The sequence below is a fragment of the Echiichthys vipera genome, assembly GCF_963691815.1.
Source record: "Echiichthys vipera genome assembly, chromosome: 1".
In the NCBI taxonomy this organism is placed as follows: domain Eukaryota; kingdom Metazoa; phylum Chordata; class Actinopteri; order Perciformes; family Trachinidae; genus Echiichthys; species Echiichthys vipera.
Window position 1 is genome coordinate 9,119,142 of NC_139826.1, and position 60,948 is coordinate 9,180,089.

The 60,948-nt window shown below is 40.9% G+C and overlaps 5 protein-coding genes across 8 annotated transcripts in view; 2 read left to right on the top strand and 3 right to left on the bottom strand.

Moving 5' to 3' along the window:
• The window catches only part of adgrg3 (adhesion G protein-coupled receptor G3), a 16,482-nt gene extending 9,969 nt beyond the window's left edge, over window positions 1–6,513 (top strand). The window contains exons 10-13 of the mRNA XM_083921481.1: window positions 1,799–2,079; window positions 5,489–5,591; window positions 5,722–6,047; window positions 6,138–6,513. Coding sequence (XP_083777607.1) covers window positions 1,799–2,079; window positions 5,489–5,591; window positions 5,722–6,047; window positions 6,138–6,253 — 826 coding nt within the window. The 3' untranslated portion in view covers window positions 6,254–6,513. The remainder of the gene's footprint in view (window positions 1–1,798; window positions 2,080–5,488; window positions 5,592–5,721; window positions 6,048–6,137) is intronic.
• A 4,289-nt stretch (window positions 6,514–10,802) lies between these two features.
• Window positions 10,803–12,428, bottom strand: LOC310948221 (nuclear factor 7, ovary-like; the record flags this gene model as incomplete). Its single annotated transcript, XM_083915267.1, has 1 exon — window positions 10,803–12,428. The coding sequence occupies one exon, from the start codon at window positions 12,426–12,428 to the stop codon at window positions 10,803–10,805; it is 1,626 nt and encodes a 541-aa protein (XP_083771393.1).
• Window positions 12,429–15,257: 2,829 nt separating this feature from the next.
• Window positions 15,258–24,091, top strand: slc7a6os (solute carrier family 7 member 6 opposite strand). The gene is made up of 5 exons (XM_083913831.1): window positions 15,258–15,459; window positions 16,735–17,064; window positions 17,908–18,114; window positions 19,014–19,143; window positions 23,168–24,091. The coding sequence occupies exons 1-5, from the start codon at window positions 15,271–15,273 to the stop codon at window positions 23,305–23,307; spliced, it is 996 nt and encodes a 331-aa protein (XP_083769957.1). The 5' UTR covers window positions 15,258–15,270; the 3' UTR covers window positions 23,308–24,091.
• Window positions 24,092–26,440: 2,349 nt separating this feature from the next.
• slc7a6 (solute carrier family 7 member 6) lies at window positions 26,441–31,892 on the bottom strand (the record flags this gene model as incomplete). The annotated part of the gene is made up of 9 exons (XM_083915459.1): window positions 26,441–26,508; window positions 26,610–26,793; window positions 27,480–27,629; window positions 27,942–28,038; window positions 28,163–28,266; window positions 28,340–28,463; window positions 29,905–30,049; window positions 31,168–31,293; window positions 31,403–31,892. The coding sequence occupies 9 exons, from the start codon at window positions 31,890–31,892 to the stop codon at window positions 26,441–26,443; spliced, it is 1,488 nt and encodes a 495-aa protein (XP_083771585.1).
• A 7,795-nt stretch (window positions 31,893–39,687) lies between these two features.
• Window positions 39,688–60,279, bottom strand: LOC310966785 (adhesion G-protein coupled receptor G5-like). 4 transcript variants are annotated; one of them, XM_083940684.1, is made up of 15 exons: window positions 60,040–60,279; window positions 49,879–49,951; window positions 48,599–48,864; window positions 48,237–48,423; window positions 47,970–48,015; window positions 47,603–47,681; window positions 46,212–46,334; window positions 45,711–45,827; window positions 44,635–44,677; window positions 44,421–44,527; window positions 44,110–44,225; window positions 43,752–44,014; window positions 43,567–43,666; window positions 43,053–43,327; window positions 39,688–41,330 (listed from the first exon to the last, which is right to left on the bottom strand). In XM_083940684.1, the coding sequence occupies exons 2-15, from the start codon at window positions 49,940–49,942 to the stop codon at window positions 41,203–41,205; spliced, it is 1,914 nt and encodes a 637-aa protein (XP_083796810.1). In that variant the 5' UTR covers window positions 49,943–49,951; window positions 60,040–60,279; the 3' UTR covers window positions 39,688–41,202. The 4 variants fall into 4 exon arrangements, with proteins under 4 accessions (XP_083796810.1, XP_083796812.1, XP_083796809.1 ...); XM_083940686.1 differs by having other exon boundaries at window positions 43,752–44,011; window positions 49,879–49,954; XM_083940683.1 differs by having other exon boundaries at window positions 49,879–49,954.
• Window positions 60,280–60,948: the final 669 nt, after the last annotated feature.

A 60,948-nucleotide genomic window follows, 5' to 3' on the forward strand; every position in this document is an offset into this window, starting at 1 on the left:
TTGTTCCACAGGAGAGGAGCTTGGTAGCTGAAGGCTCTGCCTCCACTTCTACTTTTGGAGACTCTAGGAACGACGAGTAGCCCTGCATTCTCAGAGCGCAGAGATATAATTGGGTGATGCGGTACTATGAGCTCTTTAAGATACGACGGAGCCTGACCAATAAGAGCTTTGTACGTAAGGAAAGGATTTTAAATTCTATTCTAGATTTTACAGGTAGCCAGTGCAGAGAAGCTAATACAGGAGAAATATGTTTTCTTCTATTTGTTTTAGTTAGTACACAGGCTGCAGCATTTTGGACCAACTGGAGACTCTTAACAGACTTATTGGAGCAGCCTGATAATAAGGAGTTGCAGTAGTCCAGCCTAGAAGTAACAAATGCATGGACTAGTTTTTCTGCATCTTTCTGAGACACAATGTTCCTAATTTTTGCAATATTACGCAGGTGAAAATATGCAGTCCTTGTTGTTAGTTTTATGTGAGAATCGAAGGACATATCCTGATCAAAAATAACACCCAGATTCCTTACTGTGGTGCTGGAGGACAACACAACATCATCCAGAGTAACAATGTCTTTAGCTATTGAGTTTCGGAGGCCTTCGGGGCCAAGTACAATAACTTCAGTTTTGTCTGAGTTTAACATCAGAAAATTGCAGGTCATCCAGCTTTTTATTTCCTTAACGCACATTTGAAGTTTATCTAACTGATGGGTTTCTTCTGGTTTGATCGACAAATATAATTGTGTATCATCAGCATAACAATGAAAATTTATGGAGTGCTTCCTTATAATATTTCCTAAGGGGAGCATATATAAGGTGAAAAGAATCGGTCCAAGGACAGAGCCCTGTGGGACTCCGTGACTAACTTAAGTGTGTATGGAGGATTTGTCATTAACATGTACAAACTGAGATCTATCTGAAAAATATGACTTAAACCAGCTCAGTGCGGTTCCTTTAATGCCGATCAGATGCTCTAGTCTCTGTAGCAGGATGTGATGGTCAATAGTGTCAGGCAGCACTAAGATCTAGTAAAACAAGTACAGAGACGAGTCCTTTGTCTAAAGCTATTAGAAGGTTGTTAGTAATTTTCACCAGTGCTGTCTCAGTGCTATGATTTGCTCTAAATCCTGCCTTGAAATCCTCAAATATCTCATTATTATGTAAAAAGTCACACAACTGATTGGCAACTAATTTCTCAAGGATCTTAGAGAGAAAAGGAAGGTTAGATATAGGTCTATAGTTGGCTAGTACCTCAGGATCAAGACTGGGCTTTTTAAGAAGAGGTTTAATTACAGCTACTTTAAAAGACTGTGGTACATGACCTGCTGATAAAGACATGTTAATCATATCTAATACAGGAGTGCTAATTAAAGGTAACACTTCTTTAAGTAACCTAGTTGGAATAGAGTCTAGGAGACAAGTAGAAGGTTTTGATGCTGAAATAGTAGCGGTTAATTTGTTAAGGTCGACTGTAGAAAAGCAGTCCAAGAATATATCAGGTTGTACAGGTTGTACTTGTTGTCACATTCACCCATTCACACAGACATTCACACTGTTTGCAGTTGACATCTACATACCATCTAATCTTACCATTCACACCACACTTAAACACCCATGCGCAGCACGGGGAGCAATTCGGGGTTCAGTGTCTTGCCCAAGGACACTTCGACATGTGGACCGGGGGAGGTGGGGATCAAACCACCGATCTCTCGAGTGGAGGTCGATCCACTCTCCCACTGAGCAACAGTGGCAGAGTGGATAGGCAATACAAAAATGATGATAATATACTGTTTTCCTTTCAGACGGCGGCGTCCAGAGAAGGCTGTTGGTGTGCATTTGCAGCTAACAGGAGCGCTGCTCTGCCTCCACCTCAGCTTCCTGCTGTGCAGCTTCTGGGTGTGGCAGCTGAATGAGACGGAGGAGGGCTGGGTTTGCCGGGGCCTGGGTCTCTTTTTACACTGGTCTCTGCTTGCCACCTTCACCTGGACAGCTCTGGAAGGATTCCATCTCTATCTTCTCCTAGTCCGAGTCTTTAACATCTATATCAGGAGATACCTGCTCAAACTCAGCCTGGTGGGATGGGGTGAGTGAAGTTTGGTGAGACAGTGTTTCTGTCAAATGCTAAAGGTGTATGAATCAGCTCTCTCTCAGCTCAAATAGAATTGAACTATTTATGATGAAAAAAAACTTAAATTATTATAGTTTTAAATGTGAGAATATTAGTGTAAATGCTTATGATAAACTGTGTGGTTAGTGTACATAGTTCCATGTTCATGTTTTCTCATTGTAATATGCACATTTTTATTATTGTTTTAATGTTCCAAGGCTTAGCCCAAGATGATTATGATTGGGTTAAAGAAATACAAACAAGTCTGAATGTTTTTTCTCCTATACTAGAATGTTAACGTGTACAGAGAGGCTTTTCTCCAGCACCGACACAGTGTTGTGGAGAGGTCCGACAGTGACAACTAGGCCTACTTATGTTGTACCATGCAATGTCATGAGGTCAGGATTACTATCTGGTCAAAACCGGCACCAGGGCCCCAGACCCCAAAGGCCTTTCAGTACATCCTTTTTGTGCCAGTTGGTTCGTGGTAATTTAATTTACTGAAACCTGTGCAGTGCCTGTTTGGAACGGGCCAACTAGTTGACTCCTGGGACTGGTGCTTGCAACATTGTCCAGAAGCACGCCCATTTTGGAGTGTGTGACCGTGCGGGAAAGGCAGATTGCTTGGCCCCCGAAAGCGTTGCTTGAACCCCTCATCCGATCACCTTCACACTTGACACTGCGCTCCCTCGGGTCCTTGGCTATACACCCACCAAGTGTGAAGTTGAGGGGATGAACAGTTCTTGAGGCATGTGAAGGACAGTAATACATGCACACATACAGATAGAGATTCCTTCCTTTAGGGTTAGGTGATGCTACGGTCAAAGTAACAGTTTCTGTCCTGGTCCAGAGATGTTCTCTATCCACTTTGGTGAAGATCAGTGTCTGAGACTTATGGTACAAAAGTTGCAAGCCAAAAGTGTGTAGCTATAGCACCATGCAATAGCTCTTTTGGCTACTTGAGAAGCAGGTACAAGCTGTAAACTGACATAATATTTTTACCTTATGTTGATATTGCAAAACCTTTTAGCAAACCGTTGCTTCTTTACACATCCAACAGATTCAGAAGAATTCTAACATAACCGTGTCACCAGTTGGACAGTTTCTGGCTAAATTCTATCAAACTTTCTGTCTAACCTGCAAATACAAATAATGGTGTAATGTTTTGAGTTAATTTATTGGTGTTGGACTAAAGTCTAACTTCTTATCTTTGTAACCAAATATCGTTTTAACGGCCTAATTTATCTTTTGTTTTCACAAGAGTGGTCAAAAGAACGCTATCACCGGTGAATTAAGCGTTTGTCCTCTCGGCCCTAGTCGGACACCCTGATCTCCTCGCCGTAAACACGTGGAGCTGCTGGTCGTCCACATTAACATCAATGTTGTTAAAACATCCGGGACCACACTTCAGTCCTTCACAATAAAATGACATGCTCTAACAGCTCCAAAACATAACGTAAAGTCTTCCTAATTTCCATTTTTAATATAAACCATTACCTGAGCGTCTTCCAAACGTTCTGACTGCTTTCTCTCTTGGTGAGGTCATATATCATAATAATATACTAATTTGACTGTGGCTTAGTGTGAGAGTGGGTCGGCCTCCATTCGAGAGATCAGCGGTTTGATCCCCACCTCCCCCGGTCCACATGTCAAAGTGTCCTTGGGTAAGATACTGAAACCCAAATGCTCCTCTTGCTGTGCATGGGTGTGTAACTGTGATGTGAATGATTAGATTAGATGGAATGTAGCTGTCCACTGCCATCTGTGTGAATGGATGAATGTGACAAGTCAGAAAACTAGCAAGGCGTTATATAAGTACAAGTCTATCTACCATGTATAAATATGAAACTTCACTTGTAGATTCTTAGCAGTGTGTTAATGAATTCTACTTGCACTTTCACCCAGTAAAAGCAACACGAAAGGTGTACAGACAAACAGTGTCCGACTTGTGATACAGTTTTGTTAGAATTAGTGGCATACAGTCACATTTCTGTCAACCTGAAAGAAATGATAATATTAATTTCTACTATTCTGCTAGTGTCTTTCCTTTTGCCCGCCTAGCATTTGGTGCTTGGCAAGTAGAGTATAGTCATTGAAACAGCTGCCTTGATGATGGAGGTGGTGAGAACTGAAACAGCAGTGGTGGGCTGTAAAACCACAACAATGAACTGAGAGACCCTAAAAAAACTCTATAGAGCCGAGAGGAAATGCTGCATTAAGAATCATCTCAGTGGGTTTGTCACTATGAGCGGCAACTTCTACATAAAATAGTCACAATTGTTAAAGTAAATGATACTGATCTGCTTAACTGCTTTAAGGCACATCCCAGTTAAATGTGTTTAAAGGACAAGGCTGCGCATATTCCACCTACAGCCCTCTTATGTGTTTCTTTTTGTCAACCCATCCCAAATGATCAAAACTGTCGCAATACTTTCAATAGCTCTCAACCCCACCCAACTACTTCCTAATGAAGACATAATAATTTCCTAAAACAGCTGGACACTGTTGTTTTTAGCAAACATTACCCAAACAGGACAAAGTGTAGCACACACGAAAAAGTAGCAATGCAATAAGAGGAAAAGAAGAAGTCCTCAGCAGATGTAAATAACAGAGGTTTCAAAACATTTAAAAACTGTATTGTGAATGTTTGGGTTTAGATCTGAAACTTAAAGGTTGAATATGTAGAACCTTTATTAAAAGCTATAATTTTTTTTAAATAATTCACTCACGGGGCCTTTTGAGGGGTACAGAATTAAAGTATTGATTTTTCAAAAAAATCATCTGAATTAATATTTTAAAAATGTTTTGACAGGTTTGACAATGACTTTCTGTCACGTTTGTTTACATTGTACCAGCCAATAGCGGCCGGCATTGCTGGTTGCCAGGGTTGTCTGTTGTTGGGTGCAGCTACTGTAGGCTGGCACTGGGTGAAATGGAGTTTGCCAGTCCTGCAGCTGCTTATTTGTCCCAGCAGCTGAGTGAGCGGAGACAGGCAAAAACCAGAGTCAATACAGGCCAAGCATTCACCCCATATACTGAGAGAAAGGAGTTCAACGGCATTAAAACGCACGCCCAAATGGCAACGTTGATACCTTGATCGGTATACTAACTTTCATAACGGTTGCTGTCAGTCAAACTCCTCTGCAATACTTGTTTTTCTGGTGCGACTTGCCGGAGGGGATGGTTTGACAAACTCTGCAACAAACCTGGCAACCCGACTGCTGGAATTAATTTTAGTCTATGATCTTGAGACACTAGATGGAGGTGTTCTGCTCATTCTCCAAATTCAACCTTTAATCTTTGAATCTGCTAAAACAATAATTTAGAAATGAGAAGAGATATGTCCTGTTGAAGTAACTTCTGCATCTGTCTTGTCTTTATGCAGGTGTTCCAACACTGATCGCAGTGGTTTGTGGGATTTCAGGTGTTTACGGCAAATACAGTCCGGAAGTGCGAGACGCCATCATGCACAATTCGACTGCGCAGATGTAAGACACCAAGTTTGGTTGTTATGATTGTAAATCATTCAACCACAGAGGAGGTTTGAATTCTTAGCAGATACAAACTGTGATTGTAATTGTGCGTGTTAATGATTATGATTTTTGTAATAACCTGCAGATGCTGGATAAGCAGCCGCTTCTCACACAGGCTTTTATTCAGCTACGTCACTACCGTGGCCTTCCCGTGCCTGGTGATACTGTGTAATTCCTGCATGCTGGGGCTGGTGGTGTTTAAGCTCTGGGGCCTGAGGGCGGGTGGTGGAGGTATTGGAAACAGCAGCGGCTGGAAGAAGATGAACAGAGAGAAAGGGATCAACATGTGGAAGGACTCTGCCACGGTACTGGGCCTCAGCTGTGTGCTGGGCTTACCTTGGGGGTTAGCGAGCACCACCTACATCTCCCTCCCTGGGATCTACATATTCACTATACTAAACTCCCTGCAGGGTCAGTTTGTGCATAATCCTCAGATAAAGTATCGACTTTGCTTTTATGATCTGCTGTAACAAATCACAGCCTTTCTTTTTCTTTTTTCAGGTGTATTCATGTTCCTGTGGTCCGTGGCTTTGACCTGCAAGTCTCGAGCTGACAATGACTCATCCGTCAGAGACCCTTCTTCTCAGAAAGTGATGACTACCAGTTTCAATAACTAATATTCACAACCACAACACAGGTTTATCCATTGCCTATATTAGGTGTTTACTGGCCTTTGGACTCCAGTCGTGTGCAGTTAAATGATAACTAACTGTGACTTAATCAGCTAATGTCTTGCAACTTCTTGAAATTAAAGTGTAATTATGGTGTAAAATCCTCCCATGTTCTTTTTTTGGCAATTACATACATTAAATAAGCCATCAAGACAGTGTTTTTCATGTATAAACTATTAAAAGAGAAATCCCGGACACTGATTAGCTTGGGGCATTACGGTGAAGGCCTTTTTTTTCAACCAATAATACTGCTGAAAATAACACCAAACCTCTGCAGAAGCATGAGAAGGGTCCTTACACATATAACTAAGCACCAACGGCTAGTTAGTGAACAGAGTTTATTAAAAGAGTGTTTAGAAAGACTTACTGACTGGTCGTCGTACCAGCTCCTCTCATACTAAAGTCCATTCAAGTGGATTAGCAAACGCAATCCAAGCGACTGTCCCCGATTTCTCCGTTAATAGTTGTTACATGAAAAAAACTGTCTCCATGGCTTATTTGATGTATGAAATTGCCAGAAAAGACCATGATATGATTTTACGCCAGAATTGCAACGACAAACGCACAAATGCACTGTAACCCTTTCTAATTATTTATCGTTGCTACACTTGTGATTTTTAGGTTTACAGTAATATTAGATATGGGCAGGCAAAGATTATGATAGTTATTGTCGCATAGATAAATATAAGTTTAAGGCTTAACGTTTGAGAAATACCTTACAGAAATCGTGCTGTGGCCCTGATGTCCAACACAGGCTCACAAAACAGTCTGACAAAAAGGACACAGTATGGACGAAAACAAGCCCGTTGACCATGACATCGTATTGTGTGGATTCTTTATAATACTAGACTATAAAAAATACTAGACTAGACCATAAAAACCTCCTGCTCCCATTCAAAGCACTCTGCAACCTAGCCCCTACCTATCTGTCTGATCTCCTCCAGGAGTACACCCCCTATGCTCATCCTCAGCTGCCCTTCTGACTAGTGGCTTGCACAGAAGGGCAGGGGCAAAAAGGGAAAAAAGGGCACACATAGTACTTCCAGGCCACAAGAGGGCACTTTAGCACGTTTTTTGACGCCCAAGAGGGCAATTAATTAGCCTTTTGGCTCCTAGAGGGCACTTTAGCATGCACATTTGACTCCTAGAGGGCACTTTAGCAAGTGTTTTGCCTCCCAAGAGGGCACTTAATTAGCGTTTTGGCTCCCAGAGGGCACTTAAAGCACGCATTTTGACCCGGAGGAGAGCATGTTTTTGCCACTGCTTCTGACCATCCCCACCTCAAAGCTCAGCACCATGGGTGCCAGGAATTCCCTGCCCCCACACGATCAACAATCCGACACCATCGCTGCCTTCAAAACCGACCTCAAAACTCACCTGTTCAAACTGGCCTACTCAATGCAATTACACTGGTCCTGTGCACTTTCCTTTTATCCTGTCCTTCTAATGTCTATTGTTTGCCTGTCTTTATTGATTGAAAGGTGCCCTCAAATAAAATGTATTATTATTATTATTAGTAGTAGTAGTAGTAGTATTCTGTATTAGGCCAGACAGTGTTATTTTCATAATAAACAGCCATAATGGTTTTCTGAGCTTTTCCATGGTATCTATAACTTGCTGTGTACTCTCCTTGGCATTTTTTACAGCATTCCCATGGAGATTTGTGTTCCCCATTCACGCCAGCTAGTTGCACTATTTTTCAAGCCACTTGATAATAGCATGCTATAAAATCTGGACATCATTTGGAGAAAACATGGCAGATGCCAAGGAAAAAAATATCTTCTCACTTCTGCCACCTAAAAAGAGACTGATTATTATTATGATTATTTTTAAATTACATGGGTAGGAATCTAGTGCAAACAGCATCACTAATCTTGAAAGCAATTTTTGTTATTCTTTGCTGGAGAAGAGTTCCCAGAATGAATGACTAGCTGATCTGAAATGAAATCTGCTTCATTTGAATCCACCCCATAATAATCTGGGCTATTAATCAAAGATGCCCAGCAATGCGGAGCAAATGTGGTATTCAACAATATTAGGCCAACGGAAGAACAATTCAATTCAGTTATATTAAACTTCTTTAGGGGATAGCATCACAGAACAACACCCCTGACAATGAAAGGGCAGACCAAACGATGGCGATATTTCCCCAGTAATAGAACTTTTGCTCCATGCGCTGGTCCAGGGGAGGGGAAATGACACAAAAGTGATGTTATTGTTGAAACCTAAACAATTTAAGGCTTTTGAGAAAACATTCTCAAACCCCCTCTGACCTCGTTGTAATTTCAAAAGTCACACCACGGTGGCCTGTGCCCACTAATCCATCCATGTTTACAGGTTTGCATGTGAAAGTGACAGCATGGTTCCTTAAGTCAGTTTCAACTGTTGTCTATTTGAATAGTGCTTTGTTCATTAGCATTCCTCCTTTGTTTCGTTTGCTTGGTGAAAACCCATTGTGTTCTCTGTTTTGTGAAATGTCAGTGTTTGCCTGGGGTTTTTGCTTTTGCCTTGTTGTTAACTGATATGTGGAGATTTCTGCTTTGTTGTTAGTATTTTAAATGTTACTTTGCAACTTAAACCTGTTCAGCTTGCACAAAAAAAACATCAGATTTAAGAGAAACCTTAGAAAAACCCACAAAGACCCAGAGGTGTTTACAGCCTTCGAGGGGGTTTATGTACAATAAAACAGTATTAAAAAGAAATAAGACGCATGCTTAAAAAATAAATGAATCTGCGAAGACAAAGTGCTGCTGGTGCAGATGCAACAGAATGCGATGGCAGATGAACGCCATCTGTTGGCTATCCGAGGTTCAATGTATTCATCGATAAAAATCATCATTCTGCAGATACGGTATGCCCTGACATCCAGCATTCATATCGTCCAAGATCATGCGGCTGGTGGGCATAAACCTTTCACCTCCTCGAGGAAAACAATTCCTCTGTGGGGTTAAAAGAATGGAGAGTAATGTGGCAGTAAAAGTGACACCTTCCTGGGATGAGCTGTAAACCACTCTGTGACTGGAAGAGAACAGTACAACACAGGGTCCCTTATTATCTCAGTTTTCTTTTGAGATGCAGCGAGATGTAGCAAATTAAGGTAATTCAAAATCAGTAACTGTGCATCATTGGGTAAATTAAACAGATTTAACAATAGTATTTGCAGAATGGATTGTCAATACACGGAGTGGTGTTTTGTGGTGTTTGAGTTTGAGTGAGAAAACAGTTGATGCGTTAGTCTTACTTACACATTTATGATTGTATTGATGTGTCTCCCATGGAATAACATGCAGAAGATTTCATAAGTATATCTGTAAGTCACTATTTACAACAATTAATCCTAGCATAAACAGAAAAACACTGTACATAAACCAAAAAAAACAAACACATTAATGCACCCAGAGCTTGAGGAACACCACTTCATGGCAGGCACCTCTATTGTAGCCCCCCGAGACCATCCTGATCTTGTGAGCTGGCGGAGTCAGGTTACTTCTATTGTGTAAACTACTCAAAAACCTCCCTATAGCCATCCATCCTCTGCATGCCCTGGGTCTCTAGTGTGTGTGGGTGTAAAGTTCCATTAGGCTGTGATTATCCTAGAGGTCACAACAGCTCATTTCATACAATTCAATGAACCCAAGTTTGAAAAAACCTCCACCACAGTGGATTGGTTACTATGGGAACATCATCACACATGAATACAGTTGGGCTCATTGAATCCTTAAGAGTCTCAGCTTTACAGTCAGACCCAGTTTATGCAACTCAAGACTGTTTATGGACCACAGTATGCAAGAATATTCAAATACACCATTTTAGAATAGGCCAGAAAAACACATTTGTACAGTATTAGAAAAACTCCATGTTTTTGCCCCAGACAACGTTAGATCATTATGAAGTGGGAGTGCAAGTAAACATAGAACAACCCCTGAAATCTGAAGGTTACACAAAGATTCAAGTTAAAATTTACTTCTATTCAAATAACCTAAAAAAAAAAAACAATTAGGTTTTGAATTTTTAAATTTTAAAAATGTGGACATAATCTTGTTTTTCTGTTGTCTATTTATGTAATAATTGGATGAATGACCATAAATTAGATTAGAATAGATTAGATTAGAACAGATTGAATTAGAATAGATTACACTACATTACATTAGAATAAATTACATTACATTATATTAGAATAGATTAGATTAGAATGCATAGGGTTAGGGTCATGAATATGATAAACGGCTAACCGGATGGATAGATGGCTTCATACATTTGAATTTGAAAGGAAACTGTGAACCCTGCATTATCACTCAAAACTAGTCTACTTTTTGCCAAACGTAAACTTGACCGAACCGACCAAAACATGTATGAAAATTGTATGATTTCAACAATATCCCCATACATATATTCAATACTGCTAACCGCCAGTTTAAAATGACAGTAAATCAAATGAGCACAATTTGGAACCCGATGGGGGTGGTGATGAGGGGGTGGTGCATCTGATAGGACTTCAACCACCTTTATGAACATCAGAGATCCTGAGGGGGGCAGAGTTATCACCCCTATCATTAAAACAGGGACTGAAGAATGGGTAGATTCTGTCGGTGAAAGAGCAACCGATGAAGGAATAAATAACATCTGCGGCATCAACGTCATAAAAGGAGACCAGACCCTCATCATAATCCACAAACACTCCCACCTTCTGAGGCTGCGATTTCAGAGAGAGGAGGACATCGGGGTCGGCGAGAGCTACGTACTCAGTTCCCTTCCTCAGCTGCAGAGTCCAGTAACCAGCCTCCGGGTGTGATGTGATTTCCCCTTTCCTGCTGGCCGACACACTGACCACTCCTAAATCCCATTTAGTTTTGCCTTTAACCTCCACCTCATAGTAGAATCGACCAGAAGAGAAGCTCTGCTTTCCCAAGACAATGACACAATATGAAAATCTCTCTGGGTTGTCTGGGAGGTTCCTCTCCGTATCGCTGTGACTGACTTGTTTCCCATTATCAGAGAGGATGAGTTTAGGATGTGCCGTGTCAGGATCAAGAGCCACATCCACCGCGTAATGCTGCACCCTCTTTAGCTCCGCTTCACGCAGCTTCTCCATCCGGTTGCTGAGCGTCTCTGCAAGTCGGGCCACGGCTCTGGCCACAGCTCCCTGATACGATGGCTGATGAAGCCTAACGCTGGTCCAGTCCTTAGTGGGTAGAGAGGCATTCAGGGCTGAAAAGCTTTGGATGAGCTGAAGGTAATCGTCGATGCGTGAGAGCTGCTTCACCTCTGCGTTTCTCTCCATCAACTCGGAGATCTCCTGATCCAGCTCTTGGATGAAGTCCCCAGCTTGTTTCTCTGTGGTTGTCTGTCTCTTTTGGATCTGTTCAATGAGCTCAGTCAGGCCTGTCTCGACAAACTGTGTCAGAGTGGTGAAGACCTGTACACCATCTGCTGTCTCTTTGTCTGCAGCTTCCTTGCTGAGCTTTGCTGACTGTCTAAACTCTTGTATCTTCAGCTGCCTCTCCTGGATCATCTGCTGAAATTCTACCTCTGCCTTCCCCAGTTCAGCCCTCTTTCCTTCACATTCTTCCTTCAGAGGGACAATGTCATGTGACACATGGTTTGACTCACTACAAAACTGACAGACGCACACTTTGTCAGTCTTGCAGAACAGCTCCATGAGTTCATCATGTTTCGCACATACCCTGTCTTCTAGGTTGTCCAGGGGCTCGTTCAGCTTATGTCTTTTTAGGCCGGACGTGGTCTGATGTCGCTCCAGGTGAGTCTCACAGTACGAGGCCAGACACACCAAGCAAGTCTTCATGGCCTTCTGTTTGATCCCGGTGCAGATGTCACAGGGAACCTCTCCAGGTTTGGCCTCTTTGGAGGCTTTCATTACAGCCGTCTGTCTGAACTGAGCAGCCACCTCACATATGAAAGTGTTGACATGCAACTCAGTACTTGTGTCAAAAAACTTTTTGCACATGGGACACTGACGTTTTCTATTGATTCTCCAGTTTTCAGTTATGCAGTTCTTGCAGAAGTTGTGTCCACATGGTATGGTGACAGGAGTGGTGAACACATCCAGGCAGATAGGGCACAGGAAGTGTTCTTCAGACAGCATACAGGCCCCAGCTGACATGTTAAACACACTGAGAGCAAAGGTGAAGATGGGAAATAACAACGTCAACACTTGATTCTTGAACACTTATTTAAAAAAAATATGACAGCGATAGTTCGGTTTTTCTTGAAGTGGCAGGAGTATTGTCACAAAGTTAAGCAATGAGGCGGAATGTATTTTAGTTTCCTAAAAAGGCCCATCAAAGAAACACTATATCTAGAATATTTCCATAATTTTAACTTGTTGTGGAACAGCCCAGTTTAAATTTCCTCTGGGGCAAATTAATCCTTATCTATGCTCTCATGGAAGCCAGATTTCTGTGACAAAAACAGTCATTTTACTTTACAGAAGAGAGTTAGTGGTCTACCTTTGCCTCAATTGGTTAGTTAATTTGTTAGTTTTGTTAGTCCCTAACCATTTAAAACACCAAGTAAAAAAAATAACACAGACTAACCTGTGTTCTGTGAGGTAAAATTATATCTTTTTTTGGTCGATGGAGGCTTTGAGAGAGCATAGCCATCAGTTCCACCCATGTAAACTTATACAAGGCCGTGTGACGCAGGGTTAAGTTGTAAAAATATTCTAAATATATACAGTAGTAGCCTACACTAAGGATGTAATGATGCATTGACAAATGGATACAAATGTGTAACAATTCAAATCGGTTGAGATGAAAGGTTATTCTTTCACTTTATCTAAAAGGTTTCAATACATTCCTGTCAGTGTTTCTCTTATAGTCAGTTTGATTTTTTTGGGAACAATTAATCCTTTAGATTAATAGATTCATTTATTAATCGTTAAAATAGTCGATGGATTAATCAAAAGAAAAATAGCTAGTCTTTAGTGGCAGTTTTAAAGAGAAAGGACATTTTGTGAAAAACTTTAAAGGGATCTTTTCCACTCATAATTTGTCTTTTTGTTGAAAAATGAATTATTGTACATTTAAACTGATATTGATATTTTTTTTAAGGCAGCTAAAATTGTTTTGAGGCTGTCCCCATTCACAACAGTACATTGCTTAGCTTTTGTGTTGGGACCCCCAACTGATTCTCCAAACGTGCTGATCAACATCCACCGTTGATAAGGTCCTCATACAACCCTACTCCAAAAGTTCAAACTATCCCTTCAAAGTTGGTTTAACTGTAAAAGTTGCACTCACCTGTGTATGTAAAAGGTTTGAAGACTTACAACAAGAAAGGGAATAATAATTAAAATAAAAAATGCCGGAAGAACCAAGTTTCAGATTTTCTTGAAAAAACAGGGACTTGTGTTGACTGCAGCCCAGCTGCCACTAACCTTTACACTGGGGGGGATGTTACTCTATCCAGCGTGGCTCCACCTCTTCATACAATGAAAATGGTTGTGGGACTCCTCCCTGAGAGCAAGCAGCATCTGTCTTTATAGTGATCAGCCCCAAAGGCCTTGTAACGGGGTACAAAGTCTGAAAAGGACATTGCCCAGATGTGTGTATGCCAGTACAGACCACCAATCACGTTACATTGCTACTGAAAGAAGAAGATGAAGGTAACCAGGATGAGCTAAAAGGTACGGTGGCCCTGAAACACATCAGCAAACACACAACACAACAGCATTGGTGAGACTGAAATGGGAAGGGTTTATATAATGACACTTATCCTCGTCCTGAGTGGTTGCACAGGCTGTCACATACAATGCTTAAGTAAGATTTTTTCCGATTGCTAACACACTAAAATGACATGTATAGCACAAATATTAAACTGACACACAGAGGGCAAAACCTTGTCTCAAGTCTCCAAAAGCTTTACACACTTTTGCAATTCAAAATGGCACCTTTTTTTAAAAAAAAAGATTATCTTTTGGCAGTTTTTAGGACAGGCAGGAAATTGGGATGAGAGAGAGAGGGGGAGAATTGCAGTAAAGGGCCGCAGGTCGGAGTTGAACCCGCGACCGCTGCCTAGATGACCTTCAGCCTCTTTACATGGGGCGACTGCTCCAACCGCTGTTTCACCAGCCACCCCCAAAATGGCACCTTTTAAATACACTGAACACGGTTCTCTGCACAGGACTCCACAATCTGACATAAAGTCACCTCTGCCATTCCAAAATGTAAATATATCTGCTGTGCATATGTTGTAATGACTTGTTTGGTGAACAATAAAAAAACAAATGTGTCCACAGCATGTGTGTGTGTGTGTCTGGAAATATTTCTGTGCATGTGGACAATCTGAAGAATTCTCTACAATTTGAGCTGTTTTAGTATTATGGCAAAGCATAAGAGTGCTCTTCATTCTGCCCAACAGTGTGACGTTGGTTAGACAACAATCTGCTTATATGAAAGAAGAATGTGCCATTTGGTGCAAAAGTTTAATTTTGATAATGCTATGTGCAGTTTTGGTTGCAGTGCTTCATTTTGCAGGATATATGAGGTATTTTGCAGTTTGGGTGTGTGCTCTTGTGAATTGTGTTAAGTATTTTGATAAAACCAGCCTAGTTTGCAAAATTGTGCTTTAACAGTTTAACAAAAACTGTAACAAAAAAGGCAGAACTTTTCATTTAGGGGAATGGGGAAAAAATAAAACAGGTTATGCCTTGGTTTGGTACAGAGTCTGTCGAAACGCTTTAGACCACTGTAGCAGTTGTTGACAATGAAATTCTTATTTCTTCAGAATTATACTTTAAATTGTAATATATATATATAATCTAATCCTTATCTTGTTATTATCATTAGTATTATTGTTATTATAATAATAATAATTATTATTATGTACATCCATGGTCCTCCCCTTATCTGCTGTGACGTCTGTGGTACCCGGAAATAAAGGCGGAGCTCTTCAGTTTTTTCTGTCTGCCAGACAAACCAGACAAGTTCAGACAGAGGGACAACATGGATCCTAATACGACGATACTGCGAGTCAAGAGAAAAAGGGGGACCGACCCGGCGGACGCTCTGTTGCTGGCGTGCAAACGTATCCGGCCGGAGACGTCCCAGAGCCCAGGCGAGACGGTACCGGAGCCAAATGAAGCCGAGGTGGAAAACTCCGTCTTCAAACTCGTGGCGACTGTAGCGACACAGGTGAGAGGCCCGCTGGAGCTGACCGAGCTAACGTCAACGCACACACACACACACACACACACACACACACACACACACACGCTAGTTAGCATGTCGGTGCAGACGTACGAAGTGTGACTGACTGCTAGCATCCAAATTGTACGATATGAAAAGGTAGTCGTTGAAAACAGCGCGCCTTCTGTGCTAGTTGTTGTAAGCATAATACCCAGTTTAGACAACGCTGTTAGCCGACGTTAGCCTGCGTTAGCTCATTCTGTTTATGTTGAACGCAGTCGTGACGTGTTTGCAGGCCTCGGAAATGATACGACTTCATCCAAAATCAAGCGGACGTAGCTTTAACAATACAATTTAAATACAGGGTGTCAAATATTCAAAGTCTCGCACTGGCATTCATCACGCAGGCGAATCCACTTTGCTGGTGAACACTATAACGTTGTTTCTCTATCACAAGGTCTACACATGTTGGGTGACGTTATGTTATTACAGGTGAATTGGACAGTATTCGCCCTGCCTGTGTTATTGACATGGTCACACGCTCATGTTTCTGCTCACGGTGACACTTGGAAAGAGCCCGTGTGTTCAGTGACGCAGTGAGGATTGGGTCGGAGTCTGTGGGCGGCTGTGGCAACATTTAATATTTAGACTGGATATGTATTTGCAGAGATCTGTAATTCAATTCTTCCTTGTCAAGAATTATTACATTTCACATGTCCACAGGTGACGTCACTTTTGCCATTTATTTTTATTGGTTTTTCAATTCTAGATATTCACAATTACATTTAGGATATTTAGAATGAACATTCTGAATATTGGTAGTGTATTTCTTACTAGGAAGAACTCTATTTTATACAATCAATTTTTTTTTATTTGTCATCATTTTAATTCCAGATATCCCAAAATTTAAAACCATGCCAGATATCCTTAATGTAATTGACTATCCAAAATACATTGACTAGAAGTAAATGTTATTATGGAGATGTACATCTGTAATTTTAGTAAGAATCTTCATTCTAGATATCTAAAATGTAATTGTTGATATCTAGAATTAAAAGCCCAATACACATGAATGGCAAAAGTGCTGTTATTTGTACTCATAAGAATGTCGTCATGGATATCTGAAATTATCTTTTTGACTGGAAGAAATGGTATTATTTATGTCTGAAATGTTATTACAAACAGGAGTGTGATTCAATTAAATGATTAAACCGCTTGCCATGGGTGCCTGCTTTGTTTATGTCAGGAAGTCAACCTAAATGTCTGACATATCATCAACAGGATGCTCCTGTTCAGACGCAGGTGCGACAGGCCTTGGCTCGGCCTCGCATGGCCCACGCACTGCGCCCCTCTGCCGCCAGTTCACAGCGGATAACTGGGGACCTACGGAGTACTAAGTGGAGCACCCGGAGGGAAGAGCGTTACAGAATACTCTCGAGCCACCGTGCAGGGCTGTTGAACCCAGCTGAGCAGCAAACCCCCCAGACGGGAGCTTCTGAGGGCGTAGAGGAAACTGGGAAAGAGCAGGATAAATATCTGGGTCTTGGTGCCATCCAGGTGGTTGATCTCCTACATGAGGATGTAGATGACCAAGACAAATCCTCTGGCAAGGTGAGTTGCAGCTGGTTAGACATGAGTAGTATTAGAGTTTTGCCTGCAATGGTATCAGTTTCCATACTGCTTATTAAAATTGATACTTGCGTATAGTCTACTTCTATAGCTATTCATAATTTGTATGGGGGTAAAGTGCCCTCTTCACTTTTTGTTAAAACAATCAACACAGTAAAACAGTGACAATAATACTTGTACACTGACGGAATGGTACACAGTATAATAACTTTATCCAAAACCTGCTGAACAGGCCGAAAATAAAGTTACAGAAATGTGACAACTTGCCATGTGACAACTTACCGTTTTCCATCTGTATGTTTTCCATAGTCATACAGAATTTCTTGAGCTAATGTCAAATTGCTATGAACAAACTAAAAATGAAAGCTTTCTGTATCTAACTGTTTTCCCAGGTCAGCCATGTGTCTTTAAATTTGTGCAGACTAACCGGCCCCTCCTCCTCGTCCAGCAGGACCTGCTAAGCAGCAAATCCTTTAACATTTATGTTTATTCTGTTCTGTATTTTTCTTTCTCAGCGATCAAAAGGAACAGATGAGCACTATTGAAGAGGGGTTGTATAAAATTCTAGCAATACAATACCAACCCAAAATTATTATTTTGTGGAAAGGGGGTTATTTATAGCCGTGCAACACAGTAAAGTGTTTTTTGTAAAGGAGTTGATTTGTCACATTTCTTACCTCTGGCAGCAGTATGCACCATTGACATTGACATGACCAGTGTACAGATGTGTTCCACTTCACACAAGCTTCTGCAAAAGGGAGCATCGGTCAACATTGCTAATATGGCCTCAGTAGTGATCCATTTTCTTGCTCTGTTTTTTTTAAGACCCTGTCCTCAGACCCAGAAGTGATCTTGTGTAACAGCACCAAGATGCTGCGGGAACGCCTCGACATAACTGGAGAGCGACTCGGGGAGGAGCACCGGGAGCAGGACGATGACTACGTCTACGATCTTTACTACCAGGAAATGGTCACACCAGGGTGGATCCAGGACATCCTGTCTGTCAGGGCCTACGCCGATGAGGGCGAACTGGTGTGTGTGGATGGATGGACGGACAGATGAATGAGTGCTGGAATCGGAGTGAGTGAATGAAGACATGGGGAGTCATTAATGTGCTAACTGCCTGTGAAACTATTAGCCCTTTTTGACCATCAAGGAACGGGATCTTGAACCAGTTCCATTGAGAATTTTTTGAACCTTTAGTGCCATCGCAGAACCAATGTAATCAAGGATCTTTAAGCAATTGAGGGCGTTGCCCAATGCACAGACGTAGATGGAGTATTTTGCACAGTGGGGCCTGATGTACACACACTGAGCGAGACCTCATCGCCCTGCCCTTTTTATAAGTCAGGGAAAAATTCTGATCGCTCTGCGGGTACACTTTTTATAACCTTTACGCAGACGATGGCCGCTCTAATATAATGGCAAGCCAAAAGTGATCGCGGTGTGGTTACAATTCGACAATACAATACAATACGACATTCTCTATGCCCTGGGGACAGACTGACAGGATATTTTAGATATCTGTTAAAAATACAAAGCACTATTTGCTAATTTCAGGGCAAATTACTTTCATAATTGGCAGTTAGCCAATAATAATAGTAACTAAATAAAGTGTACTGCTATTTCAGCAGACCAGTAGTTTTGCCCATAATAATCTCTACAGTAACAACAGAATAAGGTGGATAGAAAGCAGCCTTCAGAACTGCAGATTGCATTTCTTGCATTCTTATTATTTTGTTTAAAAGCAAGAAAGGCCAAGGAACTTTTAAAGATGTATCTTATGCATTTTAAATGTAGGTTTATGGCTTCAAAAGCATGAAGCTTCATTTGGATCTTTTATTTTTATTCCTCCAACAATTTAATGAAACCAATAATGAATCAGCATAAATGAGGCTTTAAGATAAATGGCATGTTGCTGTTTATCCCAGGTGCCAGACCGCGTGGTTCATGAAGAGGAGGTGTATGAAGATGAAGACGATGAAAATGAGGAAGGCAACTGGAGGAATGACTACCCTGACGAGAGTGATGGAGATAGTGACAGAGAAGAGCGCTATGGTGGTATGTATTTATGGATGGATGTATTATTGAAGTCTAGGTGGGTCTGTATGTGGGCTCTGTCTTAACCCAACATTACCAAAAAAAAAGTATGTAGAGAAAATAACTGTTGCTCATTTCTTGAATGAGATCTACTGAATCTGACTGTTTAATTAAAACAAATCATTGCGAAGGCCCACGGTGGGTGATGACCAACAGCATTCTTTTGCCCAGTGCTCTGAATTTGGCCACTCAGTTTTGAGGTAGTGCGATATCCTTTGTTGAATATTTTTGATGAAGGTAGACTTGGATTAAAACAATGTTATGTTGTATATTTGCGTCACAAATAGTGAAAGTTGGTAAAGGCAAGTAACAGGACTCTGTTCTCCTAAAGGTGGGACGCACATTAGACTGGTGAGCTGATTGCTGAATGTGACAACAAATGCAACCAAGTTGGACTGGGTCTAGGGCTGGGCGATACGACCAAAATCTCATATCAGGATATAGGTCATTTCGTAACCCCATAACGATATACAGTGGAGATCAAACTTGGAGAACAAAGTATTCATATTTGATTCTGAAATACTGTTGTTTTTTATTGTTCAGAATTTGATAGAATATCCACTGTGGCTATCCCACTGCTGTACTAGCATGTGTTTTTAACCAACATAACCAAGGCAACCTTTATTTTGTGGAAAAAAGCAGTGAGCAGAATTAGAGAACACTAACCATTGTGTCAGAAGAGAAGATTTGTTTTGATGAGAACAATGTTTTCTTCTATAGGATTCAAAAATGAACAGGAAGTGTAGAGGCCACAGCTTTGAATGACTTCAGCACACCTGCGCCCACAGGACATAACTAGTTTCTCACACGGCTCTGGTTTGATCTTGATCCATTCTGACTCAGTCTCTTCCACAGTTCACTAACTGGAGTGGGTTTCGTAGACATTACTTTGCTGCTGAGGATTTCCCAGAGATTCTCTATGGTTTAGACCTGGATTTCATTGTTTCAATATTCTTAGCTTCAAGGAACTGCTTAACCCATTTTGCAGTGTGACAGGGGACATTGTCTTACATGAAAATTGAAGCCGAATGGGAGACAATTGCAGTGAAGGTATTGCATGTTGCCAAAGGAGGTTCACATAAACATTTGCAGTCACCCTGCCATGTAGCTATAGAAGAGGGCCAACTCCTGCTGCAGAAAACATCCCTCAAACCATGACACTTCCTCCTCCAAATGGAACTGACTTCTTTACACACTAGTGTTTTTTTGGCGGCCTGTTTTACTTTTAGTCTAGTCTAGTTTTAGTCAACTAAAAGTCTGAGCATTTTAGTCTAGTTTTAGTCAAAGAACGTTGTATATTAGTCTCTTTTTAGTAATACAATGATATTTAATCAATATAATAAAAGTACCTAGTAGTATTGACAAAACCAACATTTTCTTTTAGCCAAACCCATGCAGATACCTTTAGTTTACATGCATGTACGGGCCTAGAATAAGTAATCCAATTTATGTTGATGCCAAATTCAGTTCAGTGTGATTTGCTCTGTGAAATACAAAACTAGTGAAAGTATTTGGCCAACAAGGGGAAGTTTAGTGCACTTATAGAGTGAGACAGTGAGGTAGGAACTAAGCACGCACGCACGTTACTCACACACACGCTAGTCTCACACACACACACACGCTCACACACACGTTCTCAGCTCCAGTGGCTAACCCTAAAGCTAGCGGTAAAACCCGACACATTAACCGTAGCATCATGTCGCATGAGCTTTCTAAAACAGAAAGTATCGTTACGTTACGTCTTGACTTACCTAACTGTCATTATGCGATGCCCTGAGGTGTCTCTTAAGATCCGTGGTGTTTTTTCCTGTGATTTTGTGTCTGCATTTCTTTCTTTTTCCACAACACATTCCGTTTTGCTTTCCACGTCTATGTAATGAAAGTGTTTCTTCTTTTTCTCCCAAACACGACCCCCGGCTGGTGTCACACTTTGTTCTCATGTTTCTTTAGTTGTCGTTAACGCTTACCCTTACGCTAGTGCTAACGCTGACGTTAACGCTAACCCACAGCAGCGGCATCTTCAGAATCTAAATAATGCACGTGTGGGGATTGAGGAAGTGACATCGCCCAGACGCCAGACTGGGAGAGAAACTTCAAAATAATAATAACGTGACTCAACGAGACGAAACAACGTTATTTCGTCTAGTTTTCGTCAACGAATGAAGAGACATTTCGTCTCGTTTTTATTCGTCAACGAAATTGCAGTATATATTTAGTCTTAGTCATCGCCACATGCGCAGCATTTTCGCTTCGTCTCATCTAGTTTTCGTCACGTGATAAAGGTTCGTTGACGAAGATTTTTCGTCAGCATTTTCGTTGACGAAAGCAACACTATTACACACTTTGGGTTCAGTCTTTCCCCAGTCCTATGCCGAACATGTTTCCTATCAGACACAAATAAATTGAATGTCCTCTCATCACTGAAGTCACTCTGGACCAGTTCTCCTTTGTCCACACAACATGCTCCTCAGCAAAGACAAGTCTAGCCTTTTTATTCTTTCTGCTGAAGAGAGGTTTGGTCACTGCATGGTGGGCTTTCACTCCAAAAAGAGCCACTGTGACCACTTTGCCCTGTTCAGCACTGAACTGGCTAGCGGACGGTTTACGATACGTAACAAATGCTCATTTTGTTACGTATTGTAAGGATTGGCCTTTGAGGAATTGATGCGACCCCTCGATCTTGGAATGAACCACTCCTGCACTCCCCTAATAGATGTTTTTTTTCTTTCTTCATATGATACATCTGGTCCTATCCACAGCCCTAACTGGGTCTGATCCAGTCTGGGTCAGTTAGTGTTGACAGTGGGCAGATCAAATCATAGTGTTTGATATGTAAAGATTCTAATCTGAAGTCTTTAGATTTGGTTGGTCTTGGTTCATTTTAATTCAAAGAACTTTAATATTAGCAATATTATTAGGGATGGCAAAGATCCCTCATCTCCATTTCCCTCTGCAGGCTATACACTCCATGTTACCAACACGTGTGCTTTTTTTGTCTTTTCAGTGCAAATATACTCTAACTAGACAGTGCAATCTTCTGATCATTACCAATGTTTGCTTTGGTACAAGTACACCGGAGCGTTGGTGTTCTCACAGGACTTGCACAGTGGTCTACTGCTGGAGCTCCAGACGTTACAAACCATTCAGTGTGTCGTCTAGTGTATTAACTCAGTTGTTAGGTTCATCCTCCTTCCTGCAAGTTGTTCTAAACAATCTTTGTGTGGTTTTTTCCAGTTCTTGTAGGTTTTAGCTAGTCTTCTGCGCCAGCATTCACAAAACCTCTCTAGACTAAAAGTAGCTGCACATATACTTGACTAGTCAGTAGCCTATATTACCCTTTGTGTCATGTTCAATCAGTGACACTTGGTCTACGTTTGATTTTGATATCTTGAAAGTATTTCTTTTAAGAATTTGCCGACAGAAACCCAAAACAGCCAGTTTGATGTAACCTGACATCATCCATGGCAACAGGGTCAACCCCACCCTTTCTCTTAGTTCAACACTCCCCCCGGTTCCTCAGTAAAAGTCGGTCTCAGCAGCTTTGGAGCGGTTTTAAGAGGACACTCTTGGTGAGGAACTTTTAGTTCTCTGTAGTGGTACAATTTGTCCCGGTTTGTCCCGGGCTTTACTTGTTTTCATGTCTCCTCATTCTCCGTTCCATCTTTACTTGATCATGTGATATTTTCCGATCGAGTTCAAAACCTATAAACAAAACTGATTATCTGAAAACAGACGCTTTGTTTTTTTCTTTTCCCCCAAAGCGTGATCCAAATGGAGCATGAGCTGTAGACAGGAGTGCTCTATGAACAACCTCTCAAGTCTAAGACGCAGCCAAGACAAGACTTTACATTTCCATGACTCATTGATAAGTGATGGCACATTACCGTTTTGTGTCATTGTAGTACCACCGCCCTACCAACTGTCTGTCACTTCTCACAGTCCATTCTTGTCGATCATCGGCTGACTCTTGTCTCATGTCACGCAGGTTACTGGGAGGAGGAGCACTCGTACAGCCGGAGGAGCTGGGGCCGCTACCAGACGGAAGTGCTACATGAGCTCGGCTGTCACGGAGAAGACGACAATGAGGATGATGATGAGGATGGAGAAAAGTATAATTCGGATTGATCCATCCCTTAACCCACAGTTGTCAGTGGATCTTCCCAAATAACACTGTACTCTATAGTCATCTGTGTAGGTGAGATTGAAGGGGAAACACCAGAGTGACACTGAAGTATTTCAAGAAATCCCATCTTAATTAGCGTGTAGCGATTAATGTAGCACTCATCAGATTTGATGATGGTTTGGGAACGCCCTGTTCTCAAGTTAACACCAGTTAACGACACCCCTTCAAAAAAGTACAATTTTATATGCAAATGTCACCGAGTCACAATTCACCACTGATTGTTCAGAGTATTGCGTATTAGCCAAATATCAGTGAACAACTTTTTCTAAATCCACGCTTATCTCTCATACACAGATGATAATGGAGTAGGTGTTGTTGTCAAGAATCCAGTGTTTTGGGTTTTTCTTTTGTTTTTTTACCCTGGTGGAGTGAATTTGTGTGTGGGTGTTTGTTCAATGTGGATGTGTGTGCGTGTGTTTAAAAAGTTGCACATTAGTGTGATATGCCTTGTATGCTTTGTGCTGTTAACACTTCTGTACGTGAGACGTCTCGGGCTGCGTGTGGTTGCAATTTAGGGAGCATTTTGTGCATGGTAGTGTGTGCGTGTGTGTGTGTGTGTAGGTATAATTGTGTGTTAGATTTTTGCATAATGTGGAAGCGTGATGCATAGTTGTGGGTGTGCGAGTTTGAAGTTTTGAAGTTCAGATTGTTTCTCTCGGATGCTTGTTGAGTTTAATTTTTTGTAAATATGTAGATGTGTATAAAAAGAAAGCTTTCAAAATAAACTTTAAACATCTCAGTGTCAATTTGTCCTGCAAACTGTTACAAAAAAACATCTCATAATTAAAGATCAGATGGAAGTGTGCAGGCCAGTGATCCACGAATGAAGATACCTGACATGTTTCTTTGTTTTTTTCATGTGTTGACCTGATCTGATCTGAGGCAATGCAGTTATTTAACTGAGGTAGGCTCGGCATTGAGGCCAGCAATAATCATGTTCATCCTATAGGCAATGATAACCACATTGAATTTTGAGCCAAAAATATTCCCCATTGCTTGTTAAAATATATATTTGCTTTTGTAAAAGTATCCTGTTGAACAATAATCATGAAAACCCCCTGTCCTGAAAATATCATGACTTTTAGTATGTATGCAACTCTACCTGCGCCACGTAGTCTTGGTCACTGGGTAAACACTAGACGAGGTCGAGAAATCTCCTGAGCTATAGGACGTAAACACCATCATAAAGAAAATGGCAGCAAAGATATTGACCGGTGAGCTGCAGCGCTGGATCTTCAAGTAAGAAATGATGGGTGTCCACACATGGATTTAAGATAATGCAGATGTGGAGAAGTACTCTGTTTTATTTCATTAAAAGTACTAACTGTACAAACTGTTGACATCTTGCAGCACCACGTTTCCTATTGGTGTTGGACTTGACGCACACTTGTTTCACTAAAATGATGTGCTGTGGTGCCAGTGTGTTTCGCAGAAGAGTGAATACATGTGTTGATATGTGATGTGCAGATTTAGGCCGGACCCGCTCACTGGACCTTCTCAGGGGCAGAGCCATTTCTGCGGGCAGCCCTGCACATCTGCATAAAAATACATCTCTGGTGTACATTAGTGTAACCACAATAGAGTATTCAAATACTGCCATGAAATGTGGGCCACAAAAAACAAATATCCAAATCAATTGTATTTAAAAACATTATGGAGAACCACAGAACCAACGTCGATGTCATTTCCCTGTCAGATGTCATGATTGATTACATCTTATGTCAATCAAATATTTCTCTTTAAACATAAAATAGCTTATTTGGTTATGTTTTCAAAACCTAGACACATTTTGAGAAACTAAGAGGTTCCATTTAAGATTAAACTTTTCAAAAGTTAAACTTCCAGTCCATATGATCTTCGGTCCTGTGCACATTGACCTTGTCGTACAATATATTGCATTTAGTTCTTCTACATCATATTGGATCTACAGTAGATCAGCCAGTCAATTTTTGAATGTATTGCATTCATGGACTTTCATGTCTGTTTTATTATAAAGCAGGTTGAGGTGCTATGTTAATACTGTAAGAGTAAAAACACTCAATCCACAGAGAAATGCACACAGCCTGGATTTCAGGAACTGTGCCTTTAAACGAGCCGTGGAGGACTTCTGTAAAGTTGTGATGTCACAAATATATGCACACAACCTGGCATTCAACACTGTTTATTTCTTGGGTGAGCGCAGCATTGAAGAGCATGCTGACCCATCAGAGCAGACCGGGCTTTTTAAAGAGATGGGTGAATCAGAACCGTATCCAGTGCCAGCTTCCTACAGTGGTAGCCAGAGTGGATTCAGCAGTTAACTCACAACAGCCACTAAATGCAAAAAAAAACTATATTTAATTTCAACAACATATAACAATAATAATAATAATAGTTATATATATATATATATAATAATAATAGTTGTATATATATATATATAGAAAAATAAAAGTTAAAACAAACCTACCAGACAATAACACCAAAAAGCACATACAGGCAATACTATTAGATGGATGACTCAAAGTCACGTAGCAGCAGACAGTAAACATATCCTTCCCTTTTTTTACCCATTCGGGACAATCTATCATTTCTTTTAATTCTCATGTGACATTAAGCGCATTGACACGTACTGCACGCAAGATCTTCTACTTAAATATGTTAAATCCATATAACAATAATAAAAATATAATTGCATCATTATCAGGTCCCTGGGGTTATGTGCAGCACCTGTCGAATCTCACAGGAATGTAGTGTTTGAAAGGCGTACAATTACCTGTGGAACTAACAAGGCGATTCCTTTATAATACAGGTCATTAAATAGTGTGATGAAGTGAAATGAAGGAAAGATATCCGCGGTAACAGTATAACAGCACTTTCTATCCTTCTGTCTTTGTCTCGGAGTCTTTGAATGTCTTTGAAGTCCAGGATACGTCTGCAGGTGAATGCGGACAACATTTTCAGTGTCGTAAACAAGTCAGTGGAGTCTGAGAGCTTCAGCGTGGTGAACAGTACAGTAAAATCTGTTCCACCCCCCCCCCCCCACGGAAGACTCCATTGTCTGACTGTCCGCTGTTAGGATGTATGTCTTGGATGCTATTCACTTTTGTCCATGTCTGTCAGAACACAGTAGCAGGTGTACTGGGTGGAGAGAGTCAGAGAACCTGCAGGAAGAAACAACAACGTGTTAGCAGGTCAAGTCTACGAGGTTGGGAGAAGGTGAGGGGGCGGGGCTGATGGGGTGCTGGATGTGTGGCACACTCACGCAGCAGCTTGGTGATGATAGGCGGCCGTTTGGACTGTGGTAGATAGACACCCAGGAAGTAGACAGGCACCCCTGACAGGGCGATGGCGATGCCGATCAGGGAGTTGACGGTGTCGCTGTAGAGAGGAACTGCCACCAAGAAAACAGCACACAGACAGAACACCACCGGGTACAGCAGAGACAGCTGTACGGAGAGAAATCAGGAGGGAGAAACACAGGAAATGACTGTATTCATATACTGAATCTGCTTTAATCATGTGACTTTGCTGAAATTATTGTAATATCAATTTTGCCATCGTTTAGTTTTTGAAAGAATCAGCATAATATATATGTTTTAAAGAAGATCCTGGGCTCTATCTTGCACCTGGCCCAAAGCATGTCTCCCTCTGTGTTGTAATCCCAATTTCTCAGTTTGTTTTGACTATTTGGTTGCAAAACACCGTTATGTCACGTATTGGGATGGGAGCCATGTGGAGGCAATCCCAGCCCACTTTTTTCAGTATTTCAAGTACAGCAACTTAAATATTTTAATTGTTTCTCGCTGAGGGATCAAACGTCATATCTTGCCATCGGCTTTGGCAGTACAACTGTGATTAATAAAAAGGGGGAGGGGGGTTCTTGAGAATATCTTTATCTGGAAAAGGATAACCCCGCAGAAAAGATATTGGAACCACTGTGCAAAGGAATGAACAGTGTCTACGAGAAATGCAATTGTTTTATTGTGAAACAATGGCAATGGTCAGTTGGTCTACTTTGTTACTTCCTGTTCTGCACAGAATTAGCTTAGTCTGCTCCTCCTATTACCAAGACATGGAGAAATGGCAGAAAATGGATGAATGAAAGGAAGGATGCGTTGTATCGTGGTCTTACCTTGAGAGGTCGGGGTCTGTCAGGCTCCTTCCAGCGGAGGTAGATCTGTCCGGCGATAGACAGACCCATGAAGAACCAGTAGCTGAAGCTGTAGTAGTTGATGAGTTGAAAGACGTCCTCCACTGTCAGGTAGATCAGTGACATGACGCACTGGAGAGTGGACGGGGGAAGAACAGGAGATAAAAACAGTGAGTAGAAACAGTGTCTAAAGTTTAAAATGTGACCTAATGTAGATGCCATTTTCTTCACCTCTGAAAAGATCATCTTTCTTGAATAAATAAGGATCAGATTTATTGGCTTTTTTGGTTTGTTTGTTTTATTTCAGAATGGAAAAGAATTGAGTTAAAACAACGAAGGAGACTACAAAAAGAGAAGGCTCCTCCTTACAGTTAACTACCATTAAGTGGAAGTTTCCTGTACTTCCTCCGCTACAGTTTACATGTAAATGATGCATTGTCCTACATTGAAGATCAGAGCAGGGATCGGGGTGAACCTCTGTATGTGGATCATGGACAGAGCGTCTGGAAGGTGACCCTCACGAGAGCCCACGAAGAACAACCTGGACACCCCAAACATGAATTAAGACAGAGACGACAACGCCATACTAGTCTTAAACATAAGCTGTGCAAATTTTTAAAGCGTGTGTGTGTATGCGTGCGTGCATGCGTGTGTGTGTGTGTTACCTGGATGCAGCTATGATGGAGGCGTTGAGGCCTCCATAGCAGGACAGGGCCACAGCAATGGGGATGGTCCAGCCCATCACACCAAGAGTGTGATCTGCAAATGTCTGAACCACACACAGACGGGTCTAGCAACTTAACGGATCACCATCTCATCTGCTTATTAGTTAGTTTACTCACCACTGCCACTGCATCACTGGCCAGTATAGCACTGGCATCAAGAACAGCATAGTAGGCCACATTGGTGAGGATGTAGATGACGGTGACGATGGGCATGGAGATGGCTATGGCCAAGGGCAGGTTCCTGGAACAACAGGGCATTGGATCATTACCAGGCTGATTCAAGTATTCGGACCACCTCATTATTGTTCTGTTGCAGGACAGCAGGCGTGATTTTGCGGCACACGAGAGAGAGAGAAGTTACTATTATTAGGCTGTATGAATATTGTTTTTTGTATTGGATGGAGCCCATTTGCAGTGTCATTGGATGTAAATCTTTAAGTCGTTGTGTGCTTTATGAAATGATACTTGTAATGGCATTGACCCTATTCATTCTAATAAATATAATGAATGAATGAATGAATAGGCTAATATTGTAGTAAAAATTACATTTTAAGACTTACGAAGAGTGGATGAGGGAAGCAGACCCATAAGTTGAGACAAAACAACTCCATAGACCAGGGCTGCCCAACCCTGCTCCTAGAGGGCCACTGTCCTGCATGTTTTAGGTTTCTCTCTGCTCTCTTAGACTCAGGTGTGTTAGAGCAGGGAGAAACCTAAACCATGCAGGATAGTGGCCCTCTAGGAGCAGGATTGGGCAGCCCTGCCATAGTCTATGTATGTGAAAGATTAAATGTGTTTTTACTGAATGAATGCTTCTTAAAGGTCCCATATTATGTTAATTTTCAGGTTCATATATGTATTTTGGGTTTCTACTAGAACATGTTTACATGCTTTAATGTTCAAAAAGCACATTATTCTTCTCATACTATCTGAATGAGCCTGTGAATGTTCTCATTCGTCCAGGTCATCGTTATCCTCAAAGCAATACTGTCTGAATATACTGTCTGGATATATCTGTATTCCCCCTCTATTTGAGGGCCTGTCTCTTTAAGAGCCCTTCCTGAAAAAGCCCAGTCTGCTCTGATTGGTCATCTCTCTGCAGCAGCACTTTCTTCCTATATACTGTATAGTAGTGACATCACAACCGTACAGAAGTCCTGACGGCTCGTTTAAAGTCACAGTTTCTGAATACAGGCTGTGTGCATTTCTCTGTGGATGAAACATTTTTACTTTGACAGTATTTCTATAGCACCCCGACCTGCTTCATAATAAAAAAGGCATCTAAATCTCACTTTTTACAATGTGGGAGCTTTAACTTGTACTTTTTGTTGCTTCAGGAAACTTCAAACAGGGCCTTCTCCTTCAGTATGGGAGCGTAGTGAACTTCTGGCAGGTGCCACTGTTGTGTACCTTCACCGAAAGGCTCACTCACTCCTCTTTAATAACTTTCTACCAATTTCTGGAGAAAAGCATTTTTTAAATGTGCAACTGTAATTTCGGAAGGGTTGGTGAAAGCAGATGGTTGAAACATGTTGTTAATGTAAATAAATGAAATAAAAGAAATAAGCCTGATCATTGAAATGCAGGACATTTGCTATGATTTTTTGGAACATTTCTGGACGCAGGATAAACGTTCCAATTTCAGTACTGACCCAGTGTTGGGGCACACAAGGAAAAATTACCTTTCAGGGTTTTTTATCTCCTCTGTTACGAAGTTGAGGGTGTCCCAGCCGGAATAAGAGAAAAGGGCAGAGTAGAGCGCCAGCGCAATGTCACCAGGGTCTTTAGACGAGCCCTGAAAAGATGATTCAAAGTTGTTTGTGTAACCTAGGGAAGGAAAAATAATTAACAATGATCATGATACTGTGCATTAAAGGCCAGTCACAACTGTTGTTGATCAGTCATTTCACACGATTTCAAACTTTCTATAAAATCAGTCTAGTGTCAGCCATGGCAGTATATCACAAAATGTATCGCTGTATAAACTGTGCTTACTGGATGCTATCCATGTCCTTGAATTTTCCTTTAATTGTGTGAGCCAAGCAAAGGTTCGAGCCTATGGCACCTCATCAACAGTCATCATGGCTCATACTGTTGAGGAACATTTTGAAATAGACTGTATAAAAGGAATGGGCACAGCCACAGTGACGTCCCCACCATGGCAGTCAGCTTCTTTGTTCTTTGACACCAGACATGAACATGTTAGGACAAGCGCTGCACCAGTGTTGTTTGAATGCCGGTGCGCTAAACTAAATGCCAAAGAGGCAAATTCTGCCAATTTTCAACTGGTGGACATGCGCCATGTGGTGGCCTTTTGCCGGGGGCAGAGCGGGGAGCAGCAGGCACGGGTGCTGTTCATCTGTATGTACTGTACGGCTTCAGTGACACAGAGCTTGTTGAACATCCGCCAATTCTACATAAGTTACCCGCTAAAGTCAGTGTTAGGTAGCTAGCTTGGTTAGCATTGTGCAACCAAACACTGAATGAGACTTTTAAAAAAATGTAATAGTTACAGTTCATTTTCATCAACTGAAAACACGCTGTGAGGGTCAAAGTTCTAAGACTTTAACACAGACAATAACAGGAGCTCACAGCTATTTTTATTTTTACCAGGTATACCTCTATCCTGTCACTAAGCCCTAAAGCATACCCTGTTTTATCTTCCATTTGATTTGAAATCGGATCATAATTTACAAAATAAACGTCATGGTGTAATAAAGAAGACTTGAAACTAGCGATTGAGGCCATAAAGTAATTTGGAAAATGTTTACTAAGGTAATAAATGAAGTCAGAAGTAGGGCCATTTCCTCATTGACTTCTATACATTCAGACTTCTTTTTGGAGCCAGTGCAGTCGCCCCCTGCTGGACGTTAGAAAGAGTGAAGCTACGGCCATCTCTTTTATACAGTCGACAGAAAGGCGAGCACTATAGGGACACCACTCACCTTGGCACAGCTTGACGATGCCAGTAATGATGATGACGATGAGGGCTGCCACCTTGGCATAGGTAAAGATGTCCTGCACGCGGGTGCCCCACTTTACATAGGCTGAGTTGATTAGAGTCAGTAAGCCTGGCGAGGGAGGAAAGTGTAGGTATTCTTTGTGTTATGTACTCCTGCAGCGGCTAGACAGATATGAGTAAACAGCAGAAGGACACAAGAGTAGATCAGACATACTTACATATACAGGCTGCAGCAATGAGTCTGGATGCTACGTATGGTGGTTCACATGTTGGAAAGAGCGGCTGCACCAGGTAGTTTGCAAACGTAATGGCTATGACCGCCTGGCTGGTGGGCTCGATAATTAACAAAGATGTCCACAGGCGTATGAATGCAATGAATCCACCAAATGACTCCAGAATGTAAGCATAAGATGCCCCTGATTTTGTGATGGTGGTACCAAGCTCAGCATAGCAGAGGGCCCCCACCACAGAGAAAAGGCCCCCAATAGCCCAGATGACCAGCGACAGCCCGTAAGAGGCGCTGTAGATTAGCACACCCTTGGGGGAGACGAAGATGCCAGAGCCGATCATGTTTCCTACGATCAAGCTGACTCCATTGAGCAGAGAGATCTCCTTCTTAAGCTGCATGCTGACTTTGGGTGGCTCCGAAACATGGGAAGAGTGGCCAGCACTGCCGTTCAGCTTACTGGATTCTTCATGGTCCGCCATGGTGCCGTCGTCTCAGAGCCTTAACCAGCAGGAACTGAGGATCGGCTGTGGACACGACAGCGACCTCTGGAATAACCTGTCCAATAGTATCACAAGTACCAAGTTACTGATGGTAATGTAAAAGAGGAGTGTCTTGTGGCTGGTGTTTAATCTCCAATGTGTCTAACACTTCTGGCAGGGAAACAGAGAAGAGGTTTGGGATGAACAGATAACTCCAAGGGCAGTGAGAGCAGAAACATTTGCAGAGGTAGGGAGGAGGAGAAACCCACAGAGTGAGAAACGCTTGTTTAGGGTTGTTTAATGTACCATGATGCTGAAGGTGACTCAGTCGGGCCAGTGTGAATGCATCATCAACATCAACTAAATGACAACAATAAAAAAAACAGCGTAAAGTGTGAACAGAGAGAGCAATTTTCAGTGGCCACTAGGTTAAAATTAGGGATGCGCGATAATATCAGAAAGCTATTGGTATTGGTATTACTTTAAAATAAATTTCCGGGTGTCAGCTATCAAGACAATATAATAAACCGATAAATAAGTAGACTGCTGCTTCCTTGATTGAATCAGATGGAATGCCAGACAGTGCGAGGATTACGTGTGCAGCGCGAGGCAAGGTTTTCAGTAGGATGGATCTTGCTTGTTTTGTTTTAAAGCAATTGTCATGAATAAATATGGCATGTTTTACATAATGTAAGTTTCTTATTTTGAACAAGGAATGAATATTTCCTGATTCTAGGCTTTGTATTTCATGCCTGCATTTGCCGGTGCGTCGACACGATAAGAATATGCATAATAATATGTTATTCCACTTCAGAAGAGATTTGATGATCCCTGTAATTAAGTGTGGGATAAAACAGTATAGCAGTACAGTACAGTATCCTCTTCCATCACTTCCTTTGTGTCACATCCAAACCTAGTGCCTCATCTCCCCTGCAGGGTAAGGGATGGATCTACTCAACTCAACTCAACTCCTTCATTTAAGGGTCTTCCATGAGTATTGTAATGCAGCCTTTAAAACAAGGAAAAGACAGCACTTTGCTATTATGCTATCCAAAATCTAAGATGATATCAAGTCTTATATCACCGTATCAATATATTATTGATATACTGACCAGCCCTAGTACCTGGTACTTTTTTAGTACGGCCTCAGTCGAGTTTGCGGACTACTGATTGGTCAGAGAGAATCGTTGCTTGCGTGACACAGGGCATCGTGCGCATACCCAGCCAAGGTACTGTCAATAGTGATCACACATGGGCCCGATTTTTTAAAAATGGCAGCCTGCAAAACCACAGCGTACAGTACACTACACTAGAGCTGGCCAAACTCTTATGCAATCTGGCAATCACTATGAAATAACCACATTGTAAACACCCCCCACATTCACCTGTAGACATTTTTATATTGTTTTGCCCGTCATCATATTTCCCAACACTATTAGGCCATACAAGTGACAGAGTGCAGACCTTCCATTCAAAGTCTCAGTTTATGCCACAGCGGTTTCATGAGAAACAGAGAATCCCGCTTACACAGAGCAGGTGCTATCTGCATCGGAACACGAAATAGAGAAAAGGACCTGGGACCAGAAGTGAGTCGAGTCAAGTCCTGCAACCATCTTGCCCCCCTGTGATGTGTTCATCCGTCAGGAGAGCCCTGTGGGTCACACGCTGGCAGTCACAGATAGGTGAAAAGACATGAGCTCTGACATCATGACGTCTGTCTTTTCAATTCAATAACTCGAGCAAAATCATGAGTGACAAGCAACCATGTAACACTGTGCCGTTAGTCGATAAATTGATTAGTTATCAACTACTGAATTAATTTCCATTTTGATAATCAATTTATCGTTTTGTGTCATTGGATGGTCTCATTTTAGCTTCTCAAATGTGAATATTTTCTGGATTATTTCCTCCTCTATGACAGTAAGCTGAATCTCTTTGAGTTGTGAACAAAACACGACATTTGAGGAGGTCATCCTGGGCTCTGGGAAACACTGACCGACATTTTTTTTAACCTCTTTTTGACATTTAATAGACCAACCACCAAAAAAATGATTATGACAGATAATAAAATTCTACCTTATGTTAATATAGGGGCTAGATATTGTTAAATCGGTCTGAAGATGGCACAGTTTCAGAGAATGATCTGAACTACCTCTAGGCGGGGCTTGGAGAGAAGAAGTGACATATAGATGAGGAAAGAGCAGGTTAGAATAGCAGAGGGAGTGCTGCGTGAATGTACGTGTGGAATGTACAGTGACAGGACAATAACATGGCTATAAATGGGAGTGAAGGGTCAGTTTTCATGACTAGAAGGTGTCTCTGTGCATGTGGAGTGCATGCTTCAGTTCAAACATTAGGCATCTGTTCCACATGCTCACCACTTGTTTATCTCACGATAACACGCCGATCAATGGGTCAAACAACCGCGCTGCTGTTAACTCCAATCTCATTACTCAACAACAGACACTTTCCCACACACAGATCAACAAACAGAAGTATCATCAGCCCATGCCTCATTCAAACTAGGAGCTAAAGGTGTTGGCGGCGTGAGTCTTTATGTGCGTGTGTCAACCTGTGAAAAGTGTCGAGCTTTATACAGTCCTGAAGAAGACCTAACATAGGTGTGATGTACAGTAGACCATGTGATGCTTCTTCAGCCAGTGATATAACTAGAATTACATCGACGGAAGCATTAAAGGTTGAATATGGAGAATGAGCAGAACACCTCCATCTAGAGCAGCGGTGTCAAACTCCAATTCACAGTGGGCCAAATTTAAAAACTGGGACAAAGTTTCGGGCCAAAGTCAATATCTAAATAAAAAAAACTGCAGACTGCAAATGTGCATGTTTCCCCTTCTCTCCAGATATGTCATGTAATGTACCTTTTCAGTGCAGGTCCTTGTTCTTGTGGGAACCTTGATATGATCTTGCGGGCCAAATATAATTACATTGCGAGCCTGAGTTTGACACCCCTGATCTAGAGTCTCAAGATCCTAGTCGCAACAACAAAAAATAATTCCAGCAGTCGTGTTGCCAGGTTCGTTGCCGAGTGTGTCAAGTGATCAGCCTGCGCCATGTCAAGTGATGAATCCTACAGGATACGACTGATTTGGACTAATCAGTTTATTTACAGTATTTAACGTTAGCCAGTCTTCAACAGGAAGTTTTTCTTTGAGTGCTGTGTAATCCATTAGCTAGCTCTCAACTCAATATGATTTCTTGTTTCTGTTGCAACAACAGACAACCCTGGCAACCAGCAACGCCCAACGCTATTGGCTGCTACAATGGAAACAGAACGTGACAGAAAGTCATTATCAAACTCGTCAAAAAATGTTTTAAATATTAATTCAGACTAAATGTCTTTTTTTTAATGGAAAAGCAATACTTTCAATCCGTACCCCTCAAAACACCCCGTGGGTGTGTATATATATATCTTTTTTTTTTAAATATAGCTTTTAATAAAGATTCCACATACTCAACCTTTAATATTCAAAACAGTTATGCTTTTATGAGTCTGGTGCAATGTGGCAGGTGTAACTTTGAGGATCTAAAGAGTGCTGCAGGAATGAGTCCTAAAACCCGTCCCGTTAACACTGCATTCTGAACAGGAGAACCTTTTTCTACTTGAACACCACTGATAAAGTCGGCGCAAAGGGTTATTTTTGTACCCTTTTGTTACTTTACAATTTTTCTTAACAAAAAGGTACAAAAATAACTCTTTGCGCCATCTTTATCAGTTATCAAGGTTTGAGGACTCATTCCTGCAGTGAGTTAGCATGTTTGCACTCCCTCGTCTCAAAGTCAGCAGGATTGTTGAATGGGATTTTGCTTAGATTTACTACTTTTATCTGTTTTCTTTTATCATTGTAAACTGAATGTATTTGGGTTTTTGACTGTTGGACAGGACAGGCAAAACAAGCCTTTAGATCAGGGGTGTCAAAGTGATCCAGTAAAGGGCCGTGTGGCTGCAGGTTTTCATTCCAACCAAGCAAGAACACACCTGACTCGACTTACTCAATCACCTGAACTGTCTTCACACAGTTGATTTGTTGGACCAGGTGTGTTTTTGATTGGTTGGAATGAAAACCTGCAGCCACACGGCCCTTTACTGGATCACTTTGACACCCATGCTAGATTATGTAACTGTCTGCTTTTGGAAACTGTGACATTGTTCCCTAGCCTTGTTGCTTACAATTTATAGACAAAACCATATAATTGATTAATGGAGTTAAAAATTGGCACTTTGACTGATAATTAAGAAAATAATCATTAGTTCCAAGCCTGCTTACAATGGTCACTTTGTAGCTTTATTATTCTGAACTAGTACGAGCATGTGCAGCGTGCTTCTGTCTGAGACAACACAATCCTTATCATGCCTGGCTGTGAGCCATTTGCATGTTGTTTACAACTCCCAACTCACTCTGCGTAACCAGAGAAAATGAGTAGCTGCAGCCATGCAAACATGAAATCCAATCACCTTCTTCAGCACCTTCTCTTTAATCAAATCCGTGACAGATACAGGTGGGCCCCTCTTAGGTTACCTCGCTTGACTGCTATAATCCATGTCCAAACTTTATTTTCAAACAATGTAAATGCAATTTAGAAGAAAATAAAAACATCCAGTGAGACCTTTTTCAACTTTGATAACTGATGTTCTGTGTGCCATTTTAGGTAACAATTTAACTTTGTACCCCTGTCACATCATTTTCAGATTATTACTGTGATTAAAAATAACAAAAAACTATAGCATACATTTGATGGCAAGCATCATTGAGTCAAGTGTATGCTCGAAAACGACGCTAAAAAGGGTGATAAGCCATTACACCAAATCAAAGGGGGTAGTGATGAGTAGGCTAATCTCTGATGTGGTGACCTGAACCTCTTCTGGATTAGCTCATCCCAGTTTTGAGGCTATTATGTGTCGGTCGGGCTCAGATTATGTTACGTTTCTATTGGAAGACCCGTGTCTGTCACAGAATAACACGACGACGACAAAAACACCCTTTAACGGTACAAAGCATCCCGGGCCGGCGTTTTCTTACAAAAACTACCGGTATCAAGCAAAACTAAATGAATTCAACTCACTTCCGCTTACAACTTTCAAAATAAAATCTGCTGCAACTTTAATGGAAATACGCGCTTCTCTCTCAGACGCACATACTTTTACTGTATATGTCAAATCAACTTTATTAGTATACACCAACCCCATATATGTGACACATGGGGTCACGAGGGAAATGCCAGTTCAAAGGAAGAGCTGTGCGATAGCAAAACAAGGACAAAACATGTACTGACATTGTCCTTAAATATTCAAAAATGTCAAATACACACCCAATGAGCTCTTAATAACAATATTCGTACCACTTCTAACGTATTACAACATTAATAATAACATTAAATATGACATTACATTAAATGAACCGTTATCTTGTTCTTTGGTGTGCACAACATGGCACTAAAGCCTACCGGGACAGCCCAAAAGAAACATGTCTGTGTTCACCTCGCCTCAACAAAATGACACAGTCACCGCCTCAAAAATAAGAACAATGGAGCGATAAAGCACTCATTTTGCCTTCATTTTGAATGTGAAGTCGCTAACCTCCGGTAGTACCCCGGCTTTCTGCAGCTAGCTTTCCGCGAGTCCGAGCAGACGGGACTTCCCTTTTGTCCCGTTGTTGAAAGCATATACGTATATAGGTAGCTCTGTCTTCGGCGGATGCACAGACAGTGTCCCGTTTTGCCAGAAACTCTCCCTGCTCAGCGGCGACGGCACCGTGCTCTTTTCCCGGTCTTACCTGTGCTGCTCTGCCTCCTGCCTAGCGGTTTTGACAGCCAGCCAACACGGTGTCCATTAGAGCAAATGCATCAGCACCCGTAAACAACTGGCTGCTGCTGCTGCACCGTCATGTGACGCTGCTATAGGAGCAGCGACGTATGCGTCCATGTGTTAGCATTGTTTCCAGAACACAATTAGTATTACTGAGACACAATAACACCCTTTTGTGTAACTTAACTAAGACAAATATAGAAACTATATAAAGAGAACCATGAGGTGGTAAATTAAAGAACAACATGTAGTGTTGGTTCACTATAAGCACACTCAAAGTCAGCATTATTTAATTTAATTATCATATCATTGTTAATGGCTGGTTTCCCACTTTCATCATCAATTTATCCCCAATATATGGACACAAACAGTCCCATGGGATCACCATTAGGCCTGCCACAGTGTGTGAAGAACAGGCCTGTCATTAGAGCAGTCCTGCTAGGAGCATGGGGCAGAGGGGATGGGCCTTTTGAGCACTATGTGCTATTATCATGTTAGTGAAGTGTCAGGAATGGTGAAACAGAATCACACACAAACGCGCGCACACACACACACAAGCCACAAACTAGGGTTTTGCAGAGCCCAACACTCATACAACAATGTGCTGGCATGGGTACACAAAGTACAGAACCAGAGAGCAACGATATGCCAGGAGCTAGCCCCGGTCTCCCACCTTAGGGCAATATGTACCATGGCAATAAAAAAAGGGCAGTGGTAAACAATAAAGCAGGCTCTATAAAGAGGGAAAACAAAGGAGTATTAAAGTATTGTAAAAAGTGAGAGTAAATTGTCTTTTTTCATTATGAAACAGGCCGCGGTGCTATATAAATACCGTGAAAGTATCAAGACGCTCAATCCACAGACAAACGCACAGTTTTTTTAACACCACAGTGCCGTTACAGTCATCCCCTGGCTCCAATGACAATGCGGACACGCTGAGATTGAGGAGAAATGCTGACCAATCAGCGCAAATACTGTTTTTTGAACATTAAAGCAAATGTGCTTTAAATATGAACCTGGAAATAAGAATTATATGGGACCTTTAATGTATATTCTAAGTTAAAATGTCCATTTCTTTGTCAAAATTCCATTATGGTCCTTGATGTAAAGAGAGCAGAGATGCAGGATTCCAGGTTAGGTGACATATGGCCAACAAACCAATAGAACTGATAAGCAAAATGTTCGGGAAAGTGCCCAGTGACAGCCACGGCAGCTGCCACACAGAAAATAGTGCCACCTGCAGACAAAGAAACACTACACCAGTGAGCACCTATTAGTACTGTACAACACAATGTACTTATGTTTAACGGTGCACCTCTGAGTCTGGTTTGAGGCCATCTTTATCACACTTTGACCTGGCATGTCTGTATTGGGTGACAGTTTAGATAAACATCATGTAAGAGGGTAAAAAAGGCAGTTGTTTTTCTGGTGAGTTTAGTGAGCTTCGAACACTGAGTATCATGATCCTGGGGGAAAGAAAAGTTTTGAACACATGAGCAGAGACACTGAGCACGTCCATGACAAACAGGCAGCGCGTTTTGTTATGTACGTGAAGAGAAGAACACTAAAACCTCCAGGGAGGAAACACACAGGCGCAGATAAGGAGGGACGGATGAGCAGGGAAACAGCAAGCCTCCAATGCGCTTACTGCTGCACATTGACTTTTAGACAAACACACAGACATTAGGTCCTTTTCACAAAATGTTCTTTTTTTTATTAATACTATATATACATCAACAAAAACTGAACTGTATACAATCATTTGGGGGACATACAATGTTACTTTAGAAAACAAAAAAGTGCAAATATCACAGTATCTAAAATTCACTTGTGGGTTTTGCTGGACAAGATACAAAAGTCATATTCAGTCAAATTATATATACACAAATAAAACGTATTTTGAAGATGAAGTCCAGGGCCCGCGTTCACAAAACATTTGAACTTATTAGAGCAGGACTCTAAAAAACCGCTTCACAAAGCTGCTGAGACAAACTTTTACCAAGGAACCAGGGGAAGTGTTAAGCTAAGAGAAGGGGCGGGGTTGACCCTGTTGCTATGGATGATGTCATGTTTCATTAAACCCTGATTGGCTGTCTTGGGTCTTGGGCTGTTTTGGGTCTCTGTTGGTGAATTCTTGATAAAAAATACTGTTCGAGTTGTTTTTTACCGTATCCAAATAAGTATTTTAAAATAAAAGGAAGGCTAAGAGTCACTGATTTACCATGAAATAAAGAGGAATATAGGCCACGGATGTGCAGCCTCCTAATGATCAGATGAGTGAGAGGTGCAAACAACAACATATTTGACTTCTTCCCAAACTTGTGCATGAAAGGAAGGACATTATTAAAATAAAATTCTTTATGAACCAAATTGTTTTTTCAATGTTTTCTTTTAAAAACGGATTTTAATCTGTTCTATTTTAACGCCTTTGTGAACGTAACGTAGATTTTTCAAAAAGGGCTCTTTAATTAAATATTATTATAATCTATTATAAAACATTCAGCTTTTATTTTACAATCCACATATCCTGTATGAAATGTCTTCTATTATGCACATTACAACAATACAAAAGACAACTCACTGTGGTTCTATAAATACATGTTTTTAAAAGGTGGAAAATCTAAAGTGCTAAAAAGACCTAAAAAAAATTAGCTATAAAGCAAATGGCGCACAGTAGAAACAAACAGAAAGCTTATCTAAGGTTCAAAGAGAGCTTCATTAAAAAATAATATATTTTTGCTTTGCAGAAATCATAATGTAAATTACAGCACAGTAACTGGCAATCATTTAACATGCCCATGTGTTCCTGTCTGGAAATAAAGCTTAACTTTATATTCGGTTTACAATTCATGATCTCTTTTAAATTCTTTCCCTTCTATAACTAGACACAGTCTAGGTATTTGACAAATATAGGCTCCAGGCCTGTATTATGAGTTCCTGAGTAATGTTATTAGTTCTTTTCCAGTGTCCCACAGAAGATGAAAGTACTTTTTTTTTTTTTTAACTGAAAATCAATTATTCAAATACACCCAGTTGATTATATGAAGCTAATCTTCATCCATGTTCAATCTGTAGCTCTAATTAAACTTAAATCATTGATTAAAAAACTGATCCAGAAACTGGTAACTCTTCACCTCATGAAATGAAGTGAAATGAGACCCAATTTACAGCCACAACAATGACTGATAAAGTAGATTTAAGTTGATAAGCTGGTGCTCCTGTAAGGGGACATCTGTGAATTTTACAGTGTGCTTGTGTTTACCAACACATCTGGTCTGTGATGTTTAAACCAGAGAATACCAGAAGAACGAGATGAGCAAGACGTATGGAGAACTCGCGCACTGCTTTTTGGAGTCGCTCTTCAGTTGTGGGATGTCGCTCTGCTCAGATTTTACAGTCAGTGGTAGAACCTCCTTCTCCATTTTGCATTTACTTTGATAAGAAGACTGTGTTTTTACATAAAAAGCAGCTGCAGCTTTCCATCTAACTCTTCTCCTGGGCCTGTAACATGTGTTGCCTGGTAGACCCGGTGCTGGTGCTGCCTAGAGCTGAGCCGCCAGCCTGTTTCCGCATCCAGTCCAGCATATAGAACCGCAGCATCAGGAGGAAACCTGGGAGAACAGAACAGAACCAAGGTTCAGTTTTTCAGGATCCCTGTGCCAAAATCCTGTGCAATAAGTGAAAGGTAGAGACAAATTCAAGGTAGGTTTTGGCAGGTCTCAAATACACATTTACTTGAGTGAGTCTAACTTAAAACAAGACAAACAATCTTACAGTGGGAAAAAACTCCACCTGTTTCCAAGACTAATTTAAGGTTGAATGTATTTTCTCAAATCTAAATGAAGAATCTGCTCTACTGGCTTCCTTAGCTGTCACAGGATGTTGGTACGTGTATCCCAACATTTTCAAGAACTGCTTTAGAGTTGTGCTCTATTGATAAGGAACACGATTGTCTTCCAGTAATCCTTGGTTTCAGTCCTGAGTGAGTCAATTAATAGCCAAGTCGGTTGTAGCTTCTCACTTAAGAATTTAGTCGTGTCATTGAACTAAGTTTACAAGACTTAACATGAAACAAAATGAATTATCATTAAGAGTAAACTGCCTCAGCCATATAGACTCAATACAGTACACATCTGCTATCTGCTAGCTACTCACAAGTGTATATGTATATCAGTGCAGAAGAGGTTTTTGCTACTGCTTTGATCAGATTTACTTTTGATTAGAGGTATGCTAAAGCAGTTTCCCTGCAATAAACAATCAGCGTTTCTGTGGGACTCAAGCTGCCCTTATTCAAATCTGCTTTTCTAATCTATTTTTTATGAAAGAAAGAATGTAATGTTTGATCTCTGTGTCTGTGAAGATATAGTTTAAAGATATAATTCAACATTTCTGGAAATACACTTATACGGTTTCCTCTAGATGAGAAGATCCATACCACTAAATCCATCCATATCAGTCCCTTTCAGCTAAAGCTACCACTCGTCCAAGAAACAGTCCCACACATGACCACAACTTGTAATATTTACACTTTGGATTTTATATGGCTTAAACAAACAAATTATAATGTGTGACCTTCAGAGGTGACGGCAGGTAGATTTTGTTACCTTTGGAAAGAACAACACTAGTTGTCTCCCCTTCTTCCAGGCTTAATGCCAGAGAGTGGTCACAACTTTTAATTTCAAGCTTTTGTACATAAAGTTGGCTCATAACATCCACCTTGTATAACATTTTAACAGAACAATTGTAGCGTCATTAAACTGCAAATATTCTGTTACTGAACTACCAATGTGCAGCAAAAATGGGGTTAATAAGTTTGGGTTTCGGACCTGAATCAACAATAAGCGTCCTGCATGAGAGAGGAAACAGCTTTTCTCCTGATAGGCACCAGTAACAGAAGGCCTTGATTAACCATGGCCATTGTCTCAGTCCCACACTGATACAATGGACCACTGGCTCCAGTACAGTCACCAATCTCTGAGCCAACAAATGCCCTTGACTATATATAGTTAAACCTTCTGTGAAGCCTGTTATGTAATTATATAATATGTAGCTTGTTGTGTTTTTTTCCCCTCTTTTGGATCAGTATATTTGCATGGCTGACAGCAATGCCGTTTAAAGTCTGGTGATACTGTAGAATGAGGGAAAATATATGTTTCTCTTAGGTTGTGATACTTCTGTGGTATTGGCTCTTATAAATGAAGAAAAAATAATAATCAGTCCACACAAGATGACTGAAGCTGATAGCCAAGCTAGGCATGCTATGCAAAGCTGAGTGGATCAACAAAATATGAATCTAATGTTTTTAGCTGGCACCGTACACTGCAAACACAGACCTTGAAAAGAGTTAAGGATGCAGGAGAGGAAGAGAACAAAGTCAGAGAGGGGTCCAAAGTCCAGGAAGGTCAGACCCCACGTTGTCCCAAAGAGGCAGCTGAGGCCCCAGATGCTGAGAAAAGCCACACGGTTCTGCCTCCATTCATCCCTGGTGCGGATCTGCCTGTAGACCAGGAAGAGCATCACAACGCCGGAGGACACCAGGATGGCCATGACTGTCATATTGGTGAAATAGTGGGCCAACAAGGCCTTGTGGGTCGCTTTCATCCAGCACCTGGAAAAATCAAATGCACTCAGAGAGGGAAAAGCAAATATTCCTACAGGGGATGAATAAAATAGCAGAATAATTGTTCAAATCAATTTTGTTGTTTTCTAAAACAGACATTCCGCCATACTGTTAAAACATGAGCTGTGTGACTTTGTGATTTACTGTGTTTGCTTTTACTAATACACTATCCAGGTTCTACTGCATATGTTTCTCCATGGCAAATATGGCCAAATAATCTTGCTTACATCAGATAAGGATTGGAGATGTCATCGCTTGGCACTAACTCTCTCAGTCCATAAATGTCACCTACTGCAGCCAGGATGATTATAGGAACAGCTGGGAGAACTGGAAAATGCAACATACATTAATATGATGTTTACCTCGATGTGCCATGAAGTACAGTTTTAGGAATATTACTTCACAAACTCACTGAAGCCGACCAGGTTCCATACATAGGGCTTCGGAGAGGGGCTGAAAACCATGTAGACCAACCAGAAGGTGTGGAAAACTTCTATGCCCATCCAGGTGAAGGAGCTGAGTAGGGTGTAATGGAGGCCGGCCCCCACCCAGACGCACACGCTCTCCCCTCCCACATTGGCAAGGACCCCAGTGAAGAAGAAAAGCAGATTGAGGAGGGCGAGAGACACAGATAAGCCCAAGTGGATGGGTATGGACTGCTCCTTAGATCGGCTGCTGGAGAGAGTGGAATGGAAATAAGTAGGTTATTCAATGGTTAATAGTTAGTTATCTTTTTATAAACTGCATGAGCCCTTTCTAAGTAGTATTACCCCTTTCTGCAGAGAAAAATGATGAGAGCAACACAGCTGATGAAAGACACAGCACAGCCCAGAGATGTAATGGCGGTTAGGGCCAGCAGGTGGCGCACTGGGCGAGGTTCCATTTGCTGTCAGGAGACAAGCAATGAGCAGAGCAGAAAGGCCTTCATACACCAAAATATGAGTGTATATGTCTGTATGTGTGTATAATCATTCATACATGTTGATTTTTCTAAGTCCTAAATGTTAATAATTCTAGGTACATAGGATTGTTTTGCTTCTTGTGTAAATCAAAATAGCAGTGTCTCGTCTGCATGTCTCACCACTAGAATAGTGAAGTAAGTCAGATGGTTACAGAGGCACTCTGTGTGTCTTGAACCTATCTGTTGAGTCTTGCATCCATCCACCAACCAATTGACCTGCAAAGGATCTGCACAAAGGAAATACAGAAATAAAAATCCTAAAAGTCATGTATAGGAGCTACAGTAAATAATTGAATGGATATTATTTATAAGGTTGGTTCTAAAGGGCTCCGACCTTTCCTGGTGTCCCATGAAACACATGTCCTTGAATGCATTTTCTGAAAGAAAGAGAAAGAGAGAGATGTTATCAATTTCCATTAGGATGCTGCAAATTTCTATTCATATTAATAACGTTTTAAGATACTTATATGAAACCACTACTACTGCTGCCGTGAATGGTTAGTTAGTTTGTGTTACTGTGCAAAAACTTAAGCAGAGCTGTTTGACACCAAGATACCAATTGATAGTTGTTGTTTTTTTCTTATAGGTGACTAAAATATGTTTAGCTGCTTCCCCCATCCACAGCAGTACATTGCTTTGCTTCTGTGCCTGTGCTCCTGCCTGCAAACTGGGAGTGAGCTGACCGCCATCTACTGTAGGTAACCCAATGACCATGGATAAGTACCTCATACAACTACATTCCAAAAAATAATTCTTTCGTACATGCAAAATCTGTTTGCTGTGTGTCATACATCACCACAGACAGTTTAAGTCACAGTGTAATAATGATACAGATGAGGTACGACACTAAACGGTGGGTTTATGTGCATGTGTGCATTGCAGAGAGGAAGCAACAGACTCTCCTTAGTGTACAAATAGCACCATCTGTTTTTTTGCAAGATGTAAGGTAAGAAAAGAAACCTTCAAGTGGTTTCTGTGTGTTCTGTGTGTTCAAAAAGGTAGATAGCTTGAAGCAGACGTCACGGAACAGAAAAGGAGCGTCTTGGTTGCACATGCAGCAAACCCACATTTGAGAGGTTTGTGAGAAATACAGCAAACTCTACTGTTCGTAAAAGCAGCATGTATCTTTGGCCACCAATAAACAGTGAGCAAGAGCAAGTGAGCAAGACAACACACTCCCAAATACGGTTCAACTTAATAATTAAATGTACTCAATTCACTGTATCCATCAAATACTTGAGTTTATTGAATTGAATTTTGGATTGGTGATTTTTTCCAGTGTTCACCGGACTCCACTGCTGTGTTTTTAAAATAATTTTTAAACATTTTGAAAAGATAGATTTAGACAATATGATGTGGACACTGATCACACCGGTACAGGCAAAAGGGCACAAAAACACACAGACTTACAGGTATGGCATCGTGGTGGAAGCCAATTCTAATTGGCTCAGAGAGATCAATGATAACCTCGTTCTCCACAGTGATTTCCACCACATCATCAAGAATCCTGAACTCCCTGGGACCCTCCTGGAACACACACACACACACACACACACACACACACACACACACACACACACACACACACACACACACACACACACACACACACACACACACACACACACACACACACACACACACACACACACACACACACACACACACACACACACACACACACACACACACACACACACACACACACACACACACACACACACACACACACACACACACAATGTTTACACAGAAGAACTCAAGTATTTCAGTGTTGATGTCATGTCAATAGAATTGGTGTATTATTTCAAACTCTTGGCTTGATTTAAGAAAATGGCAGACAGGCAGGTGTGTGGAGTCATGCGGACATCTCTTCTCAGCTGCCTGTTGACTGAGGGTGAACAGACTTACCTGGAAGAGGGAGTTGTTTTTGAAGAAAGTGAGGACTACTTTGCTAGTCCCTTTTGCTGCTTGTTTTAGAGCTGCAGGGAGATGGACGGCGGTAGTGGACTCTACAGATACACCTTTAGTGGCCTGGAAAAAAATAATATACACAGAGAAACGTCCACTGCACAGTTAGAGACAGCATACCACGGTTTGGGTCAATTCACTTTCATGTCTATACAAACTGCTATCCATAAAGCAGCTAATCCCAGAGTATCAATAATTCATTACACCATTACGTACAGGATGTAGGAACAATGTCAATAAGATAAAATGTTCTCACTTTTTCACATCGCCATAACATTTACACAAATCAATGGCACGACTTGAACCCCCAGCTGCTTGTGAGTGATTGTACATCACAACCCATGCTGTACAGAGCTGTAATAAGTATAGCAGCATGTGGATTGCTGGGTACTTACACAAATGGCCCTATTTTAAGAAAGTTTAGAGGAGCTTTCAAAAGCCCTCCTGTACTTGTCAGTAAAATGCTGCCACCATTCACTTTGATGTGGTCAACCTCTCACCTATTTTCTCCACTAAATCACCACCGCCCTCGACTTGAATGAAAATGTTAACACAGTTACTCATTCACTGGGTTACAAACCTGCTATAAAGTAAGCCCATGATTAAAAATGGACGTACACAGTCACAGGAGTGAAGCGGCCTACTCAGTTATATTGTGGAGAGACAAGTCAATGCAATGGTTTCCAATGCCTTCTGTCCACTGCCAGGAGGGAAACAGACTTTGAGTGAATAAATTAATGAGTTATGCAAGTTAATTTCTGAATTAACGAGTTACTCTGAATGTGAACAGAGAGGCTAAATCCTTAATTGTCCATCTAACCAGTGATGCTTTCTTTCTATCCATTGCTGCCGCTAAAGGAGAATCTCATAACTTCTCATTTCCTCTTTGTAGCAGCTATTGCTACCTCTGTTAGACTTAATTTAACTAGCTACATGATTAGCATTACGTTGTCAACTTACTGAATAAGAACTCATTATTATGAATGATTGATCAATGATAAAACTAACTTTTTATTCGATGATTCCAGCAAAACATGCATAAGAGCATAAACAATTGATGTATTTCAGTTTCCGTTTGTGTCTCTGAGAAAATGCGCTTCATTTGTGAATATGCAGCTAAAACGTAGCGAAGACGGAACCAGTGTGGTTACAATCTTGCTGATGTGGCCTGTGTAGCCTACAGTGTGGAATAACACATAACCTGAGACAATTCAGGTTCAACTTTCACACCACCATGGACGAGAAGTCCTCACTGTTCTTTGAAACAGAAAAATTTGAGCATCTACTATTCCAAAACAACTGAGAATACTTGTCTTTTCTGTAAGTCTTACAGGCGATGTGACGTTGTAGCCTCTGAAATCCTCCTTCATCTCCACCTCAGAGCTGCGAGCGCAGGGATGCTCAATAGCCCTGGAGACACACATCAACACACACCACCATGATATTGAGTTAAGAATAGTGGTTTCAGATGGTCTTTTCAAAGAGGCAAGGTTATTTCTTTCACCCTCTATCCCAACATAGTATAATGTTTAGCTTCCTGTCTGTAGTTAAAGCTCCCTTGATTACATAAAGCTTCACAACAGTGGACTTGGCAATTAAGACAAAGTCACATGAAAAAGGATGTTATCAAAACCACTGTAGTGCTACTTTGACAGTAAATGTGATGGCGCATTTGAGAAAAAAGAAAGAGGAAATTACATGTTGACTTGGGTGGATCCCTGGCTCTCTTGATCACATAATGCTCCTGCAAAAAAAACAAAAACACAGTTTTAAATTTCACATGTAAAACTGTCAGACCGAAGTCTACTTGTGTCATTTTTGGAGTTTTTTATGAAGTTTTAAGTCTTTAGGTTTTAAAGGTAATCCATTGATCCTTACAAACATGTGACTGAACAAAGGGATAATAATAATAATAATACAGAAATTATTTTTGTCAATTTAGAGATAACATTTATTCCTCCTTACTGCAGTCGATGGACTGTCCACTGAACGTGTAGGCCGTCAGTATTTTCTGTGTGATGAAATCGGTTTTGACCGTTCCATTCATGATGCCAAAGCGTGCTTGAGGTGTGTTGGCACCATGAGACAAATCGGTGCAGCATAAGCCCTTCATGCTGGCAGGCCAGCAAAGAGTAAGGTTCTTCCCTCTGACCTGTACAACAAAAAGAACAACTGATGAGTCTTTGCCATCCTCTCCGATTGGCTTTGAAAAGGCAAAAAAAATGCACTTCTCTAAAAATGACTGGTTAAAAATCTGGGTTAAATTAATGTTTAGATGTTTCACTGCAAGGATATGAGTCAACAAATCCCCCCTTTTCCTGATTTACCTGAAGCTTTAACTGGTCCAGCAATGGCTCCCAGTACAGACAGAATTGAGTGTCCTCCTCTGAAGCCAGTCCCAGCTGCTCGAGGGGAATCACTTTTGACCGCCTACACTGAGCGGTGATCTCCCCATCGATGGACAGAGAGCTCTGATTAGCTGAGATTGAGATGCCGTTACAGCCTGTGGAGAGGTTGACGTTCAGGCTCAAGGAGCCCTTGCCATGGCGCCAGACGCCACAAAACTTTAAGTCCAGGTCATTTTCACCTGAACCTGAAGGAGACAAAAGTACGCACACATTAACAAAAGGCGGCTTGACGTTTGGTGTCTCTTTACAATGTACGCAAAATAGATAGAGTTGTGAATGCAATATTGAAACCCTTGATGTTTACACACACAAAAAGTGATCTCTTCCAGTTCTGATTTAGTGTTATTTTTCTAAATTATTTTTACAAACCTTTCAATATTATATGGGCTTAAATAAAGGTCAAAAGATTTTAGAATTGTGAAATGTTATTTAGTTCAGTAGCCCTGTCTTCCCCCGATGGCATGCAGTGAGTTACCAAAATGCCTCAGGTAAGAAATTCAGTAAAATGCATATAATTTCACTTATTCAACGTGTGTTCAAGATAATGTGAGCATGTGAAGCACTGATGGTGGTGGGGAGTCTCACAGTCGGCTTTCTGCATTGAGAGGTTTAAAAGGGGTGTTTAACAACAACACATAGCCCTCTCAATGATTTCTGGACATCATTTCACAACTTCAAGATCTCATTGACCCTAACTGGAGCCCATGTACAGTACACTGCCTTGCTTCAAGATACTGACTCTCACACAGTTCTCAGTACAAGTAAAACTGCACTGGTGGCCTTTTCCTCATGTCGACAGAATATTGTCATATTGTGTTAGGATGCACTTTAGGTCATTAACTGCAATGTTTGATGATAAATGTATGTTATCAATGATAACACACATTTATCATCAAACAATGTGTTTATCATGTGTGCCATAACAGTGTTACTTACATGTACATTCAGAGAGGTTATAGCAGTTGCAGTGTTTTGTTCACAAACATGCCACATGTATGCAGCAAATACTGAAAAATCCGCTCATCTTCTCCACAGAGGAGACATGTGGTGTCTGTTTGAAGTTTCTAGCATATGTTGTATTTCATTGTATCTTCTTCAAGACAACACAGACCACATACTGTACAGGAACAGGCACAGTGGATAACACAGTTGTATGAGGCTAAATATAAAGGTGTTGTTTTCCAGTGTGGTTAACTTACCTGTAGAGAGGAGGAAGATCAAGATGAACACAACCCTCAGATTATCGGTCAATCGGGGCTCCATTGGTAAAAGCTGCTGTTGGGACACAAGACAGAGAAATGCAGCTGTAAAAGAGGAACACATCTATGGTTCATTTCTGCATAGGCAGGGAGAGCAGTCCGTCAGCAGATTAGAAAAACCCCGCAACGAAACTCGTGAAGCGAAGGATGAAATTAGAAAGCAATGAAACGCAAGCATATCTCTTACATTCTTTCTATGTGCAAACTTACATCCTATGTAAAACAAAACGTGTGTTTCTGGAGGCAGCACAGGTCTGACATAACACGATTTTTAATTCTATTCTTATCCAGACGCCTGCTTTCTTATCTATACTCTCTTATCAATGAATACAAATGAGTTCATGTTCAAAATACACACAGGGCGCTTTCTGTGCTCTTATCAATGGAAACAGCCTTTCCCTTAAACTGGCACACACACACACACACACACACACACACACACACACGCACACACACACCAAATGCAGTCTTTCCATCACCCTGGAGCAGCAAGTGGATTTTTGTTGTTGCAAGAAAAAATGTCACATAGCTTGACTGTTTCCATAATAATAATAATACACTGCAGACATTACAGTCTTTCGAGTAAAAGATAATACAATATACATTTCCCTGAAAAAGCACACCAATTTACATCACACTACACTTACTGAGAATCGTGTGTGTTACCAGACTGGATGAGTCAATTAACCACACACACAGGCACACACTTTTCTGTCATTTTCAATTTCTAAAAAATGTACCAACTCATTCCAGACAGACACAACAAATAAAAACTGCTGCAATAGTTACTTTGAAGCTGTCAAGTAAAAACAAGTACAAATACTTCGCTACCTTACTTAAGTAGACATTTTGGGTGTCTATACTTTATTGGAGTAATTGTTTTTCAGATGACTTTTTACTTCTACTCGTTACATTTTCACGCAATTACCTGTACTTTCTTCTACTTACATTTAAAAAAATAGTGTCGTTAATAGGGATGGGTACCAAAACCCGGTTTTAAATTTGCCCCGGGGCAAGATTTTGAAATACCATAAATACTTTTACATTTATACTTTAAGTAGTTTTGAAACAAGTACTTTTACATTTTACTTGAGTAAAAACCTTGAGTTGATACTTCTACAGAAGTCTTTTTAAACCCTAGTATCTATACCTCTACTGGAGTAAAGCATTTGAATACTTTTGACACCTCTGCTGTACAGTGTGCAAGCGTGACAGTGAGTGTTGATTTTAAAGGGGAAATAGAGCAGTTGCTGTTGTCCTCACCGTCACAAGACACAGACAACCACAGATAGAGCAGAAAGGCGACAATGGAAAGAGAAAGACAGATAAAAAGAAACAGAGAAGAATATCAAGCTGCAGAGCCGGGGGGGGGGGGGGTGCTATTTATAACTATGATCCCTGAAACACACACACCTGATACTGGAGACGGACCTGAACCTCGGGCAACCACTCAGAGACGGGCTGATAAATGTCTAAGCACTGCAGAGCACTATCTCAACAGTGTCAGTCACTGGAATTGACTACTGTAATCAAACTGATCCAAGCACAAGTGTAATGTGCTGCTTGAAAGTTAGCAGTGCTAACATCGATCACCCGGCTGGATTCATGTAGCATGCTAATTGCACTGCGACTAGCAATCTTTCAACAAGGCAAAGCAAAAGGCTCCCTGTGGAACTCAAGATCAGCTTCAGTATAACTGCATAATGGTTGTATTCTGAGCTTTTTACTGAAAAAACTGCCTTGACCTCCTTTTTTTTCTTTTGTGCTTAAAATCAAATGGTTTGAAGGGTGGACAGAAGTGAAGTCACTGTTTTTTGGAGCAGAAAGTGCAGAAATATTCAAAATGTATAAAACAGACCTACCCTTTGTCCCAGCTAGTGTTAGCATTTACCAGTCAGACTCACAACCTGGCATTACCCACGGTTGCCTAATCAAACATTTATCAATCAAACGTACAGTATATGAACAAATATGCCTTTCTTAAATACACTTTTATGGCTTTAAGTTCGTAATATTGCAACTTTAAGGGCCATAGGCTCAATCACCAGTACCTCATTCTGCCATAAATAGTGACTGGAAAGACTGTTATTAAATGTCGAAAGGTCGAAAGGTTTGCACAAAAAATATTTGATGCATTTATATTTTAGTCTCCAAAATATGTTTAAAATATGTTGCTCTGTGGTCATGACCATGACGCCTCGTCTTCTTTGTGATGAATTTATGTCACACATTTTGATCATGCAGCTTTGACAGCAGGCTTACATTAACATCTTTTAGCTCTGACTTTTTGGAAAAGGCTGATGCTGTTTCACTGTTGAGCCTGTTTAAGCCACAATGAGATAGAAATAATACTTGGAAGTATGCAGCAAACAAGTGCATACTAAGCTTTCACATTATATAAATTTTGTTTAACTTTGATGTGTATTGATCTGCTGCACTGACCAACTTCAACTGAAATAGTGCATATTTATAGTTTGATATTTTACATGAAAACCTATTCATTACAGTACAATAAAGTGTGTAGCTGAAACAAAGAGTTCAGAAATATGACATATATTCAGAGGAAGGAGAGTCTTAACTGATAAGTAATTCTAGTCTAATTTAATATACATACTATGTTATATGCTGTAATATATTACTCAACAAATGAAAGAGGAAATAAACTAGTATCAACATGACTGCTTTTAGTTCAGTTAAAGCGCACAAAGATCGTGTGAAACCGCAACCTCGTATATTTAACACGGCATCACTTGGCTGCTTTGTGGTTTTGACACTTCCCTTTTGATAACTCAACAATAACAGAATGTGTGACTTTACAGTGGTTTTATGATGGAACTAATATGTATAACTAGGGATGCTCGATATTGGCTTTTCTGCCGATATCCGATATTCCGATATTCCGATATTGTCCAACCCTTAATTTCCGATACCGATATCACCCGATACCGATATCACCCGATACCGATATCACCTGATACCGATATATGCAGCCTTTTTACACCAAAATTCATCACATATCACCTATTATGGAATTAACACATTATGCCTAATTTTATTGTGATGCCCCACTGGATGCATACATAGATGCAACACGGCTTTTCAAATGTAAACACAGTCTGTACAAAATAAGTTATTGAAAAAAGTGCCATTCATTTAATTGTTTGTGTTTTTAGAGAGAATATTTTGCCTCAAACAACACTACAGACAACATCACAACAAGGAAGATGCATAGCTTCAGTCCAGAGTAGTAAACAAACTTAGTTTTCTTTTCCCAGACTGAGTAACTTGACAAATAATACAATCAATAAATCAGCAGTCAAGCTCAACATGCTAACCTGTATTGGATCTAATGGATACAGCACCAGAAATTACCTTCTCGACGTGACGGTAAACAACGCTGTACAGTTCGGGTAAACACTGGTCTGAGAAATACTTGTGACTGGGCGTTATACAGACATAACGTGGCTCGAGAAACTACACAAGTTTGGTGAATCCGGCATCCCGAACGATAGAATAAGTTTGTTTCTCGGTGTCGGCTGTTGCTTCTTTTCATCACTTTGCTGCACAGATGTAGCGTATAACTCCGCATGATTCTTCTTGAGCTGGGTGATCAAATGTGATGTATTAAAGGAAGACGCCTTGTTTCCTCCTCTCATAACTAACGCCTTGCAGTCATTGCAAAGCGCACATTTACTGTTAGGAGGTGACACTTGGAAATACTTCCAAACCACGGACATCTCATGCACCGGGAGAGCAAGCTTGTTAGCCACGGTTAGCAACCTACGAGTGAGCGTGTTGTTGTTGTTATACGTCATCAAGCACGCGCCTGTAAACGGCCCGTGTTGCATTCAGGTACACTCGGAAATGCTGAAGCCTACGGCCCGTGTTGCATTCAGGTACACTCGGAAATGCTGAAGCCTACAGAACTAACATCTGTTGTAAAAACCCGATACCGATAATTCCCGATATTACATTTTTAACTCAATATCGGCCGATAATATCGGTGGGCCGATATTATCGGACATCCCTATGTATAACGCATACACACACTCTTCCCGAGTGAAGTGGTTTAGCAAGCAGGGCTGCACAATTCATTGCAATTTGATGTGCAATATTCAAATCCCTATTTGTTGAAGGCAAACTATTAGTCAAAATATAGACCATTCTGAATCAAGTATTGTGGTGCCGCACACATGCCTACAGGGCGAATTATGCTCATAAAAGAAAAGTGTGTTGTTTGGTACAGATCCTTGCAAAAACCACGCCACAATCAATTCAATATATTTTTAAATGAAAATGAGTATTGTAAAAATGATTATTACCTCAAATATTGTGTAGCATATCGCAATTGTTATATCAGTCAAAATAATCCCAATTAGATATTTCCCCATATCATATAGCCCTATTAGCAAGCTACAGTGGATATAACTTGAGACCAATATCATACCTCAACAAAAAACAATGGTTTGCATTTAAGCAACCATGTTTGCATAATCATAGAGAGCCCAGGATTGGTTACGGCCTGACCGCCTCTCAATAACCAAACAAGTACACAGTCAAGCAGCCAACAATTGTGGTGGTGGTCTACTATGCTAGGGCATGCAGAAACTTGCAGAAAGCTGTGGTTGCACCATAGCCCACATAGCCCTACCTTTGACCTACCTATTATATATTATAGCTATACCACCGCTGTACTAGCATGTTTTTTTAAATAACCAAAGCACTTCAACAAAAATCTTTTTTTTTGTTGGACAAAAAAGGCAGTGAGCAGAATTAGAGAACACTAACCATTGTGTCAGAAGAGAAGATTTGTTTTGATGAGAACAATGTTTTCTTCGGGCTATAGGATTCAAAAATGAACAGGAAGTGTAGAGGCCACAGCTTTGAATGACTTCTGCACATCTGCGCCCTGGGGACATCACTAGTTTCTCACACTGTTCGATCTTGGTCCATCTCTTCCACAGTTCAGTAATTTTAGTGGGTTTCTTAGACATTAATTTGTTGCTGAGGATTTCCCAGAGATTCTCAATGGGGTTTAGATCAGGACTCTGGGCTGGCCATTTCATTGTTTCAATATTCTTAGCTTCAAAGAACTGATTAACCTGTTTTGCAGTGTGACAGGGAGCATGGTCTTGTATGATAATTGCAGTTGATTTGGCGACAATTGCTTGTTTTACGTGGATCGGCCTTGCTGAGGTACTTAAATTAATCTGTGTCCTTGTAAAGTTTCAGTATTCTTATAATCACAGACTGTGAACGTCCAACCAACCAACCAACTCTCTCTGGTGGCTGAGAGGGTCATCCAGTTGGCCTTCACCTGGACAACCTGCTGTCTCAGGGTTTCGGGCTCCTGAGATCAGCTCGCCATCATGCAAAGTAACCAGGAGAGCTGCAGATAAATAGGGTGTGTCCAACAATGAAGTCAATTTTCACCAGGTGCCAGATTAACCCCAATAGCTGAGAGGTATCTGAAAGTATTCTCTAATTTAGCATAGCCACAGCAGATATTCTTTCAAAACAATACAATTAACAGTATTTCAGAATAAATCAAGAATGAATACTTTGTTCTCTAATTTGATCTCCACTGTATATGATTGAGTAATTTGAGTGTGTAGAGATGACTCCGTTTATCAACATGTGACCAGAGAATTACACTTTCATGGCAAAGACAATAGATGTGAAATGGGTGTTGAGATGTTTTTTTTAAAAAGTAATAAGAAACTATGTGAAACTGCCAATGTTTGGTGATAGCTAGACATACTTAAAAAAATGTCCACATTGCCTCAATTTAGGTCACACCAAGAGTAAACAATCATGTTTTGGGGTGAAGTGATGACACATAACTCAATGACTGAAAATCCAGTCATCAGCATCACACTGGTGGTGAATTCACCCACTGCATTAATGTGTGACTCACGTCAGCCTCGACCAGATGCGGCTCTCTGACTATAGACAGTGTATTGATGAAGAAGACATCTAGTTGCACTGGGGGAAGTGGGCAGTGTCCCCCCGTCCATAGGCAGCTAACTACAAGTGAGAAAACACAGTGGCAGGCTCAGTTCTCTGAAAATGTTTGAGCGAAGGAGAAAATGTCCCCCACGGACAATACAAAACCTTCTGTGTATGCGTATATGTGAAATTGGTGTGAACATCTCTAAAAAATTATTTAAAAAAGTTACCTCTATGTAGAGCATTTAACATTAAACATGACATTTCCTTTGTATGGGGCTTGATAAAAGAATAATATTCATAGCTCAAACAACTAAAATCTCCTTCTCTCATACAGCGTTTCAACTTGCTGAATTGACATGGCATGTAAACTAACTCTCTCTACCCCCACACCCTTTCTATTGTCCCTGCACGGCGCCCAGGCATCAATTCAGCACAAGAATTTCCCCTTTTCTTTCACTTCCTCGACTCTTATGTGTATGTGAGAGAGGCACTGGCCAAAGAGTGGCATAAATGTATGCCTGTGCGAGACGCAGACTGCTCACAGAGCATTTGGCAGTTCTCATTTTTTTCAGCACCAAAGCCACACTCGCCCTGAAACTGTCATGCTTCACTCTTCACACATATGATAAAGCCCTGATGCGTGTTTATGTGTGAATGCATGCATACCTTTCAACAACCCATGCATGTGGGAAGAGACAGAAATACACAAAGCCCTGACCCCCCCAGTCTAACGCTGTGTATTTTCCAGTAAAATTTCCTATGTGTCTTCCCATCTCTGCATCATATACAAGTCTGACTCACTCTTGTTTGATCTCATGCAAAGTGGAGCGGCAGCCAAAACAATGTGTGACACAGACAGCAAATGAGGGTGACAGACAGAGAGTGGGCAGCAAATCAACTTCTCTGTGTAACGACTGAGTCATTTAAAGATTCATAGAGGTGTAGAATTTTTATCTTGACATTTAGCCACACTAGTTATGTCAGTCAGTCAATCTACCACTTTGGTCCAAACTGAAATATCTGAACGACTGCTAAACGTATTTCCACGAATCCTTACAGGCAATGGTGTGTACAACTTAGAACTGCATTTTGTGTTTTTGTTAGCATGCTAGCAAATGCTGGCATACTAACACACAATACCCCTGCTCAACATTAGCATGATATCATTGTCACTCTGAGCATGTTATCATGCTGATATTGGCTTTTAACTGAAAAGGTCATAAGTCCAGCCTCATAGAGCTGCAGTTTGCCAACATTGCCTAGATCAAAAAAGATGATTGTCAGAATTGACTTTGAGTTCTGTTAAAAACGGAGATTTCAAGCTACAGCTGAGCCTCATATCTAAATTTCAAATCCTGTTATACTGAATATATGATCTGTTTTTAGCACGGTTAAGTACCTTGAAAATACCACTTCCTGCTTTTCTAAAAGCCGTGTTTAAGCATCTGAATGTCACATTGTCTGTTCTACTGCTTTTCATGTCTGTCCTTTTATGTTGCTAACGGCTCACCTGAATGAAATATTGTCCATTTAATTAGAACTTTCTGTGTCTCAGTTTTCTCCCAAAATAAGTTGTTTTTTAAGTTGTTTAGTTCAGCTAACAACAATGTCTGATTCAGAGAAAATATCATGGAATTTTCTTGCACCAACATTTACGGTAGACTGAATCTGTAGTTTGGATTTTGCCCTGCAAGAGTTTGGGTTTGAATTTACCCCACTGCTTTGCAAGCAGCACAGTGAAGGAGAAAAGAATGTGTATGGAAGAGTAATTCAAGGAACAAAAGCTGCTCTTTGTTGTCGCGCCGTAGAGCTGAAATGACAGCGAGTGTGAATGAGGGTCAAAGATCACTGGCTGGTTTGGAGACTGTTTAAGCCAATGGTTAAAACACACACACACACACACACACACACACACACACACACACACACACACACACACACACACACACACACACACACACACACACACACACACACACACACACACACACACACACACACACACACACACACACACACACACACACACACACACACACACACACACACACACACACACACACACACACAAAATGACAGGAAAGAAATGGAAGTTAAATACCAATTTGAGAAAGGTATATTTTCAAATTGTATTTTGATATTTTCCAGCTCTTCAGAGTTTTCCTTCAAAAGTAAGGACAGAGTCAAATAGATAGTGTTAGGTACAGTAAAACACAACCCAGTCACATTGAGAAAACTTTTCTTCATTCGTCTTTTTGCAAAAGCTGAGAAGACCACACTGTGCTGCAATGCTGTGCACATGCCAACATGGTTACGAGATAAATAGATAACATTTGTTTTCCTGAGGCACAATACAAGAAAAAAAAACCTGGCATGATATTGCTTCTGTTTAACACGTTGATTTACAGCACATAGTAAAACTTCAGGACTTGCGTGGTAAAAAGGTAGGTTACAGTCATATACTGAGAAGCTCCTCAGGAAGCTTCTGAAAGTGAGACTTGTGACATCTAATTGAAAGTATTCATAATAAAAAAAAATGTCTCACTAGATGCAACAAACTATCAAATTTGACCCAGCAGAGCTGTCAAAGTAGGACTGAGCATCACAGTCCTCTGTAAAGAATAGTATCAAGTTAAGGTGGAAGACTAGACGCAATCTAGCTGATGTGGAATGTTCCCAAGGCTACACTTGTGTTGCATTCTTTGTGATAGTACCCCAGTGATGCAGTGTGCACGTCTGTGTGAGTGTATATGTGCTCCTTTATCTGTATGTAGGAAATTGAAGGAGCAGGTGGAATGCTGCAGATATTTCCTTTGAGGCTACGAATAAATCAATAAAACAACACACACATGCACCGACAGAAGCCAGCATGTTATTAGGGGCCTAAATCACCCCCCGGCGTGGCCTTAGGTATGGGTCAGGGGGTTCAGTCTGCCATCGAGGGCTTTCTTTTCCTCATTATGTAAAATGAAGTCAGTACAAACGAGAAGGTGTTTTTGCAATGACTCACACATCCACTGCAATATTTGCATTTCAAGGTATGGAGCATTTCCGAAAAGTCCCTCCACATTTATCATTTGTTTTCTCTCGGTTTCGAACACCAAGTGCTTCTCTGATGTGCTGCTTTATGGCACCTCTCTAAAACGGGTGCAATACCCAGGTTTTTTTTTCACTGAGTGAAGTCTTTTGATTATGCACCTAGCACAGTCAGGAAACCGCATACTACAGCTGTAGCTGCTGTGAAAGGAGCAACCTCAGAGCCTCCAAGTACCTGCTCTCCGACTCTGATGTCTGTCTTTTAACACGTACAGTATATCAAAACCATCTCTTTATAGGGGTAGGCTGATTATGAGGGAAAAGAACATAATACACACTGATGGGTACAACCATGTTACTGTAAAAAATGCAAGGCTGCCTTCATGACCCCAGCCCCCAAATACATTTAAAAATACAAAAACATGTTCATGTCAAAATTAATGAATACATAATATATTAACAACAGGGATATTCCCATTAACATAATAATAGAGGGCTCAACCAATCGATTTTCTATATCTAATCAATGTAGAACTGGAAGAAAATGTAGACTACATGCAAATTAGAATCCCGATATATCCTGATATAGGTCATTTCATATCTCCATAACAATATATAACACGATAGGCTATAGCGTGTTTTCTTGGTATTGTATTGTATTGTCTACAGTATATGAAATTTAATAATTAACAATGAAACATACTGTGCTTTGTCATTTTGTTAGTGCAAAATATAGACTCAAAATATTTCACATCAGAGTAAGAATGTGCTTATTTTTATCAATTAAGTAAATGTGGGTCAATTGTGTGTCACATTATCGCGATATAATGTCATCACAGTATGGAATATAATGGGCAGCAGGTTCACCTCAATACCCCCCTCTTCTCCTACAGGATACACAATGAATAAAACCTTACAGTCTGCAAAAACAAACAGCCATTTGAATAACATCATAATTTAACACTTATACCATAATATGTTCTTTCAAAATGTTGCGAACATAGGTGAAAACGAATAGGCCCATCACACAAGCTCAAATAAATTGTAGTAGTAGTTTGAAGTCAGGTAGTGTGTATAGAAATATAACGTTAATGTATTTCTTTCTCGGCTTACCTCGAGTTTTCCTGTAAGCAGTCGAGGTTTCTGGTCTCCTGCGGTAGGCTACAAGACTCTCTGGATCCCAACGCCTCCAGTTCACACTTCCCCCCGCTGCTCCACACAAACTGGAGCCGGTGAGAAGTGAAACAGCCACCGATTTGACACACCGCAGTGACGACCTGGGATGGTCGCTCACGTTCAGGCAACCAACCGCGTAAACCGACTAAAGTTGCCCGGGGAGAAAAAAAAACTTAATTCATCTTCACTTGTTGTTCCTCAAGTACTTTCTGGCGTCTTCAACACACTGGAGAGGGCTGAATATCATTCTAAAAATGGAGAGTCCGAAGAACAAGACGCCGGGCTGAAGCTCTGATGAAAGCCGTCACACAGAGCCACTGTTCTCGGTGAGACTGTCAGCGCGAGCGAGGTGTGAGCGAGACCCGCTGTCAAGGCAGCGTCACCGAACGGAGCCGTTTCCGGTATTGACTTTCACAATACATCACTCAACGTGAGACGCGCATTAGAGAACCACAACACCCGTATTTATAATTCCTGTAGAAATCTGCCCACTTTGCTCAAAGAAACTTTGTATTTCCCTCTCTCTCTCTGTTTTTAAAAAAGTCCCTCAGCCCAGACACATTTCAGTCTGGCGGCGAGTCAGCCAACAATTTCTACAGGTGGAAAATATTTTAGTGATGCTGTTATTTTTTATTTAGCTTTTATTAAATGGTAATTCAAGAAACAAGTGGGCCTATATCAGATGTTCATTTATTTTAGTACCCAGAGACGACCAAACTTAGAAAATAATATAATCGTAGAGTGGATTCATTAATGACATTAAAAAAAATCCAGGGTTGTTGTTCTTATTCATTACTATTTTACAATTTAGGGTCGGTGGCTGGATAAAATAGTTATTCAAGTGAT

What these genes read in the sequence shown, in the direction of transcription:
- slc7a6os (XM_083913831.1), top strand. Translation starts at nt 15,271, where the DNA reads ATGGATCCTAATACGACGATACTGCGAGTCAAGAGAAAAAGGGGGACC. An exon ending in TGGCGACTGTAGCGACACAG is followed by an intron (nt 15,460 to 16,734) that starts GTGAGAGGCCCG and finishes TATCATCAACAG; the next exon opens with GATGCTCCTGTTCAGACGCA. An exon ending in AAGACAAATCCTCTGGCAAG is followed by an intron (nt 17,065 to 17,907) that starts GTGAGTTGCAGC and finishes GTTTTTTTTAAG; the next exon opens with ACCCTGTCCTCAGACCCAGA.
- LOC310966785 (XM_083940684.1), bottom strand. Translation starts at nt 49,942, where the DNA reads ATGGAGCCCCGATTGACCGATAATCTGAGGGTTGTGTTCATCTTGATC. An exon ending in GATCTTCCTCCTCTCTACAG is followed by an intron (nt 48,865 to 49,878) that starts GTAAGTTAACCA and finishes TGTCTCCTTCAG; the next exon opens with GTTCAGGTGAAAATGACCTG. An exon ending in CATCCTTAACTCTTTTCAAG is followed by an intron (nt 41,331 to 43,052) that starts GTCTGTGTTTGC and finishes CTGTTCTCCCAG; the next exon opens with GTTTCCTCCTGATGCTGCGG.